Consider the following 72,089-nt stretch of genomic DNA (forward strand, 5'->3'; position numbering starts at 1 on the left):
AAACATCGATGACAGAAATTATTAACGGGATAACAAAGTCTTAAAGAGATCGCAAAACAAAAAACGAACACAATAGTGATGTTTGCTTTTATTTGAGTTTGATGAATGCAAATGAATGAGTGTATGTGTGTAATAAACCAATACACTTAATTTGATCTGTTGTTGGGTGAGAATAATGTTGAAGAGAGGAGATAGAAGAAAATAGAACATGCAATTTATGTCATACATAGATCATTACGACCTTCTGTATGGGTTTGATGACATTATGAGTGTTGGTTTGATTGGAAAGTTATTTTGGGCCCCAAAATTTGGAATGGATGTTTTTTTGATTCCTCTTAAAGCTAAGAGCGGACTTAATAAAGAAAATGTTAAGCCATTAACAAAAAAAAAAAAAAAAAATAAAAAATAAATAAATATATATTTTTCCACTGACATATAGTCATAGCGTGAATTGAAACAAAAAACAGTGAGCGGAGCAGTATAGTCGGACGGGGCCGACCATATGACACAACTACCACAGAACTATAACTTTCTGCGGATGTTTATTCCGAGTCTGGGTAATATCTCGTGATATTTGCCCCCTCTTGCCCGATTAGAGGTCAACAACACCTCTTCCTTACATTTTCGAATATTCAGTACAGCCCTTCTAATTACTTGTCCAGATTTTCATCACGTGAAGATTGGTGCATAACTGTGGCCTGTATCGTGTTTACAAATTATAATGGACAGACGGACGGACACACATGTCTAGATCGACTCAGCTATTCGAGATATGACGACCGGTATACTTAAAAGTGGGTCTAGGTCCAATATTTCGCGATGATCGGGCCATAATTACGGCCTCTGGAGCGGCCAGAAAAATCGACAAAAAATAAGAATTTGGTCCATTTCATCCCCTAAATATTAACGGATCTTTATCAAACCCATCCCACATACAAAATTTCGTGAAGATTGGTCCATAACTGTGGCCTGTATCGTGTTTACAAAGTGAACAGAAATGACACTCTGTACATAAAAAACACATGTTACACGCCTACGCCGATGATCCGATTTTGTTATATGGATCTGAAGCATGGGTACTTGCGCCAGCAGATGAGGCAGCTCTTGGAGTGTTTGAGAGAAAAATTCACCGAAAGATCTATGGGGCGATCTGCGTTGACGGTGAATATCGCCGTCGAATGAACCATGAGTTGTACCAGCTATTCTCGGACATCGACATTGTTAGACGTATTGAGCTGCATGTTGTGAGAATGGATGAAGATGTCCCAGCCCAGAAGGCACATAAAAGCGAACCAGCTGATGGTTCACGCAGAAGGGGAGGGCCACGAATAAGATGGAAAGATCATGTGGAAGACAACATTGCCGAATATTTCAAATTGGAAATTTATTGAACTCTGCACTGATTCCAAAAGTGATAATTTTTTTTATGTAAATGCCACATTTTGTTATTAACGCCCATTCCAAAAGTTATCAACTAACAAATGTGCAACACTTCTCTCCTTGAGCTAATTGAATGAATGGAAAACGAATGGAGTTGTGAGATGACCATTGTCGGTGTGGAAATGGCCAGTAATTTATTATTCAATTTGCAAATCTGACCAAAGATCTTTTTGAAAGTTTCTGTATTTTTTGTTAAAATTTTTGCTCGAAAAAAAAACGGACACATTCAATAATATTTAGCTATTTGGATTACATAATGGCAAGTAGTATATCTATCAAAATGCTATAACAGCAACAACAACAACACCGACAACATATCATTGTAATGAATAACACACCACACCAAGGGGCAGCAGCGAGCGAGCAAGCAGCTGCTGCTGTGGCACAACAGCATGTTGCAGCAGGCATTCCAATGTGGAACAAATATTAAAAGTAAAATTTTGTTGTCATCATTGTTGTTGTTTGGTTGGTTGTTTGGTTGGTTGTTTGGTTATTGTGGAGTATCAAAAAGTGGGTCACAATCACAAACCGATATTGTTGTTGTTGTTTTGTTTCTTTTTGCATTCGACAAATGCCGCTGGCAATGTAGACAACAGACGACAAATAACAAAAATAAAAACAACTACAATGTTGTTGGTATTTGTTGTAAGATTCGAAACAAAACAACAAACTAAAAAGGCGGTGTTTACGAATTTTTTGCGCTTTTGGTTGGAGGCTTTTGCTGTGTTCATATTTTCTTAAAACAAAATATATACATATACACACAAATAAGTAAACGGGATGTGGAAGGATAGGCTAGAGACGAATTAAATTCATCATATATTAGGAAAGGTATTTTTATACCCTTCACCACACTGTGGTACAGGGTATTATGTCTTTAAAATTGGGAAAAATGGTTCAGATTTAAATATAGCTCCCATATATATTTTCGTCCGATTTAGTGTAAATGGTGCCCCAAAGTCCCTATATATATTTCGATTTGCACGAAATTTGGCATAGCTTACTGAATTAACTCTAGAATGATGTGTGCTAAGTTTAGTAAAAATCGGTTCAGATATAGATATAGCTCTCATACATATTTTCGTCCAATTTAAGGTAAATGGTGCACCAAAGTCCCTATATATCTTTCGATTTGCACGAAATTTGGCACAGAGTAATGTATTAGGTCTAGGATGGTGTGTGTTAAGTTTCCTGAAAATCGGTTCAGATTTAGATATAGCTCCCATATATATTTTCGTCCGATTTAGTGTAAATGGCGCACCAAAGTCCCTATATATCTTTCGATTTGCACGAAATTCGGCACAGAGTAATGTATTAGGTCTAGGATGATGTGTGTTAAGTTTCCTGAAAATCGGTTTAGATTTAGATATAGCTCCCATATATATTTTCGTCCGATTTAGTGTAAATGGCGCACCAAAGTCCCTATATATCTTTCCATGTGCATGAAATTTGGCACAGCGTAATGAATTAGATCTGGAATTTTGTGTGTTAAGCTTCTTGAAAATCGGTTCAGATTTAGATACAGCTCCCATATATATTTTCGTCCGATTTAATATAAATGGTGCCCCAAAGTCCCTATATATATTTCGATTTGCACGAAATTTGGCACAGCGTAATGAACTAGGTCTAGAATAATGTGTGTTAAGTTTCTTGAAAATCAGCTCAGATGTAGTATAGTTCCCATATATATTTTCGTGCGATTAATGTAAATGGTGTAGCAAAGTACCTATATATCTCTCGATATGTACGAAATTTGGCAAAGCGTAATGAATAAGGTCTAGAATAATGTGTGTTACGTTTCTTGAAAATCAGTTCAGATTTAGATATAGCTCCCATATATATTTTCATCCGATTTAGTGTAAATGGTGCACCAAAGTCCCTATATATCCCTATATTTGCACGAAATTTGGCACTGCGTAATGAATTAGGTCTAGAATAATGTGTGTTAAGTTTCCTGAAAATCGGTTCAGATTTAGATATAGCTCCCGTATATATTTTCATCCGATTTAATGTAAATGGTGCAACAAAGTCCCTATATATCTTTCGATTTGCACGAGATTTGGCACAGCGTAATTAGTTAGGTCTCAAATGATGTGTGTTAAATTTCCTGAAAATCGGTTCAGATTTAGATATAGCTCCCATAGATATTTTCGTCCGATTTAGTGTAAATGGTGCACCAAAGTCCCTATATATCTTTCGATTTGCACGAAATTTGGCACAGCGTAATGAATTAGGTCTACAATAATGTGTGTTAAGTTTCCTGAAAATCGGTTCAGATTTATATTTGACCAAATGAAAAAAATTAGTATCGGTTGCAGAATGAAATGTTTATGTATCCAATTTCATTTTACTGGTCCTTTTAAAATGCGACGTGGTGAAGAGTATCATATGGTTGGCCTCGTCCGACATTACTACTTTCCTTACTGGTTTAAAATATTTTTGTCTGACTATAATGGCCTGGATTTTTCAAAATAATAGTTGAGAGACTACGTAAATACCTGTATTATTTTTAAATATATAAAGGTTTGGATTTTTAAAATATATTTTATTTTAATATCTAAGAAAAATTCGAGACACTGTATTTTAAAGGAAATGCCAGTCACTCTAAAAATTGAGTGTGGATTTTTATGTTTTGAACCAATATCTTATACCGAGCCTATATATAAAGACTTCCGTGAATGACGATCCCATTCAGCTCGTCTTTAAGTCTTCCTTCAGTTCATCTATGGAGCTCGAGATTATAGGGTGATTCAAAATACTTGCAGTTGTTGTTTCTCTGGCTTACAACTGATTGGCGGGCCTTGGCGATATCTGTGACTGTGCAACTGCAACCACAACAACATACATACGTCCAAATCTATGAATGACTGAGTGACGGACTGACACTGTTGTGTGTCTGTTGAGCATTGAGTGCATAAATATGTAAACAAAATGCCAAAGAGGAAAGAGGAAACCTTTCACGCCTGTGGTTATAAGCAGACAGTCACTGCATTTTGGGTTTTTTGTTTTGATTCCGTTGCTATCTGTTTCTCATGTGGCAAAAACATGTTGAAGTAACAGCGAGCTGGGTATGACAACAAGGTTGTAATGGAATGAACACAATATTTCCTTTAAAAAATACCTCGTAGATCGGGATTTATTTTAAGAATCTATGAAATTCAGCAAAGTTACACTGAAGCTACTCGGAACTTGATTGTGATGACTATTACCCAATTTTTCCAGAACTGATCGTTACCACCTCGTCTTCAAGTAGCAACAACATAGTAGTAAAGCAGAAAAAATTATACATTTTGTTGTTGTATTTTATGTATACATTTTCATAACCTTGTCGCGTAAAAAAACGATAAGAAAACTCAATGTAATTGTATGGAAAATCGACAACAAAATATATAGATGTGTTTTCATAGAAGCAACAACAGCAGCAGTTGTTGTTATTGTTATGGAAAATGTACAATGGATAAACCAAGAGCGTAATATATATATATATATATATATATATTGAGGAATTGACTAATTCACAATGACACATGAACATGACAGCCACAATGCCCTGCTGATTTGTTTCTGTTCTTGAATTTCATCATTCATGTATGCTGACCTGGATAGGAAAAGGAAGAAATATTTTGTGATCTAGTTAGAATATGTTTTTATACCCTACACAACTATGTTGTCAGGGTATTATAGCTTTGTGCAGCCCCAAGAGTTTGTAACGCCGCGAAATATTGGTCCTAGACCCGCCTTTAAGTATACCGATCGTCATATATCGACTAGCTGAGTCGATCTAGATATGTGTGTCCGTCCGTCTGTCCATTATATTTTGCCAAAGATTAAGCATGCCTGTTTTGATAAAGGTCGGTCAATATTTAGCGGGTCAAATGGACCTCGACTTTTGTGTGAAAAATGAAAAAATTGTATTCTATAGCGTATATATTTTTCCCTGAAGGATATAGACCCAATCCAAGAGGAGTAGTTGACCTTTAAATTGATATCAATTATATTGTCCTATTTACAGATGCTTACGTATTCAGATATTATTTAGTAGCCGAAGTGGTGGAACACGACACATCTCCTTCTGGCAAATTCTGGTCGTTTCTGATCAATTGCAAATGGTTTAAAACCGATTTATTGTCGATTTTTAGCTTCTGGACAATGTTACGACTGCTATTCCGATTTTATCGACATTTTCAATGATCAACCTCGCACATGTGAGTGTATCTTTAACATTAAACATTTCTGAAGGGAATCTACGAAACCAACATAATTGGCAATTACAGTATCGAAACCATAAACACCATTCACAATTTTATCTGCTTGGCTTGCATTTTCGCCTTTGTTCACTTCCATTTTAATACAGTGAGGAAAGTAGTAATGTCGGACGGGGCCGACTATATGGCACCCTTCACCACTTTAGGTATATTCAACAGATGAATCCTAACAGATATCGCATTTTTAAAGGACAAGTAAAATGAAATTGGATCAATAAATATGTCATTCTGCAACCGATACCAAATGTTTCAAAATATATGGGAGCTATATATAAGTCTGAAATGATTTTCAGGAAAATTAACACACATCATTCTAGACCTAATTCATTACGCTGTGCCAAATTTCGTGCAAATAGAAATATATTTAGGGACTTTGGTGTACCATTTATACTAAATCCGACGAAAATATATATGGGAGCTATATCTAAATGTGAACCGATTTTCAGGAAACTTAACACACATCATTCTAGACCTAATTCATTACGCTGTGCTAAATTTCGTGCAAATCGAAAGATATATAGGGACTTTGGTGCACCATTTACATTAAATCAGATGAAAATATATATGGGAGCTATATCTAAATCTGAACCGATTTCCAAGAAACTTAACATACATTATTCTGGACCTAATTCATTACACTGTGCCAAATTTCGTGCAAATCGAAAGATATATAGGGACTTTGGTGCACCATTTACATTAAATCGGACGAAAATATATATGGGAGGTATATCTAATTCTGAACCGATTTTTAGGAAACTTAACACACATCATTCTATACCTAATTCATTACGCTGTGCCAAATTTCGTGCAAATCGAAAGATATTTAGGGACTTTGGTGCACCAAATACATTAAATGGGACGAAAATATATATGGGAGGTATATCTAAATCTGAACCGATTTTCAGGAAACTTAACACACATCATTCTAGACCTAATTCACTACGCTGTGCCAAATTTCGTGCAAATCGAAAGATATTTAGGGACTTTGGTACATCAAATACATTAAATCGGACGAAAATATATATGGGAGCTATATTTAAATCCGAACCGATTTTTCCCAATTTCAATAGGGTTCGTCCTTGGGCAAAATACGTGACCTCTGCCAAATTTCATCCAAATCGGGTCATAAATGCGACCTATACTTTGTTCACAAATATACATGGACGGACGGACGGGCGGAACGACGTAAATCGATTCAGAAAGTGATTCTATGCCTATTCTCAAATGGAACCATGTGTCTATCTCGTTTCCTTTTGCCTGTTAGAAACATATGCACAAATGCATTTAATCGATCCTAATCGAAATCTATCAGTACAACCATCTGCCGAAAAAATAATGGATTTCTTTTTCCCCAAACTAATATTTTAGCTTAGCAGTACATGCTGGGTATTGTGAAGTTTTAAGCAGGAATTGAAAGCCTTCAGAGCAGCTCATACTAAACATTAGCGTCAATATCTAAATGATGAAAATAATCAGCTATTTAGCTTAGACAATTGCTGCTTACAAAATGTTAAAAGATTTAAATCGCTATTTAAAAGATGTTTCACACAATACTGAATAATCACAGGCAACACCGCTCATTTATAAGGCTCAGCATTCTAAGGTCATGCATGAATACTCCCTGGCTGCTGGTCGTCTTTAAAACTCCATGGCTTTATGTTTGCATTCAATGGCTGCATATAAAGACAAACTTCTGTGGTATATCTTCGTGTATAAGGACTCTCTGACCTATAGATCGGGTTTTAAGGCTTTCTCAGTCCGTATATCGAGATCCCCTTGAACTCGTCTATAGAGACTCCCTGCACTTCGTCTAATAATACTTTCATCAAATCTCAACAAAGAGTATCTTCCGCATATGACGAACACGTCGCACCCTAATATGCTCAAATAATAAAACAGACGGTATAGTATATATGAATTTAGTCAATGGATAATCGAACTGACAATTCCACAGCAAGGAAATACCTTTTTGTTGCTGGTGTTCATTACTTGCTGGAATATTATTAGTGTTACTTGTATTATTGTTATTATTACTATCGTTGTTGTTGTTGTTATTATTGTTATTAAATTGTGAATAGCTTAACGTAGTAATTTAACGTTTGGCGTTTGTTTTGCTTCCAGCCATAATTTATTGCTATTTTTAGCCTTTTCTCTAACGAGTAAATTGTGTTTGTGTTGTGCTATTGTTGTCTTTTTTTTTAATATGTCATTGTTGTTATTGTTGGCAGTGTTGTTGTAGCAACGGCCTTCGCATATTAACAATTATGCAACCACAACAAAATATGCAGCTAACAACGATAACAAAAAACAAAAAAAAAAAAAGAACAAAAAACAAAAAACCCCCGACTCTAACCACCAACAACCATGAACAACAATTTTAAATAATACAAAGAAAACCTACAGGTTTTGTTTTTGTTTTTATGTAACGAAACAGAAACCAAAACAAAAAATAAACAAAAATAATAATAATTTGCACGAAACAACCAAGGCGAAAATAAAATGTAAACAAAAACCAAGCATGAAAATGGAGAGCGGAAAATGAAGCTCGATTCGAACAACAATAATAATAACAAAACCGTGCAACTATTATTTGAACAAACACTAAAACACACACATGCACACAAATAAAGCATTTGGCTAATTTGGTAAAGTCGTAAAACCTTTGCAGGGTAGTACAATGATGGGCAAGAAAGTCGTATAGAAAATCTGATGGGAGTCCCATTAGTCGACATGAAGATAGTCTTTATAGAAGAGTTGAAAGGAGTCTCTTCTGAGGAGCTGAAGGTGGTTTCGTTAGACCAACTGAAGGGCTGCCTATATACCATCAGAAGGGGTATCTTTAGACCAGTGTCAAGGGTGTCCTAACTAGATCAATTGAAGTGAGTCCCTATAGACGAGGGGTTACTATAGATTAGCTGAAAGGGGTATTTATAAAACAACTTTGTAGAATAACTAATGGGGACTCGACTAATTGAAGTGCCATATAAAGATCAATTGATGGGTGTCACTATAGACAAGCTGCAGGAAGTCTTTACAGGCGAGCTGAAGACAGTTTTTGAAATGAGATTCCATAAACTACCTAAAGTTAGTGTCCACATATGAGCTGAATGGGGTTTCAATAGACCAGTAGTATATATTTAAACAACGAAATGAAAGGGGGTCTGTATCGACCAACTGAAGTTTCCTATCAATTGAATGTACTGAAGAAACTGAAGGAAGTCTGTATATATGAGATAAGGGGGGTCTTTATAGACTATCTGAAGGGAGTCTTCACATAAGAGTTGAAGGGCATCTTCATAGACCAGCAAAAGGGAGTATTCACAAATCAGCCGAAGTAGATTTTCATAGACTAACTGAAAGAAGTATCTATAGATCAACGAGAGAGAGTCTCTACAAATGAGCTTCTTATTAAGAAGCTAATTTGTGCTTGACACACGAAAGGTTCTAGTTACTTCAGTACATTGTACACAATTGTGCGCCGGTCGGACAAACGTTGTGTTATTAGTGCACAAATGCGAAATGAAAGATATATAGGGACTTTAAACTCCATTTACCTTAAATCGGACGAAAATATATATGGGAGCTATATCTAAATCTGAACCGATTTTTACGAAACTTACCACACATCATTGTCGATCTACTGCAGTGCCCTATGCCAAATGCGAAATGAAAGATATATAGGGACTTTGAACTCCATTTACCTTAAATCGGACGAATATATATATGGGAGCTATATCTAAATCTGAACCAATTTTCACGAAACTTAGCACACATCATTCTGGACCTAATTCAGTATCTTAGGTCAAATTTCGTTCAAATCGAAAGATATATAGGGACTTTGGTGCACCATTTACATCAAATCGGACAAAACTAGATATTGTAGCTATATCTAAGTCCGGACCGATTTTCACGAAACCTGACCGACATCACTCTAGGCTCGATACAGTACGTTATCCCAAATTTCGTGCAAATCGAAGGATATATATGGACTTTGGTGCACCGTTTACATGAAATCGGACGAAACTATATATGGGAGCTATATCTAAATCTGGACCGATTTTCTCGAAACTTAGCACACATCATTCTGGACCTAATTCAGTATCCTATGCCAAATTCCGTTCATATCGAAAAATATATAGGGACTTTGGTGCACCATTTACATTAAATCGGACGAAAATATATATGGGAGCTATATCTAAATCTGGACCGATTTTTGAAACTTGGCAGACATCACTCTACGCTCAATTCAGTACGTTATGCCAAATTTCGTGCAAATCGAAAGATATATAGGGACTTTGGTGCCCCATTTACCTTAAATCGGACGAAAATATATATGGGAGCTATATCTAAATCTGAACCGATTTTCTTGAATTTCTTAGGGCCAAATAAGTGACTTGTGCCAGATTTCATCCAAATCGGATAATGAATGCGATCTGTACTTTGTTTACTTCTACTGACGTGAACATCTACTCAGAAAGTGATTCTATGCATATTCTCAAAAGGAGCCATGTGTCTATCTCGTTTCCTTTTGCCTGTTACAAACATATGCACAATGACATAATACCCTGTACCACAGTGTGCTGAAGGCTATAATAATCTACCTCAGTCAGTCAAAAAATCGAGAAACTTGTTCTTATATTAATGTATTTTATATAAGAAACTATTTTCTTATATGGATGAAAAATGTCCGTCTTTTTCTTGTATACGATGTCATCCTTAGTAGTTGGGAAGTGTTTCCGATATAGGAAAAAGCCACCCACATGCACTGAGATATTTTCCTATATATGTAAGAGGTAATTTTTCTTCCATAGTCAAATTCATCATTAGTCGCTGAGAAAAGTAATATTCAAACAGCATCTTTAAGTCAATTTTTTCCAACATAGTGAATAATAAGAAATTCATACTAAGTCCCTAAGGAGTTTTTCCTTTGTTTCTTAGGATATTTTTCCAATATAGGAAAATCTATCCTAAATCTCTGAGGATATTTTTGCCAAATAGGAAGATAATTTTACAAATAAAAAATATATCCTTAGTCACTGAACATATTTTTTATATAGGAAACATATATTGAAAATATTTGTTTACCTATAAGTAATTTTTTCTATAAACATTGTTGTAGTTCCCCGAACATATGATACCCTACACGGCTACCACGAAAATCTAACATTATGCAGTTCTATATTCTGAGCTTGGGTAATATTTCGTGTTGTAGTTCCCCATTTAATGATAATTACTACATAGCATATGGTTTCGTCATAGACATTTTTGTGGTCATCCTCAGCTATAAAATTAAAAAAAAACATTAATGATTAGATACAACATTTTCATAATCCATTTATATATCCGTCCACCTATTGATTTAACAGATTACATAAAATGTAAGATAATTAATACAACACAACATTTTCTATTTCTTTTTGGAATACGTGCATTAGATCACTTAACATAAATTCCTGAATATCTCCATGATGCCACACACACATGTGCCATTGGCAATAGCAATAACAACAATAGAACTGACTAGCTGCTGTCGATCATGTATCCATGGATATGTGATGCAGTCATAAATTACATCAACTGCCAGCTGTTGTTATTACATGAGTGTGTGATTGGTTGAGTGACAAGCCACTCAGTTAGGCAAATGTAATAGAAAACACCCGCACACGCCCCATCCGATAATGGAAAAGAGAAATACAAGCGACCGACTATATGATCTGCCATGTGTCAAGTCACACCTGCGCACAGGCTATTTGTATTGCAGATACGGCAGGGAATAACTGCATAGCAAATGGTAGCACTCCTCCCCGAGGGTGCTCTTGAAATAACAACAAACGTTAGCAGTACTGGAATGTTTGTTAATGCTTAGAGAAAAGGGATATGTGTAAAAATATAGTTAATTATTTGAGGTTATAAACATCAATTGGGTCATGTCGGGTGTAAAAACAAAACATATCAGATTTTTAAAATGAGAGAAGAAAAGAGAAGAGAAAAAAAACAACAAATGATAATAAATGACGTTATTTTTCCTATCCTCAGTAACTGAGGATGACTTTTCCTATATAGGAAAAATATCCTCAGCAACTGAGGATGACTTTTTCTATATAGGAAAAATATCCTCAGTAACTGAGGATGACTTTTCCTATATATGAAAAATATCCTCAGTAACTGAGGATGACTTTTCCTGAATTATAAAAGTATCCTCAGTGACTGAGGATGACTTTTCTATATAGGAAAAATATCCTCAGTATCTGAGGATGAATTTTCCGAAAGAGAAAAATTGCTGTAGTGAGTCAGCGTCTTTTCCCTAGGCATTTCAGTGTATTCTTATATCACACTATGGTACATATATATCCATTAGGATCTTTCTTGTACTCTTGAGACAAGACACTACTTCCGAATGCTGTTGATGTACAGAACAAATACACTTTAATGCGTGAGTACGTGTGTGTTACTGTACACGGTTTTGGGAATTAAACCAACGTTGTGTTACGCACGCATTCTTATGCGGATTTTCAAGTACACGCATAGAACGTGACATGGGCTGTGTCAAATGATAGCGTTTTGTTGTTTGTTCCGTTTTTCCCTTTTTTGTTTTTTCGTCTGTCTATCGAATGAACTTTTGATGATTGGGGGTGGGGTTGGAAATCTTCGAGTTTTATTATATATATTGCGTATGGGAGGGTGTATCTTTGGTTGGTTGGATACCAGATTCTAGACATTGGCAATGTGAATACGTCGTTGTTGTTGTTTTTGTTTTCTATCCCGCATGGAACATGTTATAATTGTGTTTTTCGTATACTTGAATATACATTTAATTGCATGTTTTTGTTGCTGCTGTCTGTCATCAAAGTGAATTATTAACAGAGTGTTGTGTTTGTGTTGTTGTTACTGAAAGGAATGTTTGTATCGACATTAGGAGGCTTTTGTTTGTGAACAATGTTTTTATGAACTTTTGTCGAAGAAATGTGTGTTATCGGAGTTTCATTAAGAGTGGTGCTGTTGAAAGATTGGGAAATGCACAGAATGCTAGGAGAAATATTTACTTCAGACAATTTTTTGTTTGGAAATCAATTTTTGATTCGTTGCGGACAAATCTAATAGACTATACCTTTAAAAAATACCAAAAATTAGGAAGTACTATTTCATGTTGAAAGAGTCATCTTCACTCACTGAGTATTATTTTTTCTATTACAAATAGGAAATGAAATACATTCCACACTATTTTAGATATTTTGAATGTTTTTGATGTATTTTCCCAACAAATTGGGTGTAATTTGTTATTTGGCCACTCAGAAGGTAAACGGCAAACCTTGTAGTGTTTTCTAATTCACAATTCGATAATGTTAAAGGTTCAAGACCATTTTAAAATTAACTTTTAATAATTGTATTACAACCCATAAGAACATATATGTATATAAACACCTGGGTAATCCATCAAGGTTTGGTAAAAAATCTCTATGTCAATGGAAGATTACGATCCGTTTAAGAAGGACGGGTCGTAATTTAAAAAAAAAATAATAATCGATAGACTCTATCATCGAAACTCCGGTAACATATGGGTGTACAAAAGTTTGAATCGACTCGTAGGGGAAACTGGGGCACATTCGGCAATGGCGTTTTCGATATGAAGATCTCATTGTGCATCACTAGCATTGATCCATAGGTATAGAATATCAAAATATTAGGTTGGGGAAAAATAAATTCATTATTTTTTCGGCAGTGGGCTGTACTGATAGATTTCTTGTAGAGTATCGATCAAACAATTTCAGATTTATGCTCGTTGGAAGGCTGACATTTCGCAGTAAAAAAAATAATAATTTTGCTGTTTTTTTGTTTGGTGCATTCAGTTGTGAGTTACTTGGTGTTAAAATGTAAGTGAAAAAAGAGAAAATACTTCATATTTTACGACTGTTCTTTGACAAAGACGAAAATGCAAGCCAAACGGCTAAAATTGTGAATGGTGTTTATGGTTCCGATACTGTAACAGCCAATTATGTGCAATTTTGGTTTAGTAGATTCCGCTCAGGAATTTTTGATGATGCACCTCGCACAGGTAGGCCGGTCGTCGAAAATGTCGATAAAATCGGAAAAATGATCGAAGTTGACCGACATGTTAGCAGTCGTAACATCACCCAGGAGCTAAAAATCGACAATAAAACTGTTTTAAACGATTTACACAAAAATGGGGTTCTTTTCCCCCGACCTAATAAATAACTGTCGCAAAGTTTGAAATTTCTAGTTAATAAATTTATTTAGATGCATAGGTTTTGGTGTTTTTACAGTTGTTTTTGTAGTATGTCCATTATATTTTGTAAGTATATTGTGTAAACTTCGAAATTATTTCAGTATGTTTTTTGCATTCGGCCACATTTTGAGTTCTTCATTAACTTATAAATCCAAATTTCGTGCAAATCGAAGGATATATAGGGACTTTGGTGCACCATGTACATAAAATCGGACGAAAATATATATGGAAGCTACATCTAATTCTGAACCGTTTTTCACAAAATTTTACACACATCGTTCTAGGCTTAACTCAGAATGCTATGCCAAATTTCGTGGTATTCGAAGGATATATAGGGACTTTGGTACACTATTTACCTAAAATCGGACAAAAATATATATGGGAGCTATATCTAAATCTGAACCGATTTTCAGGAAATTTAACACACGTCGTTCTAGGCTTAATTCGGAATACCATGCCAAATTTCGTGCAAATCGAAGGATATAGGGGGATTTTGGTGCACCATTTACATAAAATCGGATAAAAATATATATGGGAGCTATATCTAAATCCGAACCGATTTTCACGAAATTTAACTCACATCTTTCTAGACTTAATTCAGTACGCTATGCCAAATTTCGTACAAATCGAAGGATATATAGGGACTTTGGTGCACTATTTACCTAAAATCGGACAAAAATATATGTGGGAGCTATATCTAAATCTGAACCGATTTTCAGGAAATTTAACACACGTCGTTCTAGGCTTAATTCAGAATATTATGCCAAATTTCGTGCAAATTGAAGGATATATAAGGATTTTGGTGCACCATTTACATAAAATCGGATGAAAATATACATGGGAGCTATATCTAAATCTGAACCGATTTTCACGAATTTTAACACACATCTTTCTAGACTTAATTCAGTACGCTATGCCAAATTTCGTACAAATCGAAAGCTATATAGGGACTTTGGTGCACTGTTTACCTAAAATCGGACGAAAATATATATGGAAGCTATATCTAAATCTAAACCGAGTTTCACGAAACTTTATATACATCGTTCTAGACGTAATTTAGTACGCTATGCCAAATTTCGTGCAAATCGAAGGATATATAGGGACTTTGGTGCACTATTTACCTAAAATCGGACGAAAATATATATGGGAGCTATATCTAAATCTGAACCGATTTTTCCCAATTTCAATAGGGTTCGTCCTTGGACCAAATAAGTGAACTGTGCCAAATTTCATCCAAATCGGATCACAGATGCGGCATTTTAAAGTGGGGTACATTCGGTCATTTACAAAAAGTGCTGTTTTATTTCCATTAAGGAAACCCACCCCCCCCATTCTAGATTTTTTATTTTTAAGATTTTGAATGGGCTGGTAAATGAATACCAATGCTAGTTAAGGTTTGTAACTTGGCACATATATATTTGAAGATTTAAAAAGGTTCAAAGAGAAGTCCATATTTTCGATGGCGGGCATGATAACTCCTCACTGGAACATCGGAATCCGAAAATTCCAACGGTGTTTGAAAGAGGACATGTCTGGCTCTCGTATGAACTAGGATTATTGACTTCGCTCTAAAATTAACAAAATGGCGGGCCTTTGAAAAAATGTGTTTGGAAAATCTCAGATTTTTTACCAAAAACCAAGTTAAAAAATAAAGAAGATCTTCACCGATTGGCTTTATCCTAGTTCATACGAGAGCTACACACTCCCAGAGAAACGTGTCAAAATTTGAAACCGATTGGATTATTAGTTTTTGAGTTATGTGCCCGCCATTCGTTTTGAGAAAAATGCGTTTAAAGTTTGAGAATGAATCTTGCCGTCACTAGATGCTGACACAATAAATCGGCTATATCTTCAAGTGTTCCTGAGATTTTCACTTGAAATTTTGTAGGAACATTCTAGAATTATAGTAGATTCGAATTAGATAAAAAAAATTTTTGACACCGAGAATGGGGGGGGGGTCCCCTTAAATGTTTTTTGATTTGTCTTTGAAAGTACACTTTTACGAGTATCAAAGTGCATAGAATCTTAGCTCCAGGACTCACATCCTACAGTTACTTTGCTTGGAGAATGTGTTTAAAATCTTTAAAATATCAGAATGAAATGGAAATGGATTTTAAATTTATATGTCTTTAATCTACATACGAAATGGAATGAAAATATTACAAAAACATTTGTAAAAATACAATATCCATGCATCTACAACGATTTTTTTCTAATTATGTGAAATAACTACGCCTTAAAAATACTGGAAATGCAGCAGGCTCATTATATAGGCGCTATATAAAACGTGGTCTCACAAAGAACCCAAAACGTCAAATAACATTCTTTTGTTGCAATGGAATGTATTTTGCTCTGTTAATACGGAGACATTTCAAATGAGCTTCAATTTTCTAGCTTCATACTCTGGTCTTCGGTGAAAGCTATAAAAAAAAACTATACATATTTTCACAGACAAAATCCGTATTAAATTAAGGTATTATTTATCCGGAAGTAGTCAAAAATCACTTCAATCCTTAGCACTGGTATTTGAGGGGTGTGTAGTTCAATGATTGATTATAGGCCCATATATTTTATACCCTCGTGCTGATATTGATAACCTAAATACTTAGGTACAAATTGTATATCAAATTGTGGTACATGTTAAACAACAATACTTAATCCGCTAATAAAAATATACATTTGTACATACACATACATACATATAAATCTCTCTAAATGTTAACAACATTTAAATATTCTTATCTATTATCTATTAATATAACGACCTTGGAACCAAAAACAAAAATTTGTGTTTTTTTATAAATAACAACATTTTTACCAACCGAAATAAATATAAAATCTCATTCTGTTAAAATGTAAATTTATAAATACACAAACAGGCATATATGTACATCTATACAGATGTATACACAAACAGACATACATCTATTTATATGTACATACATATATCATTAAGATAGACAACAGCATTTATTTTCGCTTTGTTTCGCACAACAAGGACCAACGACAACAGAAAATATTTTGACGTTGTCGAAAAATTTGTAAACAAATTGTAAACAATTTGTATATCAAAAAAATGTGATTTTCGCTATTATTTTTTGGTACAAAAACAAATTACAGATTCTACACATAGCGTAGCCGCCAAGTGACCATATTCGTCGATACAGAATTTCAGCAGCAATTCATTGAGAACACACCAAAGATACAAACAACTGTCTACCTATTCGCCTGTCAAATTTAAATGACTACAGACAGAAAACTAATTGTTTACAAAATTTTAAAAATTCTCTTACTGAAATGTTATAATATATGGAATAAAAACGTATGTATTATGTCACGGATAGCTATGTTTTATTAGAATATTTGACCAAATTTGAAATTATATCAGCAGAGTATAAAAATAGTTGATTTAAAAAAAAAATCTAATACTATTTGTGTGTAATTATTTTTACAAAGGCCACCATAGTAACTATATTATATATGATAACTAACGAAGTGGTAATACAAACAAAAAAATAATAAATAAAAAAACCAGTGAGCGGAGCAGTATAGTCGGACGGGGCCGACCATATGATACCCTACACAACTACCACGGAACTCTAACTTTTGCGTATGTTTATTTCGAGCCTGATCAATATTTCGTGATATTTGCACCCTCTTGACCGATTAGAGATCAACTTCCTCTTCCTTACAAATACATATGTTCCGAATATCCCAATATTCAATACAGTCCTTCTAATTACTTGTCCAGATTCCCTTCACCGTGGGTTGTGTTGTGATTTTCGGTTTTGTACAAACGAAAAAATACAAAAAATTTAGTTTTGGGTCCACTTCATCCCAAATTGTTAATCTGATCATCACAGAAAATTATAGGCGTTGTCCTTGACCATACCTGGATCCTCAAGGAAAATTTCAAAGCGATGAGCGCTATATTTCCCTCCTCTATTGTGGTAATATGTTACTAAATAATATATGAATACGTAAGCTCCGAGTACACACGACACTATAATTGGTATCAATTTAAAGGTGAACCACTCCTCTTGGATATACTATCAACTTCTTGAGTCTTTGTCCTTCAGGAGTAAATATATACGCTAAAATACAAATTTTGTCATTTTTCACACAAACATCAGGGTCCATTTGACTCGCTAAATATTGACCGATCTATATAAAAACAGGCATGCTTATTCTTTGGCCCTACCCCCTTCTCCATGCAAAAATTCGCGATGTTTGGGCCATAATTGTGGAGTGACCAGAAAAACCGACAAAAATTAAGTATTTGGTCCATTTCATCCCCTAAATATAAACCGATCTTTATCAAAAACAATAGGGGTCTTCATTGGTCAGAACCCATCCTACATGCAAAATTTCGTGAAGATTGGTCCATAACTGTGGCCTGTATCGTGTTTACAAATTATAATGGACAGACGGACGGACACACATGTCTAGATCGACTCAGCTAGTCGAGATATGACGATCGGTATATCGGTGTTACAAACTCTTGGGGCTGCACAAAGCTATAATACCCTGACAACATAGTTGTGTAGGGTATAATAAATAAATTATATTTTATATGGAAATCGTGAATACTGTATTCTTACATCTAATATCAAGTTTATTACTATTTAGTAATCTTTATATACATAAGCACTAATTTCCGAAATCTATTTCTTATTTCCATTGAACAGATTCAAAGATGATCAGAATTTCAATTATATATTTTGGCAAATACCTACAGGTTCTCATTTAGTTTCATTCAGCACTTTTTGAACACATAAGTATACATTCTCATGACTAGTTCCATATTTCAATCGCACTTCTAATTTATCTAAATTTAGTATCAGTTAGCACGAATTTCCTGAACTACCTCAACCTCATTTTATTTCCCAACGGTCATTTTATTTCCCAATTTCCAGATTATTGTTCTATCTGTTCACCTATATCCAAAGCACAAATTTCCAAAGCTACCTCAATCTTAACGACCTACAGTAATTTTAATTCCAAATTTCAGGATCCCTAACCGTTCACACTAATCCAAATTATACCATTTAGCTCAAATGTACGAATTAATCCTACTCTCCAACAGTAAATTGAATTCCAAATTTCAGAATTCAAGCCCGATCCGTTCACACCGAAACAAATTGCACCATAGTAAAATTTAGTACCCATATGTACACAGTTGTATGAATTTCTAAAACCTTCTTACCACAAACCTACACCCCCATAATGATCCTAAATCCAAGTTTCAGGATTCCAAATCTATCGTTTCACCCACAATTCAAATTGTACCAAATTTAGTGCACAGTAGTACCAATTTCCAAAACGTCCTACATACCCCAATCCTACACCCCCACACTGATACTAAATTAATGTTTTAGGATTCCAACTCTATCGGTTCACCCACAATTCAAATTGTACCAAATTTAGTACACATTAGTACAAATTTCTAAAACTTCCTACATATCTCAATCCTAGTGATCCTAAATTCTATTTTCAGGCTCCCAACTCTATCGTACACAGTTGTACGAATTTCTAAAACCTCCTTCTTACCACAAACCTACACCGCCATAGTGATCCTAAATCCAAGTTTCAGGATTCCAACTCTCACCCACAATTCAAATTGTACTAAATTTAGTACATAGTAATTTTCAAATCTTCCTCCATACCCCAATCTTACACCTCCTCAGTGTTCATAAATCAAGATTTCAGGATTCCAACTCTTTCTGTTCATCGAAAACTCAATTCGTACTAAATTTGGTACATAGTACTACCAATTTCCAAACCCTCCTACATACACCAATCCTACACCTCCACAGTGAACCTAAATTAAAATTTCAGGATTCCAAAACAATCGCTTCACCCAGAATTTAAATTGTACTAATTTAGTACATAGTAGTACAAATTTCCTGCATACCCCAATCCTACACCACCACAGTGATCCCAATCCAATTTTCAGGATTGCAACTCTATCGGTTTACTCACTATTCAAATTGTACCAAATTTAGTACACATTATTACACATTTCTAAAACTTCCTACATATCTCAATCTTACACCTCAACAGTGATCCTGATTTCAAATTTCATGATTCTAGCCTTATTGGCTCACCTAAAATTCAAATTGTACCAAATTTAGTACCCATAAGTACTATTTTCTTAAACGGAATCCTGACCCCAATCCCACACCCCTACAGTGATCCTGACTCCAAATTTAATTATTCCCGGATCACCCAAATCCAAACTGTACCGATTATAGTACGATTTAGTACTTTTCGTACACATAAGTAAGAAATTTCCAAAACTACGTTCATATCCTAATCCTACACTCAGGCGGTAATTTTAATTTCAAATTTAAGGATTTCAGCTCGATTTGTATCTTCAAATAAAAGTTGTACCAAATATAGTACCATATAGTACTTTTCGTACACATCAGTACACGCTTTCCAAACTCTCCTCATATCGACCCTACTTCTCAACCTTAATTTGCAAATATCAAGTTTTTAGCTCAATCCATTCACACGCTACGAAATTGTACCAAATTTAGTACATTTTAGTATTTTTCCGATACTTATAGTTCGAATTTCCTTTGCTATATCTATTCTACACTCCATCAGTGACCCTCAATCCAAATTTCAGATTTCTTGTTCTACTAGTTCGCCAAATACAAATGATACCACATTTAGTACTTTTTAGTACTTTTCGTACGGTTCTAGTACGAATTTCCAAAAACCCAGCCTTTTCTGTCACCTTTGGACCAAGAGTGACCCTCACCCAAAATTTCAGGATTCTGGCTTCAGCCGTTTCGGCTGGGCGTTGATGAATCTTTAAATCAATAGTCGTTACTCTTTTATTAGTATAGATTAGTACTTTTCGTACCGTTCTAGTACGAATTTCCAAAAACCCAGCCTTATCTGCACATTTGGGCCAAGAGTGACCCTCACCCAAAATTTCAAGATTCTAGCTTCAGCCGTTTTGTCTGGGCGTTGATGAATCGTTAAATCTGTCAGTCAGTCAATCACTTTACTCTTTTATTAGTATAGATATTAAATTTCCACCGACTGAATATTTTCCCTACCAATTTGAATGCAGGTGTATTTACAGCGACTATCAATGCTGCAATAATTATAATTATGAATGTAATTATAGAAATTACACAAAATAAACACAATATTAAATAAATATTTACTAAACCAGGCCCTTCCCTTGTGTAGTTCCTCGCTATAATGTCATTGTCATTGTATTTACAGGCATCATAATAAAACAATATTTATTTTTAAATTAAATAAATATTTTTCAATACTACAGAGAATCCATCAATACGTCAGTAACTTAATGAAGCTATTTTGAAATACCCTACGCATTACATTGGATAAAATATGAAATAAATGAAATTCACCCCTTTGATGGTCGCCTAAAAAGTAACTTAAATATATTTTCTCTAATAGAAATTGTATAAAAAATGGTCTTAATTATCGATATAAAGAGATCCAAAAAGGTTTTTGTTTTCTAATCGGAAGATTCATGCTTAATTCCATTTTATCAGGAAATTTAGTAATGACGATTTTTGCCGAACATTTCATCCCATAATTAATTAGCATCCATATAACAATTACTTTTATGTGATGACTATTAAAATCATGACAAAACAAATATTGAAACTGCATATTAAAATAATGGAAATCGCAATTAACAATAAATTTCTGAATACAAAACAATTGTTGCGGGGTAATGAACTATCTGCTTGTTCCGATTTACATTTCCATATTATATGTATGTTCATAATCCTCAACACACTTTTGATAGAATTTAATGCAACTATCTCAATGTTATTCAAACCATGACTATCGGTTTGTTTATTCCAATTGTAATATCCGTGGAATTCCGTGTCATGCCGTTGGTTTCGGTTTATTTCTGTGTAATTGAATAACACATGTTCGGGTTTTAATTTCAGATTTGTGCATTTCACAGTGAACACCTTTTACTAAAACGTGTGTGTGTTTTTCTGTGGTTATTTTTTTATTGGAAAACTAATTAATAGCGATAAACACCTTTCGCTTCATATTTCATTCGTGGATGTGTTTTCATATTTAACTTAATGGATGAGCACCTATGATATTTGTATTTGACATTGCTTTCATATATGTGTGTATATATAAAAGTGTGTATTTTTTACAATATTTTTCAAAAATAGTTTTTAGAGACTCTCTAGAAGTGTGGATTTTTTGAGCAACTATACATTAGCGTGAATTTTTTAAAGTATTAAAAAAAATTTGTTTGACACTTTCTAGAAGCGTGTATCTTTTTGCAAATATTTTCTTTGATACTCTCTATAATAGTGTAATAATATAGTGTATTATTTTATATATTTATAAGCGTGAATTTAAAAAATATATATATTTTTCACAGATTTTTAATATTTTTTTGAAATTCTACATGCTTGGTTTATTGAAAATTTGTTCAGAGAGTACCTATTAGGGCAGATTTGTAAAAGAAAATTGGTTTGTTCCAGTACTTTTTTAATAGAAAAAGCTAGTTAAAGGGAAACATTTCAAAATCGCTCTCAGAGTACAAAATAATTGGAAAAGCTCGGGAACGCAAATCTAGTAGTATACTTCAAAATAAACATTTCAGCCAATCAGAAGTAGGTATTAATGTTTATCATTTTTACTCGATCAAATTTCTCGTGTAAAAAGATTACAAAGAGAACGCCATTTTGTTTTGTGTTCTCTATGGTTTGAGGAACGCGTTTCGAGTAAAAAGTTGCAAAACTTGTAAAATTAGTAGATTATTTTAAATTCTAAAACGGATCTAATATTTTTTCTGAAACTATACCTTAATATATAAAAGAGCTTAGTGATGAGTGAGTGACTGACAGCTCATGCCCAGACGAAACGGCTAAAGCAAGGAGCTTGAAATTGTTAGTGGGGATTGCTGTTGGTATGTACGAGTGAGATATGCTTGGGGTTTGGAAATTCGTAGAAAAGTATTAAAATGTACTAAATATGGCACCCTTTCTATTAGGCCAATGGGAAGAGCTAGAATTCTGAAATTTGGAATGTGGGTCACTGATGGAAAGTTAGATAGACGTACACATGTTTTTTTAAGTACTAAATTTTACTAAAATTAGTTCAAATTGTATGTATATTGAACATACATAGATATAACCTTGAAATTTTATACGGAATACAGATTTGGATGTGGTGTTAATGTATGGAAATGTTTTTAGAAATTCGTACTTATGTGTATGAAAAGTACAAAATTTGGTGTATTTGCATTTAGTTGAGCGCATTGTTACTAAATTAAGTACAATATGGATTTTGGTTGAACGGATAGAGCTGAAAACTTGAAATTTGGATTTAAGACCAGTGAGCGGAGATGCATAGTCGGACGGGGCAGACCATACGATACTCTACAACTACCACGGAATTCTAACTTTCTGCGGATTTCTATTCTGAGCCTCTAGTGTGGTAATGCGTTACTAAATAATATCTCAGTACGTAAGTACCTGTAAATATTTAAGTGTATCTCCCACATCCGAGTATCGGTTTAAAGGTCAACCACTCCTCTTGGATATACTACCAACTTCTCTAGTCTATGTCCTTCAGGGGCAAATGACACAAAAGTCAGGGTCCGTTTGACTTGCTAAATATTGTCCAATCTTTATCAAAACAGGCATGCTTATTCTTTAACCTGATCTTGTTCTCCGTGTAAAATTTCGCAATGTTCGGGCCATAATTGTGGCCTCAGGAGCGACCAGAAAAACGGACAAAAATTAAGTATTTGGTCCATTTCATCCATTACATTTTAACCGATCTTTACCAAAAACAATAGGTGTCTTCATTGGGCAGAACCCATCCTACGTGCAAAATTTCGCGAAGATTGGTTCATAACTATAGCCTGTATCGTGTTTACAAATTATAATGGACAGACGGACGGACAGACACACATGTCTAGATCGACTCAGATCGGTATATTTAGGACCAATATTTCGCGGCGTTACCAACTCTTGGGGCTGCACAAAGCTATAATACCCTGACAACATAGTTGTGTAGGGTATAATTACTGTTGAGAATCGAGCTATAGAGAAAGCTATCGGAATCAAAATTACTGTTAGAGTACGTGTTTGAGGTAGTGTTGGAAATTCGAACTTGTAAGTACCAAAAGTTCTTGATATGGTACAATTTCAATCTATCTGAACGGATAGGTTTGGGAACCTGAAATTTTTGATTAAAATTACTGTTGGAATGTAGAATTGAGGAAGCATTGTAAAATCGAACTTACGTCTACAAAAAGTAATAAATTGTACTAAATTTGGTAAAATTGGATGTGAACAAACGAATAGAGCTGAAAACTTTAAATGTGGACTTAAGATCGGAGTGCATGAATGAGGTAGTATTGGAGATTCGTACTTATTGGTACGAAAAGTGGTACCAATAAGTAAATGATACTAACTTTGGTTTAACTGGGATTTGGTTGAATGGATAGGGCTGAAATCCTGAGATTTGGAATTCAGATTACTGTTGAAGTGTAGGATTGAGCTATGGAGACAGCTATGGACATTCGAATTTATGTGTACGAATAGTACTAAATGCACTAAATTTAGTACTAAATGCACAATTTGGGTTTGGGAGAAAGCTGGAAACATAAATTTGGGAACTGCAGCTAAATTTAGTGAAATTAGAAGTACGATAGATATATGAAGATATTCTTTAAAATGTGTACTTATTTGTTCGAAAAGCGCTGAATGGAACTAAATGCGTAACCTGTAGGTATTTGCTAAAATATATAATTGAAATTCTGATCACTTTTGAATTTGTATAATGGAAAAAAGCGATTTCGGAAATTAGTGCTTATATGTATGAAGGATACTAAATGGTAGTTGATTTTAGATGTAGGAATATAAGTGAAATTCGGAATTATTGTACAACAATTTATTTTATTAGTTTTTATTTCCTTTTCGCTAGTACATTTTCGACTATATAAGCGTAGATATTTTAAAAATATTTCGGTTTGGGTAACTATCGATTGTTTCCGAGACGGTGTAGAAGCGAAAATTTAAAAAAAAAAAAAATTCAGAATGTTGGATGTTTTTTTAAATATTATTTCTGAGCTTCCATAAAGGCGGATTTTTGAAAAATATGTCATAGACTATCCAGAATAGTGGATGAGCATCTATCTAAGACCCTATTTTCTTAATATTTTTGGCAACTACCGATGAGTTTTAAATTTTAAAAATATTTTTGGACAATTAGTGATTAGCCTGGATTTAAAAAAAAATTTATAATTCTAAAGATGTTTTTAAAAGTGAGAATTGTATTCAAAATTAGTATTTTTACTTTATATTAGGATGGAGTTTTTTATAACTTTTTTTTGGACTACATTAGCTCGGATTTTTTAAAAACATAGTATGTACTAGATAAGCGAGTATATTTTGGGAGCTGTGAAATTATCAAAGATATTAGCGTAGATTTGTAAAAATAAACTAATTAAGATTTTACTTTTATTTTTCGAGCATTACGTACCAATGTTAAAAATTCATTGATTTTATTTAATAATTGTTTTTTCTTCCATAATAAGCTTATTATGAATAAATAATAATGCACTAGTATTGGCATATCTATCTTGTTTCATTCAATATAATGTCATTACGATCACCACACATCTGGAACGTAGATTTAAAATACCTATAGAAGAACATCATGTTCTTAAGTCACCAATGGAATGGCACATTACGATAGAGTAAATATACGTTACAAATGAGGTGATCTCGTGAGCTGGCAATTGTGGTTGTCTCTATGATTTGTTATTGTTGCATATTATTATTGTTATTATTATGAGAAAATAGAAAAAAAACGTAACACAATTACACGTGTAAAAACTTTTTTTGATTGAACACCTGTACTAGATGCATAATATGTAGAACTAATCATTATTTAATGAATAATTTTATCGAATTAATTTTAGTTAGAATTAATATTAATATGAACAAATTGAAAGAAGTTTTTGTGGATTTCTAAAGAATATTACATTATAGAAGAAGTTAGTTCACGGAAACTCACACTTATAAAAATGATTTTTGTAAATAAAAATTTTCAAGGCCTATATGAGATTTTTTTTAAATGACAATTTTCAAGGACCATTTATATACTCTACACAACTATGTTGTCAGGGTATTTGTATAGATTTGTGTGGCCTCAAGATTTTGTAACGCCGTGAAATAATGGTCCTAGACCCATATTTAAGTTTACCGATCATATCTCGAATAGCTGAGTCGAACTAGACACACGTCCATTATGATTTGTAAACACGACAGATGCCACAGTTATGGACCTATCGTCACGAAATTTTGTATGTAGGACAGTTCTGGCAAAAGAAGACCCTTATTGGATCTGTTAAAATTTAGAGAATGAAATGGACCAAAAACTTTATTTTTGTCTGTTTTTCTGGTAGCTCTAAAGGACCCATGTTTTTTTTTTAAATCAAAGAAAAAAATAAAAATTTGGCGGTTGGCAATGTTAATTATTTAATTTGTTCCAAGTAGATTTGTTTACATCAATTTTTGAATATGATATCTCTCAAATGGCCGTCTCTGGCGTTGATGACGTATTGTGCCCCTTTTGCTGCATTTTCCATCGTTTTTGCCAACATTTCGGCCGGAATAGCGGCTATTTCTTTACGAATGTTGCCCTTGAGCTCTTCTACAGTCCTTGGCTTGTTAACGTAAACCTTTGACTTCAAATATCCCCACAAGAAGAAGTCAGGCGGCGTCAAATCTTGCGAACGCGGTGGCCAGTCCAAATCACCACTTTTCGACATCAAAAGGCCCGGAAACAAATTCTTCAGAAAATCGATTGTTATGCGACTTGTGTGCGGTGGAGCACCGTCTTGTTGAAACCAGAACTGCTCATACGCTTTTATTATGTTTGGCATCACAAAATTGGTCATATATTCGCGATAACGCTCCTGATTGATGGTAACAACATGGCCATTTTCATTTTGGAAGAAAAACGGCCCAATGACCGTTTTCCCACTAACGCCGCACCAAACTGTGACTTTTTCGTCATGAATCTCCTGATGATTTTCAGTGGCGTAAAAACGGCAATTTTGCTTATTACGGTCCCATTCAATGTGAAATGGGCTTCATCGGACATGATAATTTAGTTCGAAAATTGTTCGTCATCTTCGGCCATTTCGATGACTCTTTGGGCCCATTCCAATCGACGAGGCTTGTCCGCAGGCAAGATTCTTTGCGTCAATTGAATTTTGTACGGGAACATATGCAAATCAATGCGAATAATCCGTTGTAAAGTGGACCGAGCCATGCCCAACTGCTGAGAACGGCGTTTTTGGGATGTTCTTGGGGACCTCTCAACACTGGCTCGTACGGCAGCGATATTCTCGGCCGATCGCCTTGGTCGACTTTTATATGGCCTCTTAGGATTAGAAAGAGCCTTACCAGTCATATAAATGCTTAATGGTGTTCTAGCGCTGGCATGGTTCATAAAAAAAGAGAAGCAGCTTAATTATTACCAAAAAGGACCCAAAAACTGGCAATTTTAGAATATATTTTTTCCTACTTATCATAGTATTTGCCATACCTTGGATATAACGAACTAATCTACTCGGTCCCTACTAGATCACTATAACCGTATTTATACATTATTGATCTGGATCAAATTCTATGTCGATTTATCCATGCCAGTCTGTCTGTTGGGTCATTGGCATCGAAAAATGGATATATTGGTCCACATTTTGGTATGGTCGCTATAGCAGATATTGGATATAAGCACACCTCATATAAGAAAAAATCGCATGTAAGAAAGATTATCAAAAACACCGAGCTTATACTTTCTTATATCCGATAATTCCATATAAGAAAAAAACGCATATAAGAAAGAAATCTCCGGCATATTTTTGAGTTTCTTATATCCGATATCTACTGTAGATAATTGTAGCCCCCCTTTTTAGATATATTTTGGATCTGAATCGGCTATTATAAAATATTTTAGGTTTTCCTTGGACGTACAATATTTTACCAAAAATTTATCAATTTATTAAAAAGATAGACCCGATACAAAAGTCTCGATCGAAGTAAGACATTTTGAGTGCCCCTCTCCATGGTGGAGCGTATACAAATATGGATTCGATAGTTGTTTTGTATAATTATGCATATTATTCGATTGTCGCAATATTACTATAACAAATGCAATAAAATATCGTCAACTAAAAGTCATGAGTAGCAAAGTGTCATCGATTAAATAATATTTTACGTTAAGGAACCTCATTCGAATAAATTTCTTTATTTTGTATTTATTTGCTTTATTAATTAAGATTAAAATAAAAAAACACCACACCAACATTTTTTTATAAATATTTAATACTTTCACATAATTTCACAATTTCTTTATTTAATTTAATTTTTATACCCTCACCACATTGTGGTACAGGGTATTATGTCTTTGTGCATATGTTGGTAACAGGCAAAAATAATCGATATAGACCTATGGTTCCTTTTGAGAATATGCATAGAATCACTTTCTGAGTCGATTTATGCATGTCCGTCCGTCCGTTCGTCTGTTCATGTTAAATTGTAAACAAAGTACAGGTCGCATTTATGATCCGAATTGGATGAAATTTGGCACAGCTCATTTGTTTGGCCCAAGGACGAACCCTATTGAAATTGGGAAAAGTCGGTCCAGATTTAGATATAGCTCCCATATATATTTTCGTCCGATTTAAGGTAAATGGGGTACCAAAGTCCCAAAATATCTTTCGATTTGCAGGAAATTTGGTATAGCCTACTGAATTAGGTCTAGAATGATGTGTGCCAAGTTTCGTGAAAATCGGTTCAGATTTAGATATAGCTCCCATATATAGTTTCGCCCGATTTTAAGTAAATGGAGCACCAAAGTCCCTGAAAATCATTTGATTTGCACGAAATTTGATATAGCCTACTGAATGATGTGTGCTAAGTTTCGCGAAAATCGGTTCAGATTTAGATATAGCTCCCATATGTAGTTTCGTCCGATTCCAGGTAAATGGTGCACCAAAGTCCCTATATATCCATCGATTTGCACGAAATTTGTTATAGCGTACTTAATTAAGTCTAGAACGATGTGTGCTAAATTTCGTGAAAATCGGCTCAGGTTTAGATATAGCTCCCATATATAGTTTCGCCCGATTTAAGGTAAATGGTGTACCAAAGTCCCAATATATCCATCGATTTGCACGAAATTCGGCATAGCGTACTTTATTAAGTCTAGAATGATGTGTGCTAAGTTTCCTGAAAATCGGTTCAGATTTAGATATAGCTCCCATATATAGTTTCGCCCGATTTTAGGTAAATGGTGCACCAAAGTCCCTGAAAATCATTTGATTTGCACGAATTTTGGCATAGCGTATTGAATTACGTCTAGAATGACGTGTGCGAAGCTTCGAGAAAATCGATTCAGATTTAAATATAGCTCCCATACAAAGTTTCGCCCGATTTTAGGTAAATGGTCTACCAATGTCCCTATATATCTTTCGATTTGCACGAAATTTGTTATAGCGTACTTAATTAGGTCTAGAATGATGTGTGCTAAGTTTCGTGAAAATATAGATATAGCTCCCATATATATTTTCGTCCGATTTTATGTAAATGGTGCACCAAAGTCCCTATATATCCATCGATTTGCACGAAATTTGGCATAGCGTACTTTATTAAGTCTAGAATGATGTGTGCTAAGTTTCCTGAAAATCGGTTCAGATTTAGATATAGCTCTCATATATAGTTTCGCCCGATTTTAGGTAAATGGTGCACCAAAGTCCCTGAAAATCATTTGATTTGCACAAATTTTGGCATAGCGTATTGAATTACGTCTAGAATGACGTGTGCGAAGCTTCGTGAAAATCGATTCAGATTTAAATATAGCTCCCATACAAAGTTTCGCCCGATTTTAGGTAAATGGTCTACCAATGTCCCTATATATCTTTCGATTTGCACGAAATTTTGTATAGCATATTAAATTAGGTCTATAATGATGTGTGCTTAGTTAACAAATAGCTCCCATATATAGTTTCGCACGATTTTAGGTAAGTGGTGCACCAAAGTCCCTGAAAATAATTAGATTTGTTCGAATTGTGGCATAGCATGACGTGTGCCAAGTTTCGTGAAAATCGGTTCAGATTTAGATATAGCTTCCATACATAGTTTTCCCGTAGCTTCCATATATAATTTCGACTTATTTATTGAGATTAAATTTTAAACAGTGAATCATACCGAATAGTGTCAAGTTTGCTTTAAATCGATTTACACAAATCTGTCCCACTGTGCGCAAACGACTCTAAACTTGACCAAATGAAATGAAATTTAGCATAGGTTCCAGAAAGACATACAAATCATATCCTTCAAAAAGGCGACGTCTTTTCGAATATACCCAAAGTGGTGAAGGGTATCATATAGTCGGCCCAGTCCGACTTTACTACTTTCCTTACTGGTTTAGTTTGCCTTGCTGATGTTTTATTTCGTCATGCAATTGTTTATTTGTTTGGCAAATAGTATATAAATATGATTGTGTTTTTTATAAATGTGTTTTTATAACTGTAACACAATTAACATTTCCATTTCGAATAATAACTGCAACAAAAAATAAAATTGCACCACCAACATTAAATAATAAATATGTATATAAAATAATTATTTTATTATCGTCATATTAGGGAAAGTTTATTTAGTTGAATTTACATTTTATAAAGAAACTAATGAATTTCCATTACGTTCATACACCACATGCACTGCAGTCGAAACAAAAGACAAATAGAAATTGCATTTAATACAAAGTACAAATGTATGGTGTGAGTGTGTGTTGGACTGATATTGCAAATACTCGTATCGAGGTAAGTCTTTTCAGTCTATAAACGATCATGAACACATATTTAAACCAGTAAGAAAAGTAGTAAAATCGGACTGGGCCGACTATATGACACCCTTCACCACTTTGGGTATGTTGTACATATGTGTCCTTAGAATTGCATGTCACAGTTCCCTCGAAGGAACATGCTCATGTCCTTCTGCAAAATATGATAAATTTAATTTGATTCGGGCAGATTTAGAGTCGTCTGCGTACCATGGGACAAATTTATGGAAAACGATTTATAGCAAAATTGATACACACTATTCGGTACGCCGCACTGTTAAAAATTTAATTTCAATCAGATACCCGTTTGAAATACATATGGAAGCTATGGCTGCATCTGCACCAAATTCAACGTAACGCAATAACGTCATTTAAGTCTCAACTAGATACATTGTGCAAAATTTCGTGTTAATCGAACAAACATAAGGAGTCTGGTGCACCATTTATGTAAAATCGGACGAATATATATCCATATGTGGGACCCATATCGAAATCTGAACCGATTTTCCCGAAACTTACCACACCTCATTCTAGACTCAATTCAGTACGCTATGCCAAACTTCGTGCAAATCGAGGGATATATAGGGACTTTGGTGCACTATTTACCCAACATCTCTCTAGACATAATTAAGTACGCTATGCCAAATTTCATGCAATTCGAAGGATATATAGGACCTTGGGGGAAACTATTTACCTAAAATCGGACGAAAATATATATGGAAGCTATATATAAATCTGAACCGATTTTCACGAAACTTAACAATCATTTCTCTAGACCTTATTTAGTACGATATGCCAAGTTTGGTGCCAATCGAAAGATATATAGGTACTTTGGTGCACCATTTCTATATCTAAATTTGAACCGATTTTTCCCATTTTCAATAGGGTTCGTCCTTGGGCCATATAGATGAGCTGTGTCAAATTTCATCCAATTCGGATAATAACTACGACCTGTACTTTGTTTACAATTTAGCATGGACAGATGGACGGACAGACGGACACGTATAAATCGACTCAGAAAGTGATTCTATGCATATTTTCAAAAGGAACCATGGGCTTATCTCGTTTCCTTTTGCCTGTTACATAATACCCTGTACCACAGTGTGGTGAAGGGTCCAAAATGCGACTTTTTGCCCACCAATACCAAGTAATGCAACTTATAATGGAGCAGGGCTTTTATATGGGGACCGGCGCCTGGTATTAAAATTCCCCACATATGAGAACTCAAAGTATCAAATTTGATACCGAATAATACCGAATATTGAGGGTATCGTTTTATGGGGATATAACTAAACATGAACCGATATATTTTTTGATCCTTGAAAAATTATTCTTAACATGAAAAGTAAATATATTAAAAGAATAAAAAATTGACCTCTGATTTTGGTCCTTGAAAATTATTCCTTACAAAATTTACTTCTTTTGTTGGTCCATAATTCTTTTAAAAATCCACACATGCTTTTGGTCCTTCAAAAATAGTTAATTAAAAAGTCCACGCCTTTTGTGGACCCTTAAAAAATTATTCATTAAAAATCCACGCCTTCTATGGGTCCTTAAAATAGATTTCATTAGATATCCATAGCACCTCTTCTTTACACTGACATATTTTCCGAATATTCGCAATATCCAGTACAGCCCTACTAATTACTTAACCAGATTCCCTTGGCCGTGGGTTGTGTTGTTATGTTGCGGCTTATAGATCGATTCGAAAAAAAATAAAATAAGTTTAGAATAATTTTTTTTTCATTAATCACACAAAAGTTAGGGTCCATTTGACCCGCTATATATGCACCGATCTTTATCAAAATAGGCATACTAGTATTTTGGCCCAATCTCCTTCTCCATGGAAAAATTCGAGATGTTTGGGCCATAATTGCGGCCTCTAGAGCGACCAGAAAAACCGACAAAAATTAAGTATTTGATCCATTTCATCCCCTTAATATTAATCGATCTTTACCAAAAACAATAGGGGTCTTCATTGGGCCGAACCCATCCTACATGCAAAATTGCGTGAAGATTGGTTCATAACTGTGGCCTGTATCGTGTTTATAAAATTATAATGGACAGACGGACGGACACACCTGTCTAGTTCGACTCAGCTAGGGTGGGTCTAGGACCAATATTTCGCGGCGTTACCAACTCTTGGGGCTGCACAAAGCTATAATACCCTGACAACATAGTTGTGTAGGGTATAAAAAACCACGCCTCATGTTGGTCCTTGAAAATAATTTATTACTATATCCACACCTTTGTGGGTCCTTAAAAAATAATTCATTACAAAATCCACACCTTTTGTGGGCCCTTAAAAATAATTCATTAAAAATCCACGCCTTTTGTGGGCCCTTAAAAAATTTTTCATTTAAAAATTCACGCCTTTTTTGGGTCCCTAAAAAATTATTCATTAAAAAATCCACACCTTTTGTGGGCCCTTAAAAAATAATTCATTAAAAATCCACGCCTTTTGTGGGCCCTTAAAAAATTTTTCATTTAAAAATTCACGCCTTTTTTGGGTCCCTAAAAAATTATTCATTAAAAAATCCACGCCTTTTGTGGGTCCTAAAAAAATATTCAATAAAAAATCCATCCAACAAATTTTTCATTTAAAAATCCTCGCCTTTTGTGGGTCCTTAAAAATTATTCATAAAAAAATCAACGCCTTTTGTGGGTCCTTAAAAAATTATTCTTTTAAAAATCCACGCCTCATGATTTCTTCACGCCATTATACGCCCTTCGTATTTTCTAACGGTGCAATTGTAATTTATGACCCGTGAAACGTGCCAACAATTCCAGTCAGCCTTATCTATTTTACCATTCACTCGCGATTGTTGTTTCAAGTGTAATGGAACTAATATTACAAACGCCAATAACAACAAAACGAACACCAGCAAATGCATACAACAAAAAGGGGGAATAAGGAACAATAATAACAAGAACAACAACAAACCAAAGACAGTTCACACTTCACGGAACTAAGTTCGGTGTTGACGTCGTGATTTGCTGTTGATTTGCAATTATTCTAAACTGGGGTAAATAAACTCTACCAAGGCCAAAACTATTCATGGCGCGCAAATGAAATGGGGAATGACGATAATGATAAGGAACAATGTCAGATAGAGAGAGAGCGAGGGATGTGGGGAGAGCGGAAAGGAAATTGCAATTATTATTATAAAACAATAAATGCAGAAAATCAAGTTCTGGGTCATATTGCGGACACGGCGGCCATGGAAATGCTTGAAAGTGCGTCATTTTTTGTTTTGTTTTTGTTTTTTGCTTAAAAAAGTAATTATTTTCCTAGAATTTTCCACTAAATAAAGATAATTTATTGTTCAAATAAATATCAGAAGGGCATTGTAGTTCTGCTTTCCTCACACCGTGCTGCACTATTTGAAAGCGTGGTAAGCGTGCAATTCAGCAATGTTGTCAATCACTTGGACAAACAAGATTGGTTCGTAGCTGAAGGCGACACGTGTTTGGTCTAAATGCCACTTAGCATGCAACATTGTTGCAAAAAGCGATAATTTTACAAATTGAACACCAACACTTTGTAAGCCAGCGACTGCTGCTGCCATTCAAAATTGCATTGGACAGTTAACAAGTTAATGGCCACTTGCCACTGCTGGTGGTCGTCTGTCTGGTGAAAGAACAACAAAACAAACGGAACTTAAATACCAACTAACCAGATAACTAACTAGCAAACAAACTAATCATTGATTTATGTTCTGTCATAACTGTCAATGTTGTACAAATCATAAAGATAATAAACACGATATTTAAATAGACAGAAAGAAAAAAAGGCATGTAGGGAGGTGTATATGGATATTCGACGGACCCATGTTTTATTTTTTAAAAAATCAAAGAAAAAATAAAAATTTGGCGGTTGGCAATGTTAATCATTTAATTTGTTCCAAGTAGATTTGTTTACATCAATTTTTGAATATGATATCTCTCAAATGGCCGCCTCTGGCGTTCATGACGTATTGTGCCCTTTTTGCTGCATTTTCCATCGTTTTTGCCAACATTTCGGCCGGAATAGCGGCTATTTCTTCAAGAATGTTGTCCTTGAGCTCTTCTACGGTCTTGGCTTGTTCCCTTTGACTTCAAATATCCCCACAAGAAGAAGTCCGGCGGCGTCAAATCGGGCGACATCAAACGGCCCGGAAACAAATTCTTCAGAAAATCGATTGTTATGCGACTTGTGTGCGGTGGAGCGCCGTCTTGTTGAAACCAGAACTGCCTCATATGCTTTCGACGTAAAATTGGCATCACAAAATTGGTCATAAAGTCGCGATAACGCTCCTGATTGATGGTAACAACATGGCCATTTTCATTTTGGAAGAAAAACGGCCCAATGACCGTTTTCGCACTAACGCTGCACCAAACTGTGACTTTTTTGTCATGAAGGCACTTCTTGAATCTCCTGAGGATTTTCAGTGAAATGGGCTTCACCGGACATGATAATTTTGTTCCAAAATTGCTCGTCATCTTCGGCCATTTCGATGACTCTTTGGGCCCATTCCAATCGACGAGGCTTTTCCGCAGGCAACATTTTGCGTCAATTGACTTTTGTACGGGAACAAATGCGAATAATCCGTTGTAAAGTGGATCGAGCCATGCCCAACTGCTGAGAACGGCGTTTTTGGGATGTTCTTGGGGACCTCTCAACACTGGCTCGTACGGCAGCGATATTCTCGGCCGATCGCCTTGGTGGACTTTTATATGGCCTCTTCGGATTAGAAAGAGCTTTACCAGTTGAAAATTTTTCGTATAAACGCTCAATGGTGTCCTTAGAAGGCGCACTTCTCACATTTTTTAATGTTTTAAAAGCACGTTGAGTTTTCAAAATTGACTTCTTCTGTTGAATGTAAATTTCAACTATTTCAGAGCGCTCGCGTGTCGTGTATTGGTTCATGGACTGACGCTTCATTAAGTGATGTGACATCTTTGGCGTTGCCAGATGGGTCCGTCGAATATGGGCGACCCTGTACAAAAAATCGGAGGAAAATATATATAAGAGCTATGTCTAAATCTGAACCGATTTTCAGGAAACTTAACACACATCATTCTATACCTAATTCATTACGCTGTGCCAAACGAACGGACGGACGGACATGCATAGTTCGTCTTAGAAACTGATTCTATGCATATTCTCAATGAATCATGTGTCTATCTCGTTTCCTTTTGCCTGTTACAAACATAATCCAGGCCCCATTGTTGCCTGAAATTATAAATTTTTAGACCTTTCTAAACTAGACGCCATTTCAATTATCAATTTCTAGAGAAAGTAAAAGTCTATAGTCTTTAGTTAGGTTATAAAAATATTAAGAAATTCCAAATAATAAATTGTGAATTTTTGTAAAATGATTCCCACGGTAAAATTCCCAAGCCCAATATAGATTTGAAAGGAACAATCACTTTAAAATTATATTAAGGAAAATCCACGATTGTTTCCACAACTATTGGAGTTCACTGACCCCCCAGTAAAATATATTCAATTCCATTCTCCGACCAGTTCATAATTATGACTTCTTAATAATATGCAGAACAATTTCAAACTAGGATGGATTTTTGCAAACGTTTCACTAATTACCTGCTACGAGATAATTGTCGTTTCTTTCTGACTTTGTATCTTTTTTTTTTGGAAATTCCACCAAGCAAAAACAACATCAGAGTAAAGTGTCATTACTCTCTCTTTGTTTTGTAATAAAATACCGAACCATAATTTGGATACGAGTATCTAAGCAATGACGCAGTTGAAATGAAGAACGTAAACATTAAAGCAAACCCTGCATTAGTCAAAGCAAATTTAGAGAACGTTTCTTTTTTATTAGCCTTTGTTGTTGCCTTTGTGCTAATGAAGAACCGAAAAAAAAAATATTTTTTCTAGAGCAGCGGGAGGGTTTGCAAAATTTTTTGCTTTGGGGTTATTGACATTTGCGAAAAAATGCCAACTATTTCGGCTTCAAACGGGGTAGACAAAAGGTGGCCAGATTGCGGTAGTTTCTATTTTGCAAGTGTTTTTATTTTTCGATATCTATTTCTAGTTTTTTTTCTTTAAACGGCAAGCAGAAGAAAGCGCTTTTGCCATTGTTTTGATTTTACGACTTATTTTTTTTGGTGTGTCCCAGGTTTTTATGGCTTTTTTGTTTGTTTCTGTACTTCTTGCCCCAAAAAAATTGTATCAAAACAAAACTTGAAAAAAGAAACAACAAATTAGTCGAGACAAAAAGCGAAAACCAAAACAAACCAAAATGTAAACACTATGAGGAAGTTGGCTTATTTGGATTGGACTTTGAACAGCGCGACCCATCCCAATATAATGTTACGAACACGCAAATAAAGGTACACACACACCGGTACACACTTAGAGGCTGGTTCAACCGGCCTAGTTGATATACATATGTATATTTTCAAAAATTTCAAAAACCAGTGAGCGGAGAAATATAGTCGGACGGGGCCGACCATACGATACCCTACACAACTACCACGGAACTCTAACTTTCTGCCGACGTTTATTATGAGCCTGGGCAATATTTCGTGATAGTTGCGGAGCAGTATAGTCGGACGGGGCCGACCATACGATACCCTACACAACTACCATTGAACTCTAACTTTCTACCGACGTCTATTATGAGCCTTGGCAATATTTCGTGATAGTTGCACCCACTTGCCCGATTAGAGATCAACATCACCTCTTCCTTACACTGACATATTTTCCGAATGTTCCCAATATTGATTACTTGTCCAGATTCCCTTCACCGTGGATTGTGTTGTGATGTTCGGATTATAATTGTGGCCTATAGATCGACACGAAAAAACATTTATTTGAATATTATTACCATATACAGCATACGTATTTTCCAAATTTATTAATGGAAATAGCTAAAACATAAAAATAAGTTTTCGGTCTAATTCATCCCAAAATTTTTTATCTGATCATCACCGAAAATTATAGTCGATGTCCATGACCATACCTGGATTCTCAATGAACATTTCAAAGCGATCAGCGCTATATTTCCGCCATCTAGTGTGGTAATGGGTTACTAAATAATATCTCAGTACCTAGGCACCTGTAAATATTTAAGTGTAACTCCCACATATGACTACATACGACCATATAATTAGTATCAAGCTAAAGGTCAACCACTTCTCTTGGATATGCTATAAACTTCTCGAGTCTTTGTTCTTTAGGGGTAAATATAAACGCTATAGAATACAAATTTTGTAATTTATCACAGAAAAGTCAGGGTCCATTGGACCCTATTGACCGATCTTTATCAAAACAGGCATGCTTATTTTATGGCCCGATCACTTTCTCTATGGAAAAATTTGCGGTATTTGAGCCATAATTGCGCCCAGAAAAACCGACAAAAATAAAGTTTTTGTTCCATTTAATCCCGTAAATATTAACCAATTTTTTCCCAAAAACAATAGGGGTCTTCATTGGCCCGAACCCATCCTACATGTTAAATTTCGTGAAGATTGGTCCATAACTGTGGCCTGTATTGTGTTTACAAATTATAATGGTCAGATGGACGGACGGACGGACACACATGTCTAGATCGACTCAGCTAGTCGAGATATGACGATCGGTATACTTAAAGGTGGGTCTAGGACCAATATGTCGCGGCGTTACAAACTTTTGGGGATAAATAAAGCTATAATACCCTGACAACATAGTTGTGTAGGGTATAACAAACAAAGACACTGCAATTTCAAAACATAAACCCTATCGTTCCCCTGCCAAAAGTTCATTGTAAAGTCAAAAAATTTATCAAGTGGAAGACCAACCATCAACAAAAAGCCGCTCACTATTTAACTTGATGGTATCTGGGGGAACAAGTAAAGGGGAGGGCTTTGTTTTTTTTTTTTTTGCAAATATAAACAACAAGTTGTTTTCATTTTGTTTTGGTTTGCAAAATCTATTGACCTTAAATGACTGTTTTATAGTATGTTGGTGTGTGTGTATGTGCGTATTATCTCACGTAAAGGTTTCTCACACAGAAAGCCATTGAAAATCAAAACAAAAGTGTGTACAGCGCAAGTATGACAGATCTTTGAAAAACAAAAAACAATCTTAAATATTCCACAATTGAGATGTACCATAAAAGTTTTCTAAAATAATCCGCGCCTCAGATGGATTTTTAGAAATGTTCTTAAACAATACACACCTCGGAAGGATCTTGAAAAAAACTACGGCCCAGATGAGCCTTGAAAAATACTCTAAAATAATCCACGCCTCAGATGGCTCTTGACAAATTATTCCTTAATAACCCACACCTCAGCTGGAATTTTGAAAAAATATTCTTAAATAATCAACTATTCAGAGGTCATGGACCTTGAAAAAATATCCTTAAATAGTCCACGTTTCAGATGGACCTATACTCTTAAATAATTCACGTCTCAATTGGATCTTAAAAAAATATGCTTACATAATGCACACTTCAGATAGTCATTGAAAACAAAATTCTTAGATAATTTACGTCCCACATGGACCATGAAAAAATATCCTTATATAATCCATACCTCGAAAATTATTTTTAAATAAGCCATGTCTCAGATAGATCAACAAAATAATGTTTTTCAGTTATTTACCTTTCAGTTATAACTCAGTTGAATCCTGAACGAATATCTATACTAACGATTCATGAACGCCTAGACGAAACGGCTAAAGCTAGAATCTTGAAATTTTGGGTGAGGGTCACTCTTGGTCCAAATGTGACAGATAAGGCGGGGTTTTTGGAAATTCGTACTAGAACGGTACGAAAAGTACTAAATGTGATACCATTTGTATTTGGCGAACCGGTGGAGCAAGAACTCTGAAATTTGATTTGGTGATGGTTGAGGGAGTGTTTTTTTTGAAATTCGAACTATAACTATTCGAAAAATACGAAAATGGACTACATTTGGTACAATTCTGTAGCATGTGAACGGATAGCGCTAAAAACTTGAAATTTGGAGTGTGAATTAAGGATATGGGTTTGAATGCGTGTACTCATGTGTACGAAATGTACTATATGGTACTATATTTGATAGAACTTTAATTTGGAGATCTCAAACGAGCTGGAATCCTGAAAATTGAAATTAAAATTACCGTCGGGGTATAGGATTGGGATATGAACGTAATTTTGGAAATGTGTTACTAATGTGTACGAAAAGAACTAAATCGTACTGTAATCGGTACAGTTTGGATTTGGGTGAACCGATAGAGCGGGAACAATGAAAATTGGAGTCAGGATCCCTGTAGGGGTGTAGGATTGGGGTCAGGATTAAAATTTAGAAAATACTACTTATGGGCACTAAATGGTACTAATTTTGGTACAATTTGAATTTTAAGTGAGCCAATAGAGCTAGTATCATGAAATTTGGAGTCAGAATCGCTGTTGAGGTGTATGGATTAATATATGTAGAAGTTTTAGTTGTACTAATTTTGTACTAAATTTGGTACAATTTGAATTGTGAGTGAACCGATAGATTTGGAATCCTGAAACTTGGATTTGGGATCTCTGTAGGGGTGTAGGGTTGGGGTATGTAGGAAGTTTTAGAAATTTGTACTAAGTGTACTAAATTTGGTACAATTTAAATTGAGGTGAAGCGATAGAGTTGGAATCCTGGAATTTTGTGGAGGTATACGATTGAGGTATGTAGGAAAAATTGGCAATTGGTACTATTATGTACAAACCGATATAGTGGGAGTCCTAAAACTTGAATTTAGGATCGGTGTGGGGGTGTAGGATTGAGGTATGTAGGAAATTGGTACTACTGTGTACTAAATTTGGTACAATTTAAATTGTGGGTGAACCGATAGGTTTGGAATCCTGAAACATGGATTTAAGATCAGTATTTGGCGGTAGGATTGGGGTATGTCGAATGTTTTGGAAATTGGTACTACTGTGTACTAAATTTGGTACAATTAGAATTGTGAGTGAACTGATAGAGTTTGAATCCTGAAACATGACTTTAGGATCACTGTGGGAGTGTTGGTTTGGGTTAAGTTGGAAGTTTTTGAAATTCGTACTACTGTGTACTAAATTTGGTGCAATTTGAATTGTGAGTGAACTGATAGAGTTTGAATCCTGAAACATGGATTTAGGATCACTGTGCGGGTGTATGTTTGGGGTATGTGTGTTAAATGGAACAAAATTTGGTAAGATTTGGATTTAGGTGAACCTTCAGAGGTCAAATCATGAAATTTGGTACTTAATGGTACTCAACTAACTGATACTCAATTTGGATTTGGGTGAATTTATATTTGATTTGAGTACAAAGTGTAAGAAGTGACACCAAATTTAGTATAGAGGTAGATTTCTGTGACGATCGGAATGGGTGTGTAGGGTTGATATATGGAGAACATATGTACTAAATGGTTCTAAAATGTTAATAATAATATGGTCGGTATAGGGGTTTAAATACCCTAACGTAGTAGCAGGTATATGTTAGTTCTCAAATAATTCACATCGCACTTGGACCCTGACAAAATGTTCTAGAAAATCACATTCCGATAATACCGAAAAATAATTCACCCTATTCGACATTCATATATATGCCATATTATCAAATTTATCCACAAGTGTCAATAACATTTAGCTGTGTGTTTTGTATTCTCATAGCCATGTGGGATATGGATATGGTCGGGGTCGCCGTAGTATACGAATGATGAAATATTTACTACACTTTACTGGCAACAACAAGAAAAAGATACACTCACGACACAGAGGATTGAAATAGAGTAATCAAAACAAAAAAAATAAATAAAGTAACTACACTGGAGGTACTTAGGTCGGGGGGTTTTTTTTTTTGTAGCAAAACAATAAAAAACACGTAAATTAACTCTGACGTCGAACGAAAACAACAACCAAAGAGGTGAACTAGAGAAATGTGTCGTCCAACGTCAGAGGGGACCAATAAAAGTCGATATGAATCCATCCATGGAGTTAAAAAAAAGATAAAAACTGCGTAGTAAAGATTTGATTTCACTACACGACTGAGCCGAACCGCATGTGTTTGTCCGTGTGTGCATATGTATATATGTATTGTTTTGTTTGTTTTGATTTTGCCTCAATCATGAGTTACTTGACTTTGCACTTGTAGGGGTACACACAACGTAAATATACCCTCGTCTGGATCGTTCGTCTGCGAGGTCTAAATGGAAGTCTGGATGAACAGACGCACAAACACACTAACTGATTCAATGGATAAATTCATTCACCAAAAATTATAAAATCCATATGAAGACAATATTTGTGAAAAGCTTCATTTCAGTCATTGACGAAAGTTCCAGACTGAAAGAAATACGAAAACGGGCAATAACGAGAAGCGGATTACCTTATAATATTTTTTTCAACCACACTGTGGTACAGGGTATTATGTCTTTGTGCATATGTTTGTAACAGGCAAAAGGAAACGAGATATAAACATGGTTCCTTTTGAGAATATGCATAGAATCACTTTCTGAGTCGATTTACGCATGTCCGTCCGTCTGTCCGTCCACGTATTTTTGTGAGCAAAGTACAGGTCGCATTTATGATCCGATTTGGATGAAATTTGGCAAAGGTCACTTATTTGCCCCAACGACGAACCCTATTGAAATTGGGAAAAATCGGTTCAGATTTAGATATAGCTACCATATATATTTTCGTCCGATTTTATGTAAATGGTGCATCAAAGTCCCTATATATCTCTCGATTTGCACGAAATTTGGCACAGCGTAATGAATTAGGCCTAGAATGATGTGTATTAAGTTTCCGATTTAGATATAGCTCCCATATATATTTTCGTCCGATTTAATGTAAATGGTGCACCAAAGTCCCTTAATATTTTTCGATTTTCACAAAATTTGGCACAGTGTAATCAATTAGGTCTAGAATGATGTGTATTAAGTTTCCTGAAAATTGGTTCCGATTTAGATATAGCTCCCATATATACTTTCGTCCGATTTAATGTAAATGGTGCACCAAAGCCCCTTAATATCTTTCGTTTTGCACGAAATTTGGCACAGCGTAATAAATTAGGTCTAGAATGATGTGTGTTAAGTTTCCTGAAAATCGGTTGAGATTTAGATATAGCTCCCATAAATATTTTCGTCCTATTAAATGTAAATGGTGCACCAAAGTCCCTTAATATCTTTCGATTTGCACGAAATTGGCACAGCGTAATGAATTCGGTCGGTGATGTGTGTTAAGTTTCCTGAAAATCAGTTCAGATTTAGATATAGCTCCCATATATTTTTTCGTCCGATTTAAGGTAAATGGTGTATCAAAGTTCCTTAATATCTTTCGGTTTGCACGAAATTTGGCACAGCGTAATCAATTAGGTCTAGAATGATGTGTGTTAAGTTTCCTGAAAATCGGTTGAGATTTAGATATAGCTCCCATATATATTTTCGTCCGATTTAATGTAAATGGTCCACCAAAACGAAATTTGGTACAGCGTAATGAATTAGGTCTATAATAATGTGTATTAAGTTTCCTGAAAATCAATGCTGAATATACCCAAAGTGATGAAGGGTATCATATATCATCATATAAAATTTATGCTCGGATTAGGTAAGAATATTTTTCAAGGGCCAACTGAGGCGTGGATTTATTAAAGAATATTTTTCAAGGGCCAACTGAGGCGTGGATTTATTAAAGAATATTTTTCAAGGGCCAACTGAGGCGTGGATTTATTAAAGAATATTTTTCAAGGGCCAACTGAGGCGTGGATTTATTTAAGAATATTTTTCAAGGGCCAACTGAGGCGTGGATTTATTAAAGAATATTTTTCAAGGGCCAACTGAGGCGTGGATTTATTAAAGAATATTTTTCAAGGGCCAACTGAGGCGTGGATTTATTAAAGAATATTTTTCAAGGGCCAACTGAGGCGTGGATTTATTAAAGAATATTTTTCAAGGGCCAACTGAGGCGTGGATTTATTTTAAAGAATAAAGAATATTTTTCAAGGGCCAACTGAGGCGTGGATTTATTAAAGAATATTTTTCAAGGGCCAACTGAGGCGTGGATTTATTAAAGAATATTTTTCAAGGGCCAACTGAGGCGTGGATTTATTAAAGAATATTTTTCAAGGGCCAACTGAGGCGTGGATTTATTAAAGAATATTTTTCAAGGGCCAACTGAGGCGTGGATTTATTAAAGAATATTTTTCAAGGGCCAACTGAGGCGTGGATTTATTAAAGAATATTTTTCAAGGGCCAACTGAGGCGTGGATTTATTAAAGAATATTTTTCAAGGGCCAACTGAGGCGTGGATTTATTAAAGAATATTTTTCAAGGGCCAACTGAGGCGTGGATTTATTAAAGAATATTTTTCAAGGGCCAACTGAGGCGTGGATTTATTAAAGAATATTTTTCAAGGGCCAACTGAGGCGTGGATTTATTAAAGAATATTTTTCAAGGGCCAACTGAGGCGTGGATTTATTAAAGAATATTTTTCAAGGGCCAACTGAGGCGTGGATTTATTAAAGAATATTTTTCAAGGGCCAACTGAGGCGTGGATTTATTAAAGAATATTTTTCAAGGGCCAACTGAGGCGTGGATTTATTAAAGAGGCGTGGATTTATTCAAGGGCCAACTGAGGCGTGGATTTATTAAAGAATATTTTTCAAGGGCCAACTGAGGCGTGGATTTATTTAAGAATATTTTTCAAGGGCCAACTGAGGCGTGGATTTATTAAAGAATATTATTCAAGGGCCAACTGAGGCGTGGATTTATTAAAGAATATTTTTCAAGGGCCAACTGAGGCGTGGATTTATTTAAGAATATTTTTCAGGAGATTTTCACTTAATAACACTTCACATTTGTTTGGCATTGTTTTGTGGACCGTGGTTTTTGTCTTAATATTGTCGGTATTTCGTTTTTTTTTTGGTAAAAATACTTCGTACCGACAGATTGAGTTATTGTTGCTGTTGTTGGAGCTTCTTTGTTTTTGTTGTTTTTATTTTGTTTTTACTACATGTCGGTGGATTGCTGGTGAAATTTGGGTTATTGCGTTGTTAAAATACCAAAAACAAAATGAAACAAAAATAAACAACAACAACAACAAAACAGAAAAAGTCATCAACCACCAAAAGCAAGAAGCAGAAATGTTTGAATTTCAAACACTGATGAAATTCGTTAATGAATAATGGAATGTTTTTTCCAGTTGGTAGACAACCATGCCACCACCACCAGTAGCCAGCCATGGAATATGGACTGAGGACTGTGTGGCTGTCTGTATGGCCAGCCAATAAAATGTAATACGGAGTTCGGGCAAATTATAAAGCCCACAAAGTTCAAGGATATTTATTTTGTAATGCAAATATAGAGAACATTTCCCACAAGGATTATACGAAAAAGAAAACGAAAAACAACAAAAAGGACTTCGATAAGCCAATTGTCGGCAAAACTGATAATTAAAAGTGAATGTGGGCAGTGAGAGTTTATTTATGTAAGCAATAACCTTGAAAATATATTTTTAGGTATGGATATCCTCGGTGTATTTTAGAGATTACAAAAATAATAAATGGAAGAAAGGAAAGAAAAAAGGAAAGTTAAAGGTTGCAGCGAACGTAGAAACTTGAGTGAAACAAGTTAGACAAATTGATGGCTCATGAAATTTGTGAAGCTTAAAACTTGTTGAAGATTTTCTATCACTAGAAGATTTGTAGATGGTATTCTATCTGTAGATGACCTGTATCAGGTATTCTATGTAATATATATATATATATATATATATATCAGGTATCAGGTATTCTATGTAATATATATATATATATATATATATATACTAATAAAAGAGTAAAGTGATTGACTGACTGATTTAACGATTCATCAACGCCCAGACGAAACGGCTGAAGTTAGAATCTTGAAATTTTAGGTGAGGGTCACTCTTGGCCCAAATGTGACAGATAAGGCTGGGTTTTTGGAAATTCGTACTAGAAGGGTACGAAAAGTACTAATAAAAGAGTAAATTGATTGACTGACCGACTAATTTAACGATTCATCAACGCCCAGACGAAACGGATGAAGCTAAAATCTTGAAATTTTAGGTGAGTGTCACTCTTGGTCCAAAGGTGACAGATAAGGCTGGGTTTTTGGAAATTCGTACTAGAACCTTAACCAAAAGTACTAAATATTGTATCATTTGTATTTGGCGAACCAGTAGAGCTAGAACTCTGAAATTTGGATTGAGGGTCACTGATGGAGTGTAGAATTGATGTAGCAAAGGACTTTTTTGGAAATTCGAACTATAAGTATCCGAAAAGTACTGAAATGTACTAAATTTGATACAATTTCGTAGCATGTGAATGGATTGAGCTAAAAACTTGAAATTTGGAATGCAAGTTAAGGTTGAGAATTAGGGTCGATATGAGGAGAGTTTGGAAAGCGTGTACTCATGTGTACGAAAAGTACTATATGGTACTATATTTGGTACAAATTTGATTTGGAGGTACAAATCGAACTGAAATCCTGAAAATTTAAAGTAACATTACCGTCGGAGTATAGAATTGGGATATGTACGCAGTTTTGGAAATTTTTACTTATGTGTACGAAAAGTACTAAATCGTACTATAATTGGTACAATTTGGATTTGGATGAACCGATAGAGCTGGATCAATGAAGTTTGGAGTTAGGATCATGGTAGGGATGTAGGTTTAGGGTCAGGATTCAGTTTAACAAATTAATACTTATGGGTACTAAATGGTACTAAATTTGGTACATTTTTATTTTAGGTGAACCAATAAAGCTAGAATCATGAAATTTGGCGTCAGGACCACTGTTGATCTGTAAGATTGAAATATGTAGGAAGTTTTGGAAATTGGTACTATTGTGTACTAAATTTTGTACAATTTAAATTGTGGGTGAACCGATAGTGTTGGAATCCTGAAACCTGGATTTTGGATCACTGTGGGGGTGTTGGTTTGGGGTAAGGGGGAGGTTTTGGAAATTCGTACTACTTTGTACTAAATTTGGTGCAATTTAAATTGTGGGTCAACCGGTAAAGTTGGAATCCTGAAACTTGGATTTTGGATCACTGTGGGGGTGTAGGATTGGGGTATGTAGAAAGTTTGGGAAATTGGTACAACAATGTACTAATTTTGGTACGATTTGAATTGCGGGTGCACCAATAGAGTTGGAATCCCGAAATTTGGATTAAGGATGACTGTGGGGTGTAGATTCAGGGTAGGAAGGAGGTTTTAGAAATAAGAGCTACTGTGTACTAATTTGGGTACAATTTAAATTGTGGGTAGACCGATAGAGTTAGAATCCTGAAACTTGGATTTAGGATCATGAAATTTGGTTCTAAATGGTACTCAAATTTAATTTATGGTCGATGTTAATACACGTTTAAATATTTCATACATTCGCTAACGAAGTTGCGGCCATATGCTAGTATATATATATATATATATATATATAAATATATATATATTTATATGTGATGGAGATAAAACCTATGGACTAGCAGTAGCTTTCTACAGATTTTCAATAGAGTGGACCTGAAGAAGTTTATTGTTCGAACCGTTCGCAACACCTCGAAGTGTTCGTAGGAGACCCTATAAAGGGTCATAATCATATGACTATAAGTAGGATTTTGGATTTTCAAGGGATGCAATATCTCTTGGTCAAAAAATTTGCAAAATATATATCCCATATCCTTCATATAAGGATCCAGTCCCAGTATAGATATTTTATTGGTCCTAGGTTCACTTTCTAACCAATGTTGCTGTAATTTGGCAAATCCGAATGCAACTTCTTCACAAAAAATGCAATATAAGTCCATGTTTTATCATAGCCATTAAACAAATGTTCCACCTCGTTTTCTATATTTTGAAAGTTTTAGGCGTATTTTCCTATGGATATGACTATATGCGAAATATTGATACTAGACCAATCCTTAAGAATACCTCTCGTTATATCTCGACTAGCTGAGGTAATCTAGACATGTGTGTCCGTACGTCTGTCCATTATAATTTGTAAACACGGTTTATGGACCAACAAAAAAAATCTTCACGAAATTTTTCATGTTGAATGGGTTCTTGCCAATGTAGATGGTAAAGATCGCAATTATGGCCCAAACATCGTGATTTTTTACAGGGAGAAGGAGATGAGGTCAAAGGAAAAGCATGCCTGGTTTGATAAAGATCTGACAATATTTAGCGGGTCAAATGGACCCTGACTTTTGTGTGAACAATTATTTTAAAATTTGTATTCTATAGCGTATATACTTATCGCTGAAGAACATAGACCCGATAAGTTGGTAGTATATCCAAGAGGAATGGTTGACCTTTAAATTGATATCAATTATATTGTCGTATGTACTTCTATGTGGGAGTTGCACTTATATTTTTACAGATATTATTAACCCATTACCACACTAGAGGGCGGAAATATAGCGCTGATCGCTTTGAAATTTTCCATGAGGATCCAGTTATGGTCAAGGACAACGCCTATAATTTTCGGTGATCAGATAATAATTTTGGGACGAAGAAGGCCGAAAACTTAATTTTTTGTTTTTTTTTTCGAGTCGATCTGTAGGCCACAATTGAAAGCCGAAGAACATAACACAACCCACGATGAAGGGAATCTCAACAAGTTATTAGAAGGGCTGTACTGAATATTGGGAATATTCGAAAATATGTCAGTGTAAGGAAATGGTGCTGTTGACCTCTAATCGGGCAAGATAGTGTAAATTTCACGAAATATTGCCCAGACTCGGAATAAACATCTATAGAAAATTAGAGGTATGTGGTAGTTGTGTGGTAGTTGTGTGGGGTAACGTATGGTCGGCCCCGTCGGACGTCGGACTTTTATGGTCGCTCCAGAGGCCGTAATTATGGCCCAAACACCGCGAATTTTTGCAGAAAGAATAAGCATGCCTGTTTTGATAAAGATCGGTCAATATTTAGCGCGTCAAATCGACCCTGACTTTTGTGTGAAAAATGACAAAATCTGTATTATATAGCGTATATATTTACTCCCGAAGGACATAGAGCCGAGAAGTTGATAGTATATCCAAGATGAGTGGTAGGCCTTTAAATTTATACCAATTATATTGTCGTATGTACTCGGATGCGTGTGTTACACTTAAATATTTACAGGTGCTTACGTATTGAGATATTATTTAGTAACCTAAATAATAACATTTCAAAGCGATCAGCTTCCATGAGGTTCCAGTTATGGTCTAGGACAACGCCTAAAATGTTAGGTGATGATCAGATAATAATTTTTCGGGTGAAATGGACCGAAAACTTAATTATTTGTACTTTTCGAGTCGATAGCCGAACATCACAACCCACGGTGAAGAGAATCTGGACAAGTTATTAGAGGGGCTGTACTGATTATTAGTAACTTTTGCTGACCTCTAGCCAGTCAAAAGTGTGCAAATATCTTCTGAGATTGGGTAATCTCAGAATATAGAACCACAGAAAGTTTGATTTTCATGGAAGTTGTATAGGGTATCGTATGGTCGGCCCCGTCCGCTCACTGGTTAATATTTTGACACTACCTCTCGCCCCATTTTTGGTCATTAAGGGTCCCCCATAATCCTTGTTGATTATTATAATGTATATTTGCATATATGATGCGCAATATCAAAATAAATAAAACAACAATTGTAATTCTTCTCTTTTCTGAAATATACAATTAATCATTTTCAAATGTAGCAAAATATAAAATGCATTTGACAAGTTGGCGGAAAAAATTCGACTTCGCTTGTCTTTATTTTTGATCGATTACAACTACGCCATCAAATACATGACACTCTTTCTCAAGAATAGCTACACAATTCGAAAGCCGCCAACAAAGAAATTTGACTTGTTAAAGTGTTAATGCGTGTACGGTATGCGTGCGTCATAAATGGCCCAGATACAGATATGTACATAGAGACAATCGTCCCAAGACAAAAATTGACTGCTAAAACCAAAAAAAAAAAAAAAAAAAAAAAAAAAAAATAAATAAATAAAATAAGAAACACTGAATAAATAAAAGCCATTTGAAAACATATAACAATCACTTGTCATTTAAGATCTTCGGTATTTGGTGTTTTGCTAACGGCAAATTGTTTTTTTTTTGCGTTTGATTAGCGCCGTCATTTAAAAATAAAGTGTCACAGAGTAAATTGTGCGGAGGTTGAGCTAGGCCAGTGATTCATTGCGAACTGCTACAAGAATAATAACAACAGGCCGGCAATCTTTAACACCACCCCCTCATAAGTTTTGCCAAATGTATCTGGGGACTGTCGGCTGGGGCAACTGCATAACATTAATGGCTGCCTTGTTGCTGTTGTTGTTTTTTACCATAGATCGTCGTATACGTAATAAATGAGTCTGGAGGGATCAGATGCGAGAATATCGATAAACTGAAATGCAATAGTATTATCATATCAACATATTTATGTATTTTATTGTTCTTGTTTTTGTTTTCGGAAAATGTTCATTCATTATTCGCGTAAACAAGAAATACCGAGAACAATATCATCGAACATTTAACGAGGACACTGTGCAAAAATAAGCAAAACAACAAGGTCGTTAATTTTGAATGGTACAATGACTTAATTTATGTACTGAAAGATAATTCGAAGAGTACTCTAGAAAGGTGGGCGGGCGGTGGAGAATAAAACATTAATCATTATGGAAGATAATTATTTGGCGTAATGAATTTAGCAAAAAATAAAATTTTAGGAAAAGTACGGGCCAGGGGTCGTTTAACGTAAGTCGACAAATTTTACAAAAATGAAAGTGTAGTTCCATGTTTTAATACACCCCAAAACTGTGCTGCTCTATTTCGATATACTAAAGGTTAAATAGCATTTCTTCATCGAAGACGATAGAGATATATGAAGACTACGTATATTACAGGTATTTTAATGATTTTCAAACCAACGGGTTAGCAATTTGGCAATATCGATCAAAGTTTCGATATATACCCGTAGTCGGTGAATAGGTGAAATGTGTCGATGTATTTTTCGTGGGTCTTTTCTAGGATTTGGCACAGAATGAAAATCTGCTCAATGGTTGATTTGCCCGGTCTGAAGCTGCATTGTCATTGACTCTTGGCTTCAGTCGTTCACACAGCACGCTGGATAGTACTTTATATGCGATGAGAAGAATACTAATTTTTCTATAGTTGGCACATATCGCCTTGTCTCTGTTTTTGTGCACTAAAGTTCTAATCATTGGGCATGCATTCCTCTAGCCAAATTATACTAATCAGTTGGTAAATGCTCCTGATCAGCATCTTACCACAGGTCTTGAATAGTTCACCTGGTAATCCATCGGCACCTGCTGCTTTATTATTGTTCAGCCGATTAATTGCTATTCTGACCTCATCTTGGCTAGGTGGTATACGAGGGTGGTTGGGAATTTTCTTAGCCTATCAATGAAAGCTAATAGTTAATTTTTCAAATAATATTTTTATTTTTCAATATAATTTCCTGAACGCTTTTTTTTTAGGAATTCTATCCCTTGATTAAATTAGTTTACCTCAAGGTGTTCTTCATTTGAGGTAAGAACTTGTCAGCCAGGATTTTTTTTTTAGATTCGGGAACAAGTAAACGTCACTGAGAGCTAAATCAGGAGAAGATGGTGGGTGGTCAAGCAACTCGTTGTTTAATTCGTTGAAAACAGGACGTTTTTCTCGAATTTGTACATTTAATTGATCGAAACGATTGCAATAGTACTCTGGATTTATTGTTTTAACTTTTTGCAGATAGTCAATCAATAAAATACCTTTGAAGTCCCAAAAACCCTTGCCATAACCGTTCCAGCCGATTGAATTGTTTTGGCCTTCTTTGGGGCACTTCCTCCACAGTTATGAAACGACGCCCAAAATCCTTTTATTTCGAAAATATTGGTCCTAGACCCACCTTTAAGTATATCTCATATCTCGACTAGCTGAGTCGATCTAGACATGTGTGTCAGTCCGTCCGTCTGTCCATTATAATTTGTAAACACGATACAGGCCACACTTATGGACCAATCTTCATGAAATGTAGGATGGGTTCGGCCTAATGAAAACCCCTATTGTTTTTGGTAAATGTCGGTTAATATTTGGGGGATGAAATGGACCAAATACTTAATTTTTGTCGGTTTTTCTGGCAGCAATTATGACCCAAACACAGAGAGAAGGGGATTGGGTCAAAGAATAAGCATGCCTGTTTTGATAAGGATCGGTCAATATTTAGCGGGTCAAATGGATCCCGACTTTTGTGTGAAAAATTACAAAAATTGTATTCTATAGCGTGTATATTTTCCCCTGAGGGATATAGACCCAAGAAGTTGATAGTATATCCATGATGAGTGGTTGACCTTAAAATTGATACCAATTTTATTGTCGTATGTACTCGGATGTGGGAGTTACACTTCAATATTTGCAGATGCTTACGTATTCATATATTATTTAGTAAACCATTACCACATTGGGGGGCGAAAGCGCGGATCGCTTTGAAAATTTCTATGAGGATCCAGGTATGGTCAGGGACAACGCCTATAATTTTCGGTGATGATCAGATAATAATTTTGGAATGAAGTGGACCGAAATCTTAATCTTTTGTGTTTTTTCGAGTCGATCTATAGGCCGCATTTTAAAACCGAACATTATAACACAACCCACGGTGAAGGAAATCTGAACAAGTAATTAGAAGGGCTGTACTGAATATTTGTAATAATAATATTTGTTGACCTGTAGCCGTCAAGAGGGTGCAAATACCGCTCACTGGTTTACTGTTGCATATGAAGGAGCACGTTCACCTAACACATTTACCATATCATTATGAATTTCTTGTCCCGACAAACCTTTTTTACGTAAATATTTTTCCATTGTAAAAAAATGCGGAAGCGTCTTTTTTGAACACCTGTTTCTATATGAAAGAGTTGCAGGATCGAAACAAAAGTTAGCACGAGTACATAACAGAGATGGAAGTTTCTCAAAGTGTTAACTTTTTTCTGTTTATCTTCTTCACCGTTACTATGCGACACCAAGCTTTGCAAAATGCTCCCTCCATATCCTCCTCTATACAGAAAACGATCAATGTAGATCCATGTTTTGACATAGCCCTCATATAAAACTCCCGCCTCATTTTCGGTAATTTGAAGATTTTAACCGCCTTCGAAAGGAAACCATAAATAAAGGTTCATGACATGCTAATTCACCAAAAAAGGACCGCCCCCTTTTTCGGTATTTTAAAGGTTTTTATTGCATACGACCCTAAAATTTGCCATAATTTGACATTCCGAGTTATATTTGCAGAAAATGTTTTAAATACGTTCCAGATTTACGGGGACTATAAAGACACCTCTTTTCGCTATTTTTAGGTACATTGTTATATTCCTTCCAAAACTAGATTAAGTTCGAAGATTTGATCACACTTTCCAGTACTCTTCGGAAAATTTATAATACCATCACTGGTATCTCTTCAGGTCTAGTGAATTCTACTTACCATGTATGTCATAGGCTGCGGGTATATATCTGACGACAATACAGACGATACTTTTTACGCGTTTCATTCAAATTTCCTACCACAATTATCCAAAATGGAGTATATGTAATTTGAGTGTTCAATTTTCTCAGAACAGACATACAATTCACAATGACAAAAAAAAACCAAGGTATCGACCTTTTTAAAATCAAATTAATGGTTTGTATATCATTGTGGTATCGTATTTTTTTTAATATAATGAACTTTTTGGGGGTTTCTGCAGACATCGCGTCCATGCGACCCACAAATTGTTGCCCTTCATAGATTTCGCCAGAACTTACTTTCATATTTGTTCTCGTTACAACTTTGTGCTATATATGTGTGTGTGTCTTGTAATGATGAAAACATAATTCTCATGAAATGTTTGTATAATGGCTATAGTAATAATTTCTAATAAAATGTTTACAGCCTTTCAAATATATGTTCCGAGAAATCAATATAAAAATGTTTATTATTTTTACTGAAAAAAATAAGAAACCAAATATAAATTAACATCAATACTCATGTAAACAAGTGAGCGGAGCAGCATAGTCGGGCGGCGCCGACCACATGATACCCTACACAACTACCACGGAACTCAAACTTTTGCGTATGTTTATTTCGAGCCTGGTCAATATTTCGTGAGCACATCTTCCTTACATTGACATATTTTCCGAATATCCCAATATTTAGTACAGCCCTTCTAATTACTTGTCCAGTTTCCCTTCACCGTGGGTTGTGTTGTGATTTTCGGTTTGTGGCCTATATATTAACTCGAAAAAAACACAAAAAAATTAGTTTTCTGTCCACTTCATCCCAAAATTTTAATCTAATCATCACCGAAAATTATAGGAGTTGTCTTTGACCATAACTGGATCCTCAAGGAAAATTTCAAACTATCAGCGCTATATTTCCGCCCTCTAGTGTCGTAATGGTTTATTAAATAATATCTAAATACGTAAGCAGCTGTAAATATTTAAGTGAAACTCCCACATTCGAGTACATACGACAATATAATTGGTATCAATTTAAAGGTCAACCACACCTCTTGGATATACTATCAATTTATTGGGGTTATGTCCTTCAGGAGTAAATATATGTCAAAGAATACCAATTTTGTCATTTTTCACACAAAAGTTTGGGTCCATTTGTCCCCCTAAATATTGACCGATCTTTATCAAAACGGGCATGCTTATTCTTTGACCCGATCACCTTCTGCATGCAAAAAAAAAAAGTTTTTGGTCCATTTCATCCCCTAAATATTAACCGATCTTTTCAAAAAATATAAAATATATATATAAATAGGGGTCTTCATTGGCCAGAATTCATCGTACATGCAAAATTTTGTGAAGATAGGTTCATAACTGTGGCCTGTATGGTGTTTACAAATTATAATGGACGGATGGACGGACACACATGACTAGATCGAGTCAACCGGTCGAGATATGACGATCGGTATGCTTAAAGTGGGTCTAGGACCAATATTTCGTGGCGTTACAAACTCTAGGGGCTACGCAAAGCTATAATACCCTGACAACATAGTTGTGTAGGTTATAATAATTCCATGCAAATTTCGCGAGTGTTCGTTGTCATTCATGACCGAATGTCAGAAAGAATTTCAATCACCAATGCAACGCCACCAACGATCTTTGTTGTGTGCTATTACTCGTTTGTTATGTGTGTGCGATCATTCGTTTGGCGAATGCTCGTTTAGTAAATCTATTCGCAAAATGAGCCCAAATGAAGAGAGAGTACTTTAAATCATTCGCGAGCAAATTTTTGCGCGCCCTGCTTTTATCCAAGAATATATCATTGGAAATATGCATCAATTTATATCTTGTGTTTTGGTTTCCAATCGGGAATATGTCGTTTGTTATCTAATCTAATAAGTTTGTATGTGCCCTCAGAAGAACATCGTAGTGAAGGGCTTTCATCTTCATAAGGTGTAACCTAAGTGCTGCAGGGAACAAAATTGTAGTCAACGCCCGCCACTTAGTCCCTTTCTTATTGCATTGAATTCAAATTATTTCGTCATAGTTTTTTATTCAATTTAATCCCCTTTCCTTTAGAACGACTCATACCTGCATATTTAATACGCCATAAAATACACAATGTATTAATTTATGGTTGTTTGTCGGAACAAAAAAAAAAAAAAAAAAAAAAAAATTAAATTCTCATTAACATAAGATAAATTATTTCGCGATATATACTCGTAGCTAAATAAGACAAGGTGTACGCACAAAATGAAATATAACTTTTTGACAAATTTCAAAATACTAATCAACCGAATAACCAAAAAAACAAAAAACATTCATTGCCAAAAAATCAATATTTGTTTAAAACAAATAGCAACAATAATAACAATAACAAAACAAAAAATAAACACTAATGTTTATATATCACTTCGAGGTGCTAATTAGCCTCAATTGATTTATTTTTGTCAGGAAGATTTTTTGCACAAAAAAAATATTTTGTTTTTTTTTACGTTTTTGTTGTTGTTTTTGTCTAGAAGAATTTTTAAACAAAATCTGCATGTAGTATTTTTCATTTTTATTCGCTGTGGGCATGTTTGCCAATATTTTCTTTTTATTTGATATTTTGTTCGGTTGTTTTGCCTTGCAAATACACTTTGCACTTTGTCAATAAATTTTTCTAAAAACATACACCGGTATGACGTCATTCGTGCTAATGTTGGCGCTAAGTTTTTTTTCATTTTTTTTTATTTTTCTGCATTAAAAAAAAAAAAAACTGTTCGTATGTCAAAAAAACAAAACTGAAATTATGACAATTTTTGTGTCACATGACTTGGGAAAAATATTACGGTAACATTTCCGTCATCAAAACTAAACGAAAACATATGTAGGTGTGTCGGACAGACAACAATGCTATATATAATTAGGTTAAAATGTTCTATTTCACAAAAGACTATTTATTTTTCGTTTTGTCATTTGCAACAAAAATATTGCATAAATGTTATTTTGTATGCTCTTTGATGGACATCGTCTGGGTAACTGGGATAGATGTGCCAAAAAATATTCTGATTGACAGTGAATGTGTTAACATCAACAACATACATAAACCAGTGAGCAGAGTAGTATAGTCGGACGGGGCCGACCATATTATACCCTACACAACTACCACGAAAAGCAAACTTTCTGCGGTTCTATATTCTGATCCTGGGCAATATTTCGTGATATTTGCAATCTTTATACCGATTATAGATCAACAACTCCAATTTCTGAGCCTAGCTTATTTTCCAAAATTTTTTTCTTGAAGTGATTTTTTACGCCATTAAATAAAAAAAAATTGGTCACTTTAGGTTTTGGTTGATTTGACCCTCGGAATATTAACCGATCATCATCTAAACAGCCGCTCTAAGTATTTGGTCAGATCCCCTTTCACCTTGTAAAATATGGGATGTTCTGCATATAATAATTGCCTCAGGGGCGACTAGAAAATCTGACAAAATTAAAGTTTTCGGTTCAATGCACACCCTAAATGAAATTTCATCTTCACCGAAAAGTATAGTCGTCCTTGACCATAATCGGAACTTCATGTACAATTTTAAAGCGATCAACAAGACATTTCCGTCCTCTAATGGAGTAATAGTAATACTATGCACATAGTCACCTTTACCTAATTACGTATAACTGCCACATCAGAGTACATACAGCCATAAAATTGGTATCAATTTGAAGGTCAACAACTCCTCTTGGCTGATAATATATCCAAGAGGAGTTGTTCCAGGGTATATGTCCTTCAGGAGCAAGTATATACGCCCCAGAATAAAAATTTTGTAATTTTTCACACAAAAGTCAGTGTCCATTTGACCCGCTAAATAATAACCGATCTTTATCAAAACAGGCATGCCCGATACCCTTCTCCATGTAAAATTTCATGATGTTCGGACCAAAACTGTGGCCTCTGGAGCAACCAGAAAAACCGACAAAAATTAAGTATTTGGTACATTTCATCCCCTAAGTATTAAGCGATCTTTACCGAAAACAATAGGGGTCTTCATTGGCCAAAACCGGTCCTACATGCAAAATTTTGTGAAGATTGGTCCATAACTGTGGCCTGTATCGTGTTTACAAATTATAATGGATAGACGGACGGACGGACATACATGTTTAGATCGACTCAGCTAGTCGAGATATGGTGTTCGGTATACTTAACGGTGGGTCTAGGACCAATATTTTGCGGCGTTACAAACTTTTGGGGCTGCACAAATCTATAATACCCTGACAACATAGTTGGGTATAAAAAACACTATACGTATGACACTGGATGACCGAAAAATAGTCGTAAATTTCGGCCGGGTCGAACCTTCCACATCATTTCGGAATAGCAACTATAAAATAAGTTTCGATTTTTTAATAACTTTCCCTAAATTTGCCCACTTTGGGTATTCGGTAATTCCCGGCAGCATTATATACGATATTATATATCGAATAGGACAATTCTCCCAGGACAACATGGGTATCGTTGGAAAGATTATTGGGTCTACTTTCCATTGTAATAGTAAAAAGTTCCGAAAATGTGGCCCCATGCCGTCGGATTTAATCATTTTTGAAAATATAATTTGGAAACCATTGGTTGTCTTTCTGAGCTCCAGATGAGACGATTTTGGTTTGTTAGCTTACGAAACTTTGCCATGCAAGAAAAATATGACAATCGCTTGGACAGAATGCGGACGCATTAAAACATCCCGATCAAGCTCCTTAAATTTCCTGCGAGGGTTATCGTATGTGATCCATTTCACATCTCCAGTCACCATCCGTTTAAGAAATGGGTTTATTTCATTCCGTTTGGCTTCGCAGATGAAAATTCGATCCATCCTATTTTTATACCCTTCTCCACACTGTGGTACAGGGTATTATGTCTTTGTGCATATGTTTGTGATAGACAAAAGGAAACGAGATAGACACATGGTTCGTTTTGAGAATATGTATAGAATCACTTTCTAAGTCGATTTATGCATGTCCGTCCGTCTGTCTGTCTGTCCATGTTAAATTGTAAACAAAGTACAGGTCGCATTTATGATTCGAATTGGATTAAATTTGGCACAGCTCACTTATTTGGCCAAAGGACGAACCCTATTGGGAAAAATCGGTTCAGATTTATATAGAGCTCCCATATATATTTTCGTTCGATTTAAGGTAAATGTGCACCAAAGTCCCTAAATATCTTTCGATTTGCACGGAATTTGGCAAAGCGTACTGAATTAATCCCAGAACGATGTGTGCTAAGTTTCGTGAAAATCGGTTCAGATTTAGATATAGCTCCCATATATAGTTACCCCCGATTTTAGGTAAATGGTACACCAAAATCCCTGAAAATCATTCGATTTGCATCAATTGCGGAATATCATACTGAATTAAGTCTATAATGATGAGTGCTAAGTTTCGTAAAAATCGGTTCAGATTTTGATATAGCTCCCATATAGGTAAATGGTGCACCAAAGTACCTGCAAATCTTTTGATTTGCACGCATTTTGGAATAGTGTACTAAATTAAGTCTAGAATAATGTGTGCGAAGTTTCGCGAAAATTAGTTCAGATTTAAATATAGCTCCCATATATATTTTCGTCCGATCTTAAGTAAATGGTGCACTAAGTTTCGTCTTAAATAATGTGTGCTAGGTTTCATGAAACTCGGTTCAGATTTAGATTTAGCTTCCGTATATATTTTCGTCCGAACAAAGTCAATATAAATTTTTTTCGATTTGCACGAATTTTGGTATAGCGTACTGAATTAAATCTAAAATTACGTGTGCTAAGTTTCGTGAAAATCGGTTCAGATTTAGATACATCTCCTACATATATGTTCGTCCGATATCAAGTAAATGGTGCATAAAATACCAAAGCTAGGCCGATTGACACAACTTTCCGAAATTATTATAAATTAATCTCTGACAAGTTTCCTTGAAATCGGTTCAGATATAGATATAACATAGCTTCCATATATAATTTCGGCCTATTCATGTTAATTGTACACCAAGTAATCAATGGATGTCTGATTGAGATTAAATTTTAAACAGTGAAGCATACCAATAGAATAGGTTGCAGAATGACATGTGTAGAGATTTATGTTAGTCGGTTTAGATAACGATAAAGATCACATATTTAAGTTCGTTCAATTTCATGTCAATGTTCCTTCAAAAAGGCTACGTCTGTTAGGATACATATGTAGAATATTCCCAAAGTGGTGAAGGGTATCATATATTCGGCCCAGTCCGACTTTACAACTTTCCCTACTGGTTTTCTCTGTTAATTGCTGTGACACTCAAACATCGAGCTTCTTTTTGAATCCAGCTTTGTGGAAATGATTTAAAACAGTTTTATGGTCGATTTTTAGCTCCTGGGTGATGTTACGACTGCTAATATGCCGTTCAACTTTGATCATTTCTCCGATTTTATCGACATTTTCGACGATCGGCCTAATGGATTTATTTCTCCCCAACCTAATATATTTCCTAACGATTTTATATTCATTTTCATGTAAATGGTGTACCTTAAATTCTACGTCTTGCGTGTATGTATAGAATTTATTATCCGTTACAATACGACTCTTAGAACAGCAACTCATGTATATGCCCAAAGAGGTATAGGGTGCCTTATAAGGAGTTTCAATTGGTTGAAAATATCTAAAAGTTTTTATATAGTTTGCCCTTCTTTAACTATAGAAAAAAATGCAGATTTGTTCGTAATTTATAAAGTTTTCCAAATATTTATCGAAAATACAAATTAATCATACTTACGAATCTGCTCAGTTTCCTTCATATAGTTCCTGTTCACAACTAAAATAAGTCCCTCATACGTATCCCTGTCAACATTTTTTTCTATCATTTAAGATTAATGTCAACATATACCCAACACATGCCTCATACACAAAAAAACTTCCCTCAATGCATTAAGCATAATATGGGCCATCATCCCCCAAAAACATTTTCTGTGACCCTGACAAGATTTGGCATCTTCAATTTTACTTTCATTATTGGTATTTATGATTGCTGTTTTTCTCTCTCAAAATTTGATAGTCATATCACGTAGTCAACATTTCTTTAATATTATTCTCTTTATGTCCTTGCATTAATTTGTCCCTGAACCTGAAACACTTTTTGCTCTCATTTCGTCTAGGCAGTGCCAAAAAGAAAAAAAGACAGAGTTGTCGAAAAAATGTAAACATAAGTAAAGTTTGTGCTAATCCGACACGTTGAGAAGAATATTAAAACCAACAAATCTCTAATAGAATTTATGGGTTGCGATAAATCATTTATGAATTGCATATGTCCTAAAATATGTGCGTATGTATGTCAATGTGATGGTGGTGAGGGATGGTGATGGTTTTACTGACATTCGAATGCGACAACATAATAATATTAGGAATTAATGGAATAGCATACGACCGTAGTTTTAATAAAATCTTTGGCGACAGATGTTTTGCGTGCTGAGGAAGATAATTTAGGGGACCCATTTAATACTATAGCTAAATCTAAACCGATTAAAAAACTAGTGAGCAGTATAGTCGGACGGGGCCGACCATACGATACCCTACACAACTACCACGGAACTCTAACTTTCTGCCGACGTTTATTACGAGCCTGGACAATATTTCGTGATAGTTGCACGCTCTTGCCCGATTAGAGATCAACAGCACCTCTTCCTTACACTGACATATTTTCCGAATGTTCCCAACATTGATTACTTGTCCAGATTCCCTTCACCGTGGATTGTGTTGTGATGTTCGGATTATAATTGTGGCCCATAGACCGACTCGAAAAAACATAAAAAATTAAGTTTTCGGTCCACTTCATCCAACATTTTTTATCTGATCATCACCGAAAATTATAGTCAATGTCCTTGACCATACCTGGATCCTCATTTGACATTTCAAAGCGATCAGAACTATATTTCAGTCCTCTAGTGTGATAATGGGTTACTAAATAATATCTCAGTACGTAGGCACCTGTAAATATTTAAGTGTAACTCCCACATCTGAGTACATACGGCCATTCCTCTTGGTTATGCTATAAACGCTATAGAATATAAATTTTGTAATTTTTCACCCAAAAGTCAGGGTCCATTTGACCCGCTAAATATTGACCGATCTTTATCAAATCAGGCATGCTTATTTTATGCCCGATCCCCTTCTGCATGCAAAAATTCGCGATGTTTTGGCCATAATTGCGGCGTCTGGAGCGACCAGAAAACCCGACAAAAATAAAGGTTTTTGTCCATTTCATCCCCCAAATATTAACCAATCTTTTCTAAAAACAATAGGGGTCTTCATTGGCCCGAACCCATCCTTCCACAAAAATCTAACGTTATGACGATCGGTATACTTAAAGATGGGTTTAGGACCAATATTTCACGGCGTTACAAACACTTGGGGCTGCACAAAGCTATAATACCCTGACAACATAGTTGTGTAGGGTATAACAACTTGATCACAATTTAGGACAGTCGTAACATCGGCCAGGAGCTAAAAGTCGAACATAAAACTGTTTTAAACCATTTACAATTGACCAGAAACGGCCAGAATTGACCAACAGGAGAGTTGTCGTGTTCCACCAGGACAACGCTAGGCTACACACATCTACAGTGACTCGCCGGAAACTTCGGGAGCTTGGCTGGGAAGTTTTAATGCATCCACCATACAGTCCGGAATTGGCGCCTAGCATATATTATATTTTTCTTGCATTGCAAAAATTTTTTAATGATAAAAATTGGTATCTAGGGAGTATTGTGAAAATGGACTACTAGAGTTTTTTTTTTGCAAATAGAAAGCAGGACTTCTATGAGAGAGGCATTATGAAGTTACCTTTAAAATATACAACAAATCATACAACAAAACCAGTAAGCGGAGCAGTATAGCCGGACGGGGCCGACCATATGATACCCTACACAACTTCCACGAAAATCTAACCTTATGTGGTTCTATATTCTGAGTTTGGGCAATATTCTGCGATATTTAAACCACCTTGACCAAGTAGAGGTCATAAAATATTACTAATATTAGCCCTTCCCTTCACAGTGGGTTGTGTTGTGATGTTCGGTTTCCAATTGTGACCCATAGATCTACTCGAAAAACACACACAAAATTAAGTTTTCGGTACACCTTATCCCAAAATTATTATCTGCTAAGTATAGGCGTTGCTACTGAAAATTATAGGCGTTGCTACTGAAAATTATAGGCGTTGTCCTTGACCATAACTGGAACCTCATGGAACATTTCGAAGCGATCAGCACTATATATCCGCCCTCTAGTGTTGAAATGGGTTACTAAATAATATCTGAATACATAAGTACCTGTAAATAATTAAGTGTAACTCCCACATTCTATGTACTCGACAATATAATTGGTATCAATTTAAAGGTCAACCACTCCTTTTGGATATACTATCAACTTTTCGGGTCTATCTCCTTCAGGGGTAAATATATACGTTATAGAATACTCATTTTGTCATTTTTCACACAAAAATCAGGGTCCATTTGACCCGCTAAATATTGACCGATCTTTATCAAAATAGGCATGCTTATTCTTTGACACGACCCCCTTCTCCATGTAAAAATTCACGATGTTTCACGATAATTGCGACGTGGGGAGCGACCGGAAAAACCGACAAAAATTAAGTATTTGGTCCATTTCATTCCCTAAATATTAATCGATCTTTAGCAAAAACAAAAAATTGCAAAATTTCGTGAAGATTGGTCCATAATTGTGGCCTGTATCGTGTTTACAAAATATAATAGTCAGACGGAAGGACGGAGTCTAGATCGACTCAGCTGGTCGAGATATGCCGATCGCTGTACTTAAAGGTGGGTCTAGGGCCAATATTTCGCGACGTTACAAACTCTTGGGGCTGCACAAAGCTATAATACCCTGACAACATAGTTGTGTAAGATATAATAATGAATTTCTTTTCCAAAACCTAATATTTCTGTCAGATTTTAAGTAAATGGTACACCAAACACCAAAAGATAGGCCGATTGATACGAAATTTTGCACACCGAATTGAAGTTAGTTTAGCCTAACGTATGTAAAGGTTCGTTAAAATCAGTTCAGATTTAAATATAGCTCCCATAAAAATATTTTCGTCCGATTTTAAATAAATGGTGCCTATTGCCACCAAATTTTGCACAGCGTACTGAATTTAGTATAGCAGAGTGTGTGTAAAGTTTTGCTGCAATCGGTTCGGATTTAGATATATATATATATATATATACCATATATAGTTTTGTCCGATTTTATTTAAATGGTGCACCAAAGACCCAAACATAGACCGATTAATACGAAATTTTGTGCAACGTATTAAAGTTAGTGTAACCTACTGTGAGGAAAGTTTCGTTGAAATCGGTTGAGTTTTAGATGTAGTTCCCATATATATATTTCCGTCCGATATTAGGTTAAGGATGCACCAAACTAAACACGTTTATTCGATTGACACGAAATATTGCACAACGTACTGAAGTTCAAATCGATTCAGATTAAGATATAGCTCCCATATATATATATTGTCGTCCGATTTTAAGTAAATGGTGCACTTAAGGCTTAAAGCTAGCAAGCTAGTTATCTTAAAAGAAATTATCGATTTAAGGGAACCCCCCATTCTCCAATTTTAATTCTTCAAGATTTTCAATGGGTTGGTAAATCAATACCAATGCTTGTTAATGATTGTAACATTGCACATATGTATTTGAAGATTTAAAAGAGAAGAAAAATTAACAAAATGACGGACCTTTGAAAAAATAGTTCTGGAAAATCGCCGATTTTTGGCCACAAACCTAGTTAAAAAATAATAAGGAAGGTCTTCACCGATTGGCTTTATCCTAGTTTATAGAATAGCTATACACTTACAGAGAAACGTGTAAAAATTTCGAATCGATTGGGTTATTAGTTTTTGAGTTATCGTACCCGCCATTCGCAAACCAATGTTTGGAGCAAATGCGTTTAATGTTTGAGAAGCCCTTCAGCCGTCACTTGATGCTGATACAATAAATCGGCTATATCTTCAAGAGTTCTTGAGATTTTCACTTGAAATTTTGTAGTGAATTAGTATAGATTCGAATTAAATAAAAAAAATTGACACCGAGAATGGGGGGGGGACCCCCAATCCAAACATTGCACATCGTAATATTTCTTCCAGATCTAAATCAAGCTCGAAGCCAGAGAATATCCAACCACGTTTTCGTGTACATCCATCACAAATGGTCAAAACTTACCTAAAAATAAATTTATAATATTCTGGGAACGGATTTTGCGTTTTTATCTCAACTTTACACAACCTAATATTTTTACCAGAACTATATCATACCGAAGGCACCTCTCCTACTCCTTCTGATACCTCCCCTATGAAGGGTCAAAATATAGAAATTTTGTAAATACCATATAATGCGAACGGGGTATATGATTTGTTCCAAACCCCGTACATAGTAATAGCTTTGCAAAGCATTCCTTGGAACCGAAAATGGGATTTAGCGGCCCATTTTCTTGGCTATAGTCTTTGAGCCAACGTTATCGGTGTATGCCTAAAATTCGTATAATTTGAATGACTGGACATCCAAAATTTAAGGGAAATGACGAATGGAAATGTAGGGCCGATGGTACCCGAAGGTACCTCCCTTACTCCTTCTGGTACCTCTCCTATAAAGGGTCAAAATATAGAAAATTTGTAAATACCATATAATGCGAACGGGGTATCTGATTTGTTCCAAACCCGGACATAGTAATAGCTTTGCAAAGCATTCCTTGGATCCGAAAATGGGATTTAGCGGCCCATTTTCTTGGCTATAGTCTTTGAGCCAACGTTGTTGGTGTATGCCTAAAATTCGTATAATTTGAATGAATGGACATCCAAAATTTAAGGGAAATGGCGAATGGAAATGTAGGGCCGATGGCGAACTATATGATACCCGAAGGTACCTCCCCTACTCCTTCTGGTACCTCTCCTAAAAAGGGTCAAAATATAGAAAATTTGTAAATACCATATAATGCGAACGGGGTATCTGATTTGTTCCAAACCCGGACATAGTAATAGCTTTGCAAAGCATTCCTTGAATCCGAAAATGGGATTTAGCGGCCCATTTTCTTGGCTATAGACTTTGAGCCAAGGTTATTGGTGTATGCCTAAAATTCGTATAATTTGAATGACTGGACATCCAAAATTTATAGGGAAATGGCGAATGGAAATGTAGGGCCGAGTAATCGAAAATTTGGTCCAAATAACGATTCTCCCTAATCTCTTTTCCACAACCCCACTAAATTAAAATATATATAAAATCGAAGTAATATATTATCCCACGGAATTTCATGTAAATTTCCAATTCATAATTGAACATGTGTGAAAAGAGTAAAATAATCCTTTGTAATAACTACAGTAGATATCGGATATAAGAAACTCAAGAAAAGCCGGACATTTCTTTCTTATATGGAATTATCGGATATAAGAAAGTATAAGCTCGGTGTTTTTCATAATCTTTCTATATGCGATTTTTTCTTATAAGCGATGTGCTTATATCCGATATCTACTGTCGATTTTTGTTCAAGCAATTATAATAGGATTATAAACCACAAATATGCCCTGAATTTGTTACACACACACGCACAACAATACGAATATTCGGTTTACTGTCCTCCATACAATTGCAAAAACAAAATTCGCAGTAATCTGCGAATGAGCAATGCAAAATTCACACGAATTTTAAAAATCAGTGGAAACTTTGTTTTGTTTTTACAAAATGTATAAAATTTTTATTTTGTTTTCGCAAGAAAAAAAGTCACACGCATTCAAAAATTCCCCGATACATGAAAAAAATAACAGCTACCAAAAATAATAACAACAACAGCAGCAGAAAGCGACAAATGTAAACAAATAAATTTTATAAACAACTCAAAAAATCGAAAAAAGAAAAAAATATAAATTCACTGGAAAATACAACAACTTCGATTGGCTATGACGACAACAACGAAATATTTAATATCCAAGCGCCCCCAATGAGTCACTTGTTATTATGGCTAAAAAACTGCATGTGAATGGCCGGCCGGTTGACCAGCCAGCCGTTCGGCCAAAATATTTGTTTTCTTTTTTGCTGTTTTGACGGCAACACTGCATTTAATGGAAATTTTTGTGGTAGGCGGTGGCGGCGATAGGATGCCGGTTGAATTGCAGTATGACGTTCGGATTGGTGTCAAGTACAGTGTGATAAATATAGTCATAAAATTCGATTTTATTATTTGTTTATATTTTAATATATAAGACCTTAGCAGATATAGACCTTTATAAGGTTAACTGACTTTTGTAGAACTTAAAAAATAAAATTTTAAATATAGTCCTTGCTTTTTTTAAATGTGTATCTGATTTTCCAAATTTGTCACAATTTGTGCCGCAGGTATCCGATGTGATGAATATATATAGCCGATATCTATGTTTAGTATAAAGTTTTTCTATGTTTACTAAGCAGCATTCGCTCAAAATGCTTCATATTGATATGTTATCAGGGTGTTATAGCTTTGTGCAGCTCCAAGAGTTTGTAACGCCGCGAAATATTGGTCCTAGGCCCACCTTTAAGTATACCGATCGTCATATCTCGACTAGCTGAGTCGTCCTAGACATGTGTGTCCGTCCGTCCATGATATTTTGTAAACACGATACAGGCCACAGTTATGGACCAATCTTCACGAAATTTTGCATGTAGGATCGGTTCAGCCTAATGAAGACCGCTATTGTTTTTGGTAAAGATCGGATAATATTTAGGGAATAAAATGGACCAAATACTTAATTTTTGTCGGTTTTTTCTGGTCGCTCCAGACGCCGCAATTATGGTCCATCTCGAATTTTTTCATGGAGAAGGGGATGGGGGCAAAGAATAAGCATACCTGTTTTGATAAAGATCGGTCAATATTTAGCGGGTCAAATGGACCATGACTTTTGTGTGAAAAATGACAAAATTTGTATTCTGTGGCGTATATATTTACCTCTGAAGGACATAGAGCCGAGAAGTTGATAGTGTATCGCAGAGGAGTGGTTGGCCTTTTTAGCACTGATCGTTTTGAAATTTTCCATGAGATTCCAGTTATGGTCAAGGACAACGCCTACAATTTTCGGTAATGATCAGATAACAATTCGTGATGAAGTGGACCGAAAACTTTTTTGTTTTTTTTTTTCGAGACGATCTATAGGCCACAATTATAAACCGAACATCACAACACCACCTACGGTGAAGGGAATCTGGACATGTAATTAGAGGGGCAGATGTACTGAATATTCGGAAAATATGTCATTGTAAGCAAGAGGTGCTGTTAAATTGTACGGGAAATGTATATAGGGGCGTAAAAGATACAACAACGTACAGACCCAGCCAATTCTATATATATGATATATAGGGACTATATATAAGCTATATCGAAATCTAACCCGATTTGTATAGTAACTTCAGTACGTAGTGCAAAATTTTGTGCCGATTGGACCCACCTTGGTGAAGAATTTATATCCAACTTCTATGTTATACTAACTCTAGTACGATGTGCAAAATTTGCGTCAATTGTGTGTAAAATCGGACGAAAATATATATGTACAAGCTATATCAAAATCTGAAACGACTTAATGAATGAGGCATAAATTAACTTATATTAATTACCGTGCAATGTACAAAATTTCGGACAAACGTTGGGTTTTTAGTGCACTTATTTCATTACGCTTTGGTACACCATTTACATGAAATCGGACGAAAATATATATGAGAGCTATATCTAAATCTGGACCGATTTTAAGGAAACTTTTCACACATCCTTCTAGACCTAATTCAATACGCTATGCCAAATTTCGTGCAAATCGAAAGATATATAGGGGCTTTGGTACATCCTTTACCTTAAATCGGACGAAAATATATATGGGAGATATATCTACATCTGAACCGATTTACAGAAAACTTAACACACACAATTCTAGACATAATTCAGTACGCTATGCCAAATTGCGTGCAAATCGAATGACATACAGGGACTTTGATACACCGTTTACATTAAATCGTTCGAAAATATATATGGGAGCTATAGATAATTTTGGACCGATTTTCAGGTACACCACATACATAAAAGCGGACGAAAATATATATGGGAGCTATATCTAAATCTGGACCAATTTTCAAGAAACTTAACACACATCAGTCTAGACCTAATTCAGTACGCTGTGCCAAATTTCGTGCAAATCGAAAGATATATAGGGGCTTTGGTACACCATTTACCTTAAATCGGACGAAAATATATATGGGAGATATATCTACATCTGAACCGATTTTTCTCTTACGACTTATGCCAAATTTCATCCAATTAGGATCATAAATGCGACCTGTACTTTGTTTACAATTTAAAATGGACAGACAGACGGACAAACGAACAGACATGCATAAATCGACTCAGAAAGTTATTCTATGCATATTCTCAAAAGGAACTATGGGTCTATCTCGTTTCCTTTTACCTGTTACAAACATATGCACAAAGACATAATACCCTGTACCACAGTGTGGTGAAGGGTATAAACAACAACGCACAGGCCCAGGCAATTCTAAAGAAGAATAAATGCAAGAAAATCCATTAAAAATAATACTCAGATATTCTTCACTAATCCAATATTGAATACTAGAAAACAAAACTATGAAATGCACTCTTAAACCGACAAACCACTTGCAGTTTAAATATTTAACTAAAAAAAGAAGAAAAAAAAAAAACAGAAAATAAAACCCAAAAAAGTACAGTTCGGTCCGTTAAACCTGGTTTGTTCAATGTTTAAAGGACCATTGCCCTTTAAGAACTTTTTGTTGGTTTTGTTTTGCTGCAAAAATGTTTACATTTATGTGATTGGCACGTTGCTGTTGCTTATAGGGACAGGTGTTTTCGTTATTGTGTCAAGACCGTGTGCTGGCTGGCTGGATGACTGCTTGCCTGCTCGGTTTTAAAGTTAAAGGTGTGTTATTGGTTGTCCTTTGGCAAACATTCGAATAAAAAACACAAAACAATACCAAAGCAACAGCATATGGCACGTTTTACTTGCTCTAATTACATTGTTGTTGTTGTTATTGTTGTTTCAAATTGTGTGCGCTCGTTCGTGTGTTTTACGCTATGTCCTGACCGTGGAGAATGTTATTGGTGTCGTTGGCATTAATGTTATTTGACGATGTTACTCTGTGTTCCGTTTCACAAAAAACCATATCCAAGCAACAATTCAATAAATTTGCAGATGTTAAATAACAATCCTTTTTAATCCCGGCTTCCCCTCTCTTTGAGGCGAAGCAGCAAAGCACACAAACATGTGCAACGAAGTGGAGTAGCTTCCTTTTGCAAAAGTAAATAAATTGTCAGGGAAAAAAAGGAGGAACACGAGAAGCAAACATAAAAGAGGAATAAATTGCGCGTAGTGTTCAAAGGATCTATAATGAACGCAAATACACTAGTTAACAAAATAATGTATGTTTTTACATTTGAATTTATATTACATATATTATTATAGATTATATATCGCAAACGGGATATTTTGTCTAATAAAAATATTAAAAATTTAAGAGAATACCATAAGGTCCTTCTTTGGAGATCAATAAATGTGATAGATCTCCTCTAGGGACATTGAAGTTCCTCTGTGTATTTCATACATCCTACTGCAAGTTGAAGAGTTTTTGGAGATTTTCTAGGAAGAAAATTGAATTAAGGATTCTTTAAAAATAATGGTTTGTTGCCCTTTAAGTCCAGGACATTATAAAACATCGTTGAATTCGGCAAACATTGTATATTCTGCGTGTGGACATTTAAAGTACCTATAGTGGTCGCAAATTTTATATTGAGTCTATGTCAAAACATTGGTTCGGATAATTCGGCAAGGGTCAACAACATACCGAATATTGGGTGTACTATATGAAAATATAAACTTAATTAGAATTTCTTTGCGTAGATGCTTTTTACACTTTAAGAATTCGGAATGCCAAATCACATCCACTTCGATAGGAAAATGTGACTGGAACTATCAAAATACCTAAAATAGCAGGGGAATTTTATATGAGGGGAGCCGAGTAAAAACACGGATCGACCAAAAGGCATTTTATCCTCTGCAAACCCAAGATGACCACCAAAATACTTAAAATAAGACGGGGCCAATATATGTGGGCTATTTCCAAAAATGGGCCCAAACTGAAATACGTCCTCAAAGTTGTTTTGTAACCACCAAAAATCGTATATCCACTTCGGTGAGAAAATGTGTCCGGGACCATACAAATATCGAAATGGAGTATTTTAAATCTACATTGAAGATTCTCTGAAACATCTGTTTAATCTACAAGAATACTTTGAGAAAATGAATATACATCTGAAATTTGGGGAGGTCATCTATGGATAACAAATGTGACGGGTGCCTTCTAAGGGCAGATACAAAATTTATACATAAACCAATGAGCGGAGCAGTATAGCCGGACGGAGCAGACCATATGATACCCTACACAACTACCACGGAACTCTATCTATCTACTGATGTTTATTTCGAGCCTGTGCAATATTCCTGGTATTTGCACCCTCTAGCTCGATTAGAGTGAACAACAGCTCTTCCTTACACAGACGTATTTTCCGAATATTACTAAAATTCAGTACAGCCCTTCTATACTTGTCCTGATTCCCTTCACCATGGGTTGTGTTGTGATGTTCGGTTTATAATTGTGGCCTATATATCGATAGGTTTTCGGTCTATTTCATCCCAAAATTGTTATCTGATCATCACCGATAGACGTTGTCCTTGACCATAATTGAAACCTCATGGAACATTTCAAAGCGATCAGCGCTATATTTTCGCTCTCCAGTGTGGTAATGGGTTGCTACATAATTTCTGAGTACGTAAGTACTTGTAAATATTTAGGTGTAACTCCCTCATCCCAGTGCATACGACAATATAATTGGTATCAATTTAAAGGTCAACCAGTCCTCTTGAATATTATATCATGTTATCGGGTCTATGTCCTTCAGGAGTAAATACATTCCATATAGAATACAAGTTTTGTAATTTTTCACACAAAAGTCAGGGTCCATTTGACCCGCTAATTATTGACTGATTTTAATGAAAAGAGGCATGTTTATTCTTTGGCCCGATCTCCTTCTCCATGTAAAATTTCGCGATGTTCCGACCACAATTGCGGCCTCTGGAGCGACCGGAAAACCCGACAAAAATTTAGTATTTGGTCCATTTCATCTTTCCCAAAAACAATAGGGGTCTTCATTGGCCAGAACCCATCCTACATGCAAAATTTCGTGAAGATTGGTCCATAACTATGGCCTGTATCGTGTTTACAAATTATAATGGACAGACGGACGGACACACATGTTTAGATCGACTCAGCTAGTCGAGATATGACGATCGGTATACTTAAAGGTGGGTCTAGGACCAATATTTCGCGGCGTTACAAACTTTTGGGGCTGCACAAAGCTATAATACCCTGACAACATAGTTGTGTAGGGTATAATAAGGCGGGACCAATATATGTGGGCTATTTCCAAAAATGGGCCCATATTGAAATACGTCCTCAAAGTTGTTTTGTAACCACCAAAAATCGTATATCCACTTCGGTGAGAAAATGTGTCCGGGACCACACAAATATCGAAATGGAGTATTTTAAATCTACTTTGAAGATTCTCTGAAATATCTATTTAATCTACAAGAATACTTCGAGAAATTGAGATCACATATTCGGATATTATTTAGAAATTCCAATCTAGGCGGAGCAATTGTAGGAAAAATTTGTTCAAACCCGGGTAAGTTCTCCAGAAATTTCAAGTGCAGTGA

The sequence above is a fragment of the Musca vetustissima genome, unplaced genomic scaffold (genome assembly GCF_032173495.1).
Source record: "Musca vetustissima isolate MV318-11 ecotype Yass unplaced genomic scaffold, APGP_CSIRO_Mvet_v1 utg4398, whole genome shotgun sequence".
NCBI classification, from domain to species: domain Eukaryota; kingdom Metazoa; phylum Arthropoda; class Insecta; order Diptera; family Muscidae; genus Musca; species Musca vetustissima.